Source organism: Ascaphus truei, unplaced genomic scaffold, assembly GCF_040206685.1.
Source record: "Ascaphus truei isolate aAscTru1 unplaced genomic scaffold, aAscTru1.hap1 HAP1_SCAFFOLD_1547, whole genome shotgun sequence".
Taxonomy (NCBI): Eukaryota; Metazoa; Chordata; class Amphibia; order Anura; family Ascaphidae; genus Ascaphus; species Ascaphus truei.
In genome coordinates this window covers 1-71,302 of record NW_027454436.1, presented here as the reverse complement: position 1 = coordinate 71,302, position 71,302 = coordinate 1, and the positions used below count along the sequence as shown (strand labels likewise).

The following is a 71,302-nucleotide window of genomic DNA, read 5'->3' as shown; positions in this document are numbered from 1 at the left end:
GCTTCGGGGGATACATCTGATCATCATGGGGCGCAAGACAACCAGACACTGCGCACAGACACTGCGCAGACACATACTGAAGGGCTGGAGAATGTGGACACACCGCAGGAGAGAAAGAGCATCATTAGAGTGCACACTCGGGTGGGGGGGTGGGGGGGAAGCAAGCGCGTGTCACATTCGGGGGGGGGGGGCGGGGGAGTCAGAGAGCCAGCGAATGCATCACACTCGGGGGGGGGGGGGGGGAGGGGGGCTTGGTTGCCGGCGACCGCGTCACACTTGGGGGGAGGCACAGCACACACACGTGTTGGAAAGCTCACCAGAGATGGGGTTATAACATTTAAGCATGTTCCGCATGATGTCACGTGAGTGGACAGGGCTCAGAACAGACATGTTCCATACTACAATGCACAGAGCGAGCGTGTGATGTGGATGGGAGGAGGAGCTCGGCACAGCCTGATACACACACTCCGTATGTGTGTGTCCTGTGACATGGAAGTGGGGATTACACACACACATCACACGGGAGCGGGTTTCAGGGAAGGCTGGCCTCTTACTTTGCTTTAGGTTGGGGAAGACCCCCACGTTGGGATTCTTGGGAATTTGGCGAGAAAGAGGCTCCAAGTGAAGAGTGTTCTCCATCCCCAGGGGGAGCGCAGAATCCTTCTTAGCAGCAGGCAGGACTTTCTTATCTGGGGCAGGAGAGACAAGTTACTGCTCTGCACACGGGGGAGCAAAGGGGTGGGGCAAGGGGGGCAAATCCTACACAGTACAATCACATCCAATAGCAGAACAGGCTGCCAACCACATGGCGCCCCCTCATGCAAGAAACAGAAATACTGATGCGGGATCTCAGGAGAGCAGGGAGGGAGGTTCCTCCCCCCGCTTTGTCTGATAATACCCTTTATAAAATCCAGTGGCGTCTCTTTACGAGAGGTCTGCTCGCTTCTCAAAACCATATAGATGCCTCGTACCTTGGGCCTCCATGGTGGAGTCGGGACGCACGGAGGGGCGTCTCTCGGACATCTGCACTTCGCCCTCATCTGTGTCTGGTTTCTTCACAGCTGAATAGAGGTCAGAGTTAGAATGGGAGACACAGTCCCTAACCCACGGACATGTTACAGGAGAGGCTCTTACATGTCCCTTCTCCTGCTCAGACTCACCTGTGGGGGAGGAGTCCTCCTTGGCTGGATCACTGTCTTCTATCTCTGGCATTCCTCCATCGCCCCCGACAGGGTCTGAGGAGGAAGAACGTCTTATTCCCAAAAAGGTAACAAAAAGGGAAGTTATTGCCACTGATCTCACGGTGATCTAACAACGAAACAGTCCGTGGCAGCCCAGTTACCAAAGCAGGCACTGAGCATATGGGCAGCGCCTAAAAATACAAGCACCCACTGGGTGTAACAGGTAGAAGGGGCACCTGTAATCCCAAGGAGGATGGGACGGCTCGCTGATGAATGGCGGTGTGCACGGTCATTACCTTTCCCATAAGGCAGGAGGTTACGGGGCGGTTCTTCCTTGTCCTCTCTCTGCTCAGTGGCTGCAGCGTGTAGCTTTGTTTCAGTGTCACTTTCCCTGGCTGCTTCTTTACTGGACGGCGTCTTCTCTGCCACCTCCTCCTGCACAGCACAATACACAGGTTTATCTGCCTGGTGGCGAGGTGTTCTTACTAATGCAAATCACCACGTCACAGCCCCAGCACCCAGGGGGTCGCACACCCATCACCCCGCGCTTTTAATATTAGACAGAAAATGCACAGGAAAAAGTGCACACCCCTTAGTGCATTACCATAACAAAATAGGACCATTTATTCAAAAGGAGGAGACACAGGCCCACTTACAAGAAGAACTATAGAAACAAGCATAGAAATAGACCCCCGGTTACCGGCTGGAGGTGGCTCTCTCCTCGATCACGGCACTTTGTTCCAGTTTGGTATAAGCTTAGCTTGCTTATCACCTGGCACTTTGCATCTGGACACTTTGTTAATTCACTTTCTAAATTGTTCACGTATATCTGCATGCACTTTAATGCACATGTTGGTTATATGTATATTTATATTGATGATCACAGATTTACACACTATTTGTAGTATTGATTTAGAGCGCTGCTTTTCCTTTTCACATACATGTGTGTGTGTGTACACACACACGCGCACGCGCACACGCACACACTTGTCCGTGTTTTTTGGGGGGGGGGGGGCTTTGTTTCCTAACAGAACATCTGTATACGTTTCTGTTTATTAATAAGCAGACACTGGTTTTGTGTGACTTTGTAGGCCTGTGTCCCCCTTATCTCCCATGATATGTCCCTCCGCTCCAGCCTCAGGATCCCAGTGTGTGAGACACTACTATATGACATGAGAAAGGAGACCAGACGGGTTTGGTTTCTTTTTAACCTGCGGACACGACCCCCCCGTGCAGCTGTTGAGCATGTTCAGGGGTCACTCACCTCCTCTCCGTGTGGGAGCCCAGCCCCCGGCACAGATAACTTCCGCAGACTCTCTTCGTACTCTTGCTTCTGATCGGCCACTTGCTTTCTGCACTGCTGACTGACAGGAACATCACCGTATTAGAGAAAGCACTCACCCACACACCACCTCTCATGCAATCCCTCACACTCCGTGCCAGCTCATGCCTCTACCTCTCGTCCTGTAGCATCTTCTGGAGTAGAGTATTGTTACTCTTATACTTGTGCAACTGGTCTTCTTGTCGTAGAAACTCGTGCCGTAGCTCGGCGAGCTGTCCTGTAAAGACAGGAACAGGGGTGAGTGGGAGAGGGGTAAGAAACTCCAACACAGGGGTGTGGTGCGAGGGGGTGCGTATAAAGTGGGGAACGGCAGATAGACCTGCGCGTGTGTCCCCCCACTGCCGCTCTGCTACATACATGTGGCATCCCTGCAGGACATGCAGACTTTTATTTGGCAAACATGAAAGTTTCAGTATGTTCTCACTGATCCCTGGGCCTGACCAGCTCTCAAAGGAACTGGACAGGTCACATATCAGCTTACAATAATGATGGGGTTTGTCCGTAGGAATAAAAAAGAATCATGACATGGATCACATGATAAGCGGCAGAGGGACACAAGGCAGCTGCTGCGAGGGTGAACCCTTCCATGTGCATCTGCTCGGCTTACCTTTCAGGCGACTGATATCGGCCATCTGATGGGACACGTTGTTCTGCAGCTTGGCCTGGAAACAAGTAAAGCGATTAGTGTGTGAGGCACAAAGCTGCACAAATGAGGCCAATGCTGCCAGAATTTCCCAACCTCCTGCCCCCTAACACATACACTGGGAAGCACTTCCAGAAATCCCTGAAGCTCCCTGCCCTCGCAGGCATGCACCGGGAAGCACTTCCAGAAATCCCTGCCTTCGCAGGCATGCAACGGGAAGCACTTCCAGAAATCCCTGCCCTCGCAGGCATACACTGGGAAGTACTTCCAGAAATCCTGCCCTCACAGGCATACACTGGGAAGCACTTCCAGAAATCTTTGAAGCTCCCTGCCCTCGCAGGCATACACCGTGAAGCACTTCCAGAAATCCCTGCCCTCGCAGGCATACACCGGGAAGCACTTCCAGAAATCCATGCCCTCACAGGCATACACCGGGAAGCTCTTCCAGAAATCCCTGCCCTCGCAGGCATGCACAGGGAAGCACATCCAGAAATCCCTGCCCTCGCAGACATGCACCGGGAAGCACTTCTAGAAATCCCTGAAGCTCCCTGCCCTCGCATGCATGCAACAGGAAGCACTTCCTTAGACAAGCTCTCCATATTACAGTACATAACCACTGCCCAAACCCTACAAAAATAATGCAGAGGGGAAAAAGGAATAAAGTCACGTCATGAAAGGTCTTGTTGTAAGTCTATACCAACAACAAATGTGGGTCCATTCCTACCAGCGTCACTCATTCGAGGGGTGCTCAACTCAAGTCCTCAAGACCCCCCAACAGGTCAGGTTTTAAGGATATCCTTGCTTCAGTCTTCAACTGAGCCACTGATTGCTACACCTGTGCTGAAGCTGGGACATCCTAAAAACCTGACATGTTGGGAGGAGAGGGTGTCTTGAAGACTGGAGTTGAGCATGACGGATTCATACGACATCACACTCGAGGGCTCATTGATTGACATGTATTTGACCAAGATCTTTTCATTAACAAGTTACTTGACGCGATGGTGATCATTCGCACCGTGTCACACTCGTGCATACAGGGACACCACCAAGACCGGTGCAGGATTGCCATTTAAAGCCAGGCGGGTAATTGTACCAACCGTGACCATCCAGAAGGATTTGTTGTGTTTATGTTGAGGTCACTACTTAGTTAACCTTTGTGCCCTCTCAAACTTTCATGTGTGAGGGCTTTGGTCCAGGTTTATCTGCAAGAAACTAATTATTCTAGTTAAGAAGAAAAGGGCCCTGACAGAGTGCCCTAATAATACTAATAATTATAACGGGTGTGCAGAGTTATTGGGAGGGACAATGCTGCTCTCTATTAAATACTCATCTATGGAAGAGGCCTCCTCCTGTGAACAGCAGAGACAAAGACCCGCGGGAAATGTTTGCAGAGCAATAAGTGAAGTTGCAGCCTTCCATTTATAAAGACTGGGACAGGTCTGGGTCATGAAAATCCTCACAGGGCAAATGCAGCAATAACCCAGACAAGGCAAGTATGAGAGTACTTGATGCATGCTTCATGTATGCTCTGATGAGAAACCCAATGGGCACTTTGGACATTTGATCCGTGTGGAGTCAGGAACACACGGGGTGGAGAGTCCGCTGGAGCGGTGCTGCATCCCAGTCTCCTTCCACATGCTTGAAACCCACAGATGTGAAAGTGTTTTTAATACCTTGTTTTGACCAGGTAAATTACTGTACTATAATAGGCAAAGGATGGGTCGCTGTGTTGCTCCTTTCTTCCATGTAGTAACAAAGGGAGAGGGAGTAGGCAGGGGGTAGGATACCTTTTATTGGTACAAGTAGTTGATCTGTTACAAGCTTTTGAACCTCACAAGGTCCTTCATCAGGTATTAGGTTTGCCTCTGTGGATATCTGGGATCACTGGTTTTGAAGCATACATCAAGTATTTTCATACTTCCATTGCCCGAGTTGTTGCTGCATTTACCCTGGAAGGATTTTTGTGCTGCAGACCTGTTCCTGCGATCTTGCTAAAGACACCCGGGGAAGTCTAATTTGTGGAAGCTGCATTCCCTGTTGGGTTGTATCAGATCATGACTTACTTTTTGGATTCACTTATTCCCATGTGGAAGTCACTTGCACTGTATCTTTTTGTTTACTCAATTTAGAATATTAGGTGTGTACCCTGCCAGTCAATCTGAAACCGGACGTCAAAGGTGCTGGAAAAAGCAGGCAGACACACACACACAGGTGGCATAAGGCACAATGGCCCAGGGATAAATCAGCCTGTCCCTGCTTGTCACAGCACCCTCTCCCACTTGCCAAAGCACACAAGTAACCTAGCTGGTGTGGTGTGTGTTTGTTTTGTCCTCTGTCACTAAATCAAGGGTTCTCAAATCCAGCCCTTAAGACCCCCTCAACAGGTCAGGTTTTAAGGATAACCCAGCTTCAGCACAGGAGACTGAATAAGGGGCACAGTCAAAGACACTATCTGTTATTTATCTGTTATTTATTGGATTACCACATGTATTACTGCTGTGAAGCGCTATTTACATTAATGGCGCTATATAAATAAAGACATACAATACAATACAACTGTGCTGAAGCTGGGATAGCCTGAAAACTTAACCTGGGGGGGGGGGGGGGGGGTTCCTTGATGACTGGAGTTGAAAACCCCTGGTTTAGTGACATACAGGACAAAATACACACACACACACTAAACGATACCTACTTCAGCATAGTGAGGTCTCCTGACAAATCTACACCCGCATGACATAAGGAAAGGGCCAGACAGTGTCCACCACTGCCCGGAGAGGGACTGTGTACTGACGCAGTCGCTTCCCCTTCAAAATGATCGCGAGGCACCGTATAGTGTATACAATCCTGTGTACATCCCCAGACTGTAAGTATACAATCCTGTGTACATCCCCAGAGTGTACGTATACAATCCTGTGTACATCCCCAGAGTGTACGTATACAATCCTGTGTACATCCCCAGAGTGTACGTATACAATCCAGTGTACATCCCCAGAGTGTACGTATACAATCCTGTGTACATCCCCAGAGTGTACGTATACAATCCTGTGTACATCCCCACAGTGTACGTATACAATCCTGTGTACATCCCCAGAGTGTACGTATACAATCCTGTGTATAATGTGTATATCCTCAGAGTGTACATATACAATCCTGTGTATATCCCCAGAGTGTACATATACAATCCTGTGTATATCCTCAGAGTGTACATATACAATCCTGTGTTTATAAATACGGCATTTTCCCCTCTAATATGCATACACAGACACACCACATAGTAATACACAGACACATGCTATATAGTAATGCACAGATAGACACCCCCCACCCCCCTGCCAAGGCTTCCATAATATATCCGGCCTGTCACCCCAAGCCAACCCCGCAGCACAAGAAGGGACATTGGGAGGGGGGGAATCCGATAAGATCCGGGTACAGTGGAGGGGACCCGGGGAGTGTGTGAGTGGATCCGGCTCTCACCATGTCCTCCTCGCAGCGCTGAGCCTGCACATCCCGGGCCCGCAGCCGCTCCCCCAGGCTCCGGTACTCCCCCTGCCGCTGCTCCACCTGCCGCCGGTGACCCTCCGCCTGCGCCATGAGCTCGGAGTTGCGCTTCTCCGTGCGGCTGCGGGCCACCTCGCTGCGCTGCACCTGGCCCTGCAGCCCCAGCAGCTCGTCGCGCAGCGCGGCCTGGCGGGCGGACACGCTCCAGTAATTGAAGGCCAAGAGGCCGATCACCGCCAGCAGGACGACGAGCACGAAGGGCGGGAGGCGGCCGGGGCGCCGCGGGGCTCCGAAGCCCGCCATGTCCGGGTCAGGGGCCTCTCCCGCGGCCCGGGGAACCCCTTCGCTGCTTCACCTCGGTGCGGGCGTCACCTAACCCGCTGGCAAGTCTCCCGAGGACGCGAGTCGAAGCGGCCCAATGGGAAGACGGGATTCCCTCCCCTCCAAGGCGGTGATTGGTCAGCACGGTGGTGCTAGCCACGCCTCAAGGGAGGGTTCCTATAACCAGGGTTGGCTGCAAAGTAGCGAGGGGGGCGGCGGTGGCGGAAGGCGCATGCGCAATAAAGTTCCGCATTCGTTGTCATGGCCGCGTTGCCAGTCTCCCGGGGGGCGTGGTCCGCCGGTTACCATGGGAACATTTCTGTGTTGGGCGGTTTGTAGGGGGACCCCTGGAGCTGGTGTGTGGTCAGCTGACCCAGGGGGACCCCAGAGCTGCTGTGTGGTCAGCTGACCCAGGGGGACCCCAGAGCTGCTGTGTGGTCAGCTGACCTAGGGGGATCCCTGGAGCTGGTGTGTGGTCAGCTGACCCAGGGGGACCCCAGAGCTGCTGTGTGGTCAGCTCACCCAGGGGGACCCCAGAGCTGCTGTGTGGTTAGATGACCCAGGGGGACCCCAGAGCTGCTGTGTGGGCAGCTCACCAAGGGGAACCCCCAGATTTCCCATTAGGCCCGGGCCTAGGGCGGCAAAAATGTCCAACCACCATATGCAGATGCCGGCGCTATCAGGCCTGATTGGAACGCACTTGCATGTGGTGGACCGCCCTCCGAATCGCAGCATCAAATGACGCCGCGCGGACGTCACCAACGTGACGTTGCGTGGTGTCTCATTGCCATGGCAAAGTCATGTCGCGCCGTCAAATTACGTCATGACGGCGCAACGTCACATTGGTGACGAGAGGACGCTGTGATTCGGAAGGAGTAGGAGGGCGGGAGCAACAAGGCGGCCCCCGCTGACAAGTGCCATGGGGCGGCGGATCTTAACAGAATCGATAGTATCTTTATACGTGCAATATATTTCCCACATTTCTGCTAAAGGATTTCAAAACGATAGGATCTTTACCGACTAGTACTGATTCATGTAAAAAGTAATTATTATCTCTCATCAATGAGGATTCATTGTATCCAACATAAATATTCACTATGCTTCTCTTTGAAGCATCTTTCTTTGTACATTCCCTCCTCTCATCTGTGCAAACACCTCACAAAGACCATGCACTGCATCTTTTTTTAGTTCTAGGATTGAAGCAGGGGGTCTCCGGAGCTGAACTGCGTTAATTTCAGTGCCTGGGACCCCCTGCTTTTAGAGTTACAGTATTTACTTCCGTAGGGGGTGCTGATATCTCTGTGGAATTTAAATGTCCAGGTCACGCGGGACAATAGATCGCCGCCATTTCGTTAGGTACACAAGTTCCCTGGCTGCAGAGATACCGGCACCGCTACGGATGTACGTATCTCTGGAAGCAGGGGGTCCCTGGACCTGAAATTAACACGGTTCTGCTCCAGAGACCCCCTTCTTCAATCCTAGAACTAAAAAGGTACTCTAGGTACTCAATGAATAGCTTGGTGTGTGAGGGTGCTATATTAATACCCATGGCGGTACCTTTAATTTGGAAGTAATACTCTTTCTAACGTAAGACAGTTCTTATGGAATATAGTGTTAAGTAGTAATAATATATAGTCTATTGGCTGCTCACCATTTTCATATTTTGTAGAGATTATGACACAACAAATGCCTTCTTGATGCATAATATTAGTATACAGTAGGGCCCGCTTCTCGGTGATCCACCAATATGGCGGTACTGTTTCCTGACCGCAGTAATTTTTTTGGCGCATGCACAGAAGGGAAAGCCGAGTCCGCACATGTGCAGAAGGGACCGTCGAGTCTGCGCATGCGCAAAATGCTGAATTCTGGGATGGCGCAGGAGGAAGGAGAGACAGGAAATTGACGGTGGACATAGCATTTGTGCGCTCTGCGCAAAAAAAAGCTATGTTCCGCTTTTGGCCGATTTCCTCTTTTTGGCGGGAGCCTGGAACCGAACCCGCCGAATGAGTGGGGCCCGACTGTACAATGATGTTATATCAAAAGTAACCAAGAGAATATCGCATCCAGAGACCGATAGGTCTCCCACTTTATCCAAGAAGTGTTGCGAGTCCTTCAAATAAGTAGGCAATAAATTAACATGTGGTTGCAAATAATAATCTATAAATTGTGAAAATGGTTGTGTGACCGAATTGATAGCAGAAATAATAGGTTTATAGGGCGGTTTAGTGATGCTCTTATGCACTTTTGGTAAACCATATATAAACAATCTAATTGGATCCATCTATTATTTAAACCCAACTGTATCGCATTATCAATTTCCTTTTTATATTTAATTGTGAGAAAACATGGTAGGTTTTGATAACGGGTAACATCCCTAAGCATAGTTAATATCCCTTGCCCGTAGTTAGCATAGTTTAATAGTACAATGGGCTCTGCCTTTATCCACAGTGTTCACTAGAACACTCGGATATGTTCTTAGACGGCGTCCATAGAATGACAGTCAGCGCTGAGCCGTGCGGACGCTCCGCGATGAACCCCGTCCTCCTCAATGAGGATGTCTTGAGAGGGGGTTCCCGCGAGCGTCCGCAGGCGTGCTGAGACGCAGGGATTTTCAGCCGACAGCAGAACCTGTTTCTGAGCGCGCTGTCGGCTGAAAACCTCCAATCAAAGCGAAGCAGCGTCAACGTCACGGCGCTGTGACGTCGGCATCGTGACGTTGATGTCGGCGCTTCGCGGGCTATTGGCCCAGTGACGTCAGTGCCCGCCTCCCCCCGCCTCCCAATCGCGCACGCTGGCTCGTCTGCTAGTTCATGCAATCGCTCCTGATTGCACAGACGAGCCTCAGCGTCAGCACGGAGGAGCGCAGCTCCCCCCTCTATGGACGCAGCCTAAGGGTGTCAATTGCTACCAATTCGGTTTTTTGTTGTTGTCAAATTTGATCTATGTTTTGAATGGACCTATGTGTAGCTATATAATTAATATTGCTACCGACGCTCATAGTTCCGTGATCGTTAATAGTAGGAGGACGTTAGAGCCGGTTAAATAAAGTGAGGGTCGTATCTACTGAGTCGGAAGAAATGGTTAAGAAGTATCACTGCAATAATAACAGGTGATTGATTACATGCTGTATCATGTTGACGAGATACCGGTTTTACACAATTGGGACAGTGAAGATGCCCCTATCGTCTGTAATAATAGGTGGGAAACTAAACCAACTGAATCTAGATAGGTTGTCCAGTACAGTCAATTTTGTGTTTTAATAAAACAACACAATCATCCTAGCTATCTAGTGTTAATTCAGTATACATATGTTTATCGGTATATATTGGACCTGTGATTCTATGCCGTTTAGGCTGTGAATCGATATTGGGTTGGTTGATCATGGAGATAAGTGAATTAAAAATAATTAGGTCAATACACAGGTATGGTTTGTGAATATACTCAAGAGTCCCAAGCAGTGTTGTCCAGATGATGGTTTCGGAATCCGCTTTTGCTTGGGAACCGGCATTCACGTCCTTACCAGTGGTGGACGTTCCGAGCTTCTCTTATCGCCTCTTAGTGAGGTACTAGGCGTGCTGTGGTGCGGAGTCCCGGCCACGCCTAACCTCTTCAGCAGGAGATCTCCTCCTTCTTGTGGTGGAAAGGAAACCCTTCACCTGTATTTCACGCCGTGGGCTCTCATTGTAGCTGTGATGGGCCTCAATACCCTAGGCTTTGCCAACATAGTGACCGATAGATCAGGGAAAACCTGCAGCGTGGTCACTTCATGATCCAACGTCGGGAGAGACCTTGTAGCTTTCAAAAGGGCCTCCTTCATGCGATAATGTAATCTGATGAGGACATCGTGTGGGGGATCACTTTGCATAGGCTTTGCTCTAAGAGCACCGTGTGCCGTCTGTTTGGACGGAATCCGGCTTAGCATCTGGTATAAGCTGTATGAACTGGCGCAATAGATACGTTTTCCAGAGAATCTGCTGATCAGATTTGTAAGTTATTACGGTGGGACCTGGTGTCCTCTTTTTCTCTTAGGTCTGCTATCTGGCCATAGACCTCTTGTACATTATACGTTAGTATATTGTGCGACTCCACAAGGTCATCATATTTTGTTTCTAAAGAGGTCCTTTGTTTGCCCAGAGATGCCATCTTCAGGCTCACTTCTCTCATAGCGGTCTTTTATTTTTCTATTTTTTTCCCTTTTAATATGTACATCAATACAACCCACACAATGATAAGTAATTAGCTAAATTGCCGATCGATCCGTTCCCCTGTGATCGATCAGCGAAGATTCGGCTCAGGGGTTCACTAAATGGCTGTCCGTGCAGCAGAAGAGGACCACAGAGGCAAAGTTCAGTGGGGAAGATCATGTGACCAGGCAGTCACTAGATACAATTGGTTCACTGCTAGAGAGAGGGCAGGGCTCAAAAAGGAGTGTGCCAGAGCCTGTTTCAGAAAAGGAAGGGGATGTGACTTTGTAAATGGTTGTTATAAAAACAAAAAATGCTTGTTACATTATAATACATAAAAAAATGTAATTCGGAGTTGTTTAAAAATAAAAAATGCTAGAATTATTTTCTCATAGTACTGAACTGATTAATTAAAAAAAAAAAACACATGTAGGATATTTATTTATTTATAAAATGTTTTACCAGGAAGTAATACATTGAGAGTTACCTCTCGTTTTCAAGTACGTCCTGGGCACAGAGTTATAACAATACATGGTTACATTAAAAGAAAAGGGGTTATACAGGCAGTCCTCGTTTTACAACGCTTCGCTTTACAACGAATGGCTTATCCAACGCTATGCAATGCATACCTATATTCATTTTTACAATGCCAAAATGGCTTATCCAACGCTCTTACGACGCTTTGCAACGTTGTGTATGTGTGTATATATATACACATTCACATAAACAACGTTGCAAAACGTCGTAAGAGCGTATATATATAATATTATACTATATAATATTATATTATACTATATAATATATTATTTATTATGTTATATTATATATATAATACAGTATATACACTATATAATTTATGTGTGTGCTGCATATCTTATTGCCTGCGTAAAATATTTGGTGTATTTTAGCGTTAAAAATGCCTTCAGGAACGGAACCTTTCATTTAAACAGTGTTCCTATGGGAAAACGTGTTTCGCTTTACAACGTTTCGCTTTACAACGCCATTTTGAGTAACGCATTGCGTCGGATAATCGAGTACTGCCTGTACAGTCAATTCACAGGCATTTCATGGACAGATAGAGTTGGAAAATTGGGTGCAGGGGATAAAGGGCTGGTGAGTATTGCTTGGTCTGCAGCTTTAAGTTCTGCTTGGAATAATGTTTGAACCCTGGAGACCAATTGTGCTATTTGTGCAGATTGTAACAATGACGGAGTCGCAGGTATTTGGTCTGCATCTGCTTCAGACGCACATGGCTGGGCGCCATTTTTCTCTTCATCATGTGAGGTCTCCCTCCGATTGAAAAGGATCTGCTAGGGGCGGATTTGTTTTGGTTTAGGGGGCATTATTTTGTGGCCTAGTTGTCCTGCCAGTGATTCCTGTGTCGTTTGACCACCGAAGTTTCAATTATCAGCTTTAGATGTCTGGATCTGCCCCAGTCGCGAGCCGAGCAAATTTGCGCTCCTCCGCCGATCACGCCGCGCAGGCGTCCCACCCGTCTGCATTGGGAAGAAAGAGTTACACAAATAAAATAATATGTGGTTATGTGCCGTGTCACAGGAGCAGGGTCACAGGAGCAGTGTCACAGGAGCAGTGTCACAGGAGCAGTATGCAGTGTCACAGGAGCAGTGTGCAGTGTCACAGGAGCAGTGTCACAGGAGCAGTGTGCAGTGTCACAGGAGCAGTGTGCAGTGTCTCAGGAGCAGTGTGCAGTGTCACAGGAGCAGTGTCACAGGAGCAGTGTCACAGGAGCAGTATGCAGTGTCACAGGAGCAGTGTGCAGTGTCACAGGAGCAGTGTCACAGGAGCAGTGTCACAGGAGCAGTGTCACAGGAGCAGTATGCAGTGTCACAGGAGCAGTGTCACAGTAGCAGTGTCACATGAGCAGTGTCACAGGAGCAGTGTGCAGTGTCTCAGGAGCAGTGTCACAGGAGCAGTGTGCCGTGTCAAAGGAGCAGTGTCACAGGAGGAGTGTGCAGTGTCACAGGAGCAGTGTCACAGGAGCAGTGTGCCGTGTCAAAGGAGCAGTGTCACAGGAGGAGTGTGCCGTGTCAAAGGAGCAGTGTCACAGGAGGAGTGTGCAGTGTCACAGGAGCAATGTCACAGGACAGTGTGCAGTGTCACAGGAGCAGTGTCACAGGAGGAGTGTGCAGTGTCACAGGAGCCGTGTGCAGTGTCACAGGAGCCGTGTGCAGTGCACAGGAGCAGTGTGCAGTGTCACAGGAGCAGTGTCACAGTAAAGTATCACAGGAGCAATGTGCAGTGTCACAGGAGCAGTGTCACAGGAGCAGTGTGCAGTGTCACAGGAGCCGTGTGCAGTGTCACAGGAGCAGTGTGCAGTGTCTCAGGAGCATTGTGCAGTGTCACAGGAGCATTGTGCAGTGTCACAGGAGCAGTGTGCCGTGTCAAAGGAACAGTGTCACAGGAGGAGTGTGCAGTGTCACAGGAGCAGTGTCACAGGACAGTGTGCAGTGTCACATGAGCAGTGTGTAGTGTCACAGGAGCAGTGTCACAGGACAGTGTGCAGTGTCACATGAGCAGCGTGGAATGTCACAGGAGGAGTGTGCAGTGTCACAGGACAGTGTGCAGTGTCACATGAGCAGTGTGTAGTGTCACAGGAGGAGTGTGCAGTGTCACAGGAGCAGTGTCACAAGAGCAGTGTGCAGTGTCACAAGAGCAGTGTGCAGTGTCACAGGAGCAGTGTCACATGAGCAGTGTCACAGGAGCAGTGTCACAGGAGGAGTGTGCAGTGTCACAGGACAGTGAGCAGTGTCACATGAGCAGTGTGCAGTGTCACAGGAGTAGTGTGCAGTGTCACAGGAGCAGTGTGCAGTGTCACAGGAGCAGTGTGCAGTGTCACAGGAGCAGTGTGCAGTGTCACAGGAGCAGTGTGCAGTGTCACACGAGGAGTGTGCAGTGTCACCGGAGGAGTGTGCAGTGTCACATGAGGAGTGTGCAGTGTCACAGGAGCAGTGTGCAGTGTCACGGAGTGTGCAGTGTCACAGGACAGTGTGCAGTGTCACAGGAGCAGTGTGCAGTGTCACTGGAGGAGTGTGCAGTGTCACAGGAGCAGTGTACAGTGTCACTGGAGGAGTGTCACAGGAGCAGTGTGCAGTGTCACTGGAGGAGTGTCACAGGAGCAGTGTGTAGTGTCACTGGAGGAATGTGCAGTGTCACAGGAGTTGTGTGCAGTGTCACAGGAGCAGTGTGTAGTGTCACTGGAGGAGTGCGCAGTATCTGACAGGTATAGACAGAACATGACCCAATCAGAGTGTCACAGAGAGTCACCAAGGAGCGGAGAAGGGGGAGAGGGGGGAGGGTGCAGTCACGTAATAGGGGGGTCTGGTTATCTGCAAAGCATTGCTCCTGTGGTCTGGATTTCTGCAGAGCATTGCTCCCGTGGTCTGGCTTTCTGCAGGGCATTGATCCTGTGGTCTGGTTATTTGTAGAGTGTTGCTCCTGTGGTCTGTTTATCTGCAGAGCATTGCTCCTGTGGTCTGGCTTTCTGCAGAGCAGTGCTCCTGTGGTCTGGCTTTCTGTAGAGTGTTGCTCTTGTGGTCTGGCTTTCTGCAGAGCAGTGCTCCTGTGGTCTGCCTTTCTGCAGAGCAGTGCTCCTGTGGTCTGGCTTTCTGCAGAGCAGTGCTCCTGTGGTCTGGCTTTCTGCAGAGCAGTGCTCCTGTGGTCTGGCTTTCTGCAGAGCAGTGCTCCTGTGGTCTGGCTTTCTGCAGAGCAGTGCTCCTGTGGTCTGGCTTTCTGTACAGTGTTGCACCTACCTGTTCTGTCCCTTGCTGCTGATGCTCACAGTCCCTGATTTGACTGGTGGAGTCGCTGGTGTCACTGTGTCCTTGAAGGATTCAGCCCATGGAGCTGACGCAGCTGCATGATGACCCAGAGGAGGGTTTGTGCAGTGCTATAACAGGGGGTCTGTGCAGTGCTATAACACGGGGTCTGTGCTGTGCTATAACAGGGGGTCTGTGCAGTGCTATAACAGAGGGTCTGTGCAGTGCTATAACAAGGGGTCTGTGCAGTGCTATAACAGGGGGTCTGTGCAGTGCTATAACAGGGGGTCTGTGCAGTGCTATAACACGGGGTCTGTGCTGTGCTATAACAGGGGGTCTGTGCAGTGCTATAACAGAGGGTCTGTGCAGTGCTATAACAGGGGGTCTGTGCAGTGCTATAACAGGGGGTCTGTGCAGTGCTATAACACGGGGTCTGTGCTGTGCTATAACAGGGGGTCTGTGCTGTGCTATAACAGAGGGTCTGTGCAGTGCTATAACAAGGGGTCTGTGCAGTGCTATAACAGGGGGTCTGTGCAGTGATATAAAAGGGGGTCTGTCCAGTGATATAAAAGGGGTCTGTGCAGTGATATAACAGGGGATCTGTGCAGTGATATAAAAGAGCTCTGTGCAGTGATATAATAGGGGGTCTGTGCAGTGATATAACAGGGTCTGTGCAGTGATATAACAGGGGGTCTGTGCAGTGATATAACAGGGGGTCTGTGCAGTGATATAAAAGGGGGTCTGTGCAGTGATATAAAAGGGGTCTGTGCAGTGTTATAACAGGGGATATGTGCAGGGATATAACAGGGGGTCTGTGCAGTGATATAAAAGGGGGTCTGTGCAGTGATATAAAAGGGGTCTGTGCAGTGTTATAACAGGGGATATGTGCAGTGATATAACAGGGGGTCTGTGCAGTCATATAACGGGGTCTGTGCAGTGATATAACAGGGGGCATGTGCAGTGCTGTAACAGGGGGTCTGTGCAGTGATATAACAGGGGATATGTGCAGTGATATAACAGGGGGTCTGTGCAGTGATATAAAAGGGGTCTGTGCAGTGTTATAACAGGGGATATGTGCAGTGATATAACAGGGGGTCTGTGCAGTCATATAACGGGGTCTGTGCAGTGATATAACAGGGGGCATGTGCAGTGCTGTAACAGGGGGTCTGTGCAGTGATATAACAGGGGGTCTGTGCAGTGATATAACAGGGGATATGTGCAGTGATATAACAGGAGATATGTGCAGTGATATAACAGGGGGCCTGTGCAGTGATATAACATTGGGGTCTATGCAGTGATGTAATGGGGGTCTGTGCAGTGATATAAAGGTGGGGGCGGAGTCCCCATGCTTGTAGGTCCCACCTCCAATCCCTGCGACTTGTTGGCAGCAAGTGGGAAAGGGTTAATTGGGGGGCCTCATATTTATGAGGGCCCATCACATGCACGAAGAGAGACGCCTGCCGGTCGGTATGCATTGCTGGGTGGGTATGCATTGCTGGGTGGGTATGCATTGCTGGGTGGGTATGCATTGCTGTGTGGGTATGCATTGCTGTGTGGGTATGCATTGCTGGGTGGGTTGTATTGCCGGTCGGTATGCATTGCGGGGTGGGTATGCATTGCTGGGTGGGTATGCATTGCTGGGTGGGTTGTATTGCCAGTGGGTATGCATTGCGGGGTGGGTATGCATTGCTGGGTGGGTATGCATTGCTGGGTGGGTTGTATTGCCAGTGGGTATGCATTGCTGGGTGGGTATGCATTGCTGGGTGGGTTGTATTGCCAGTGGGTATGCATTGCTTGGTGGGTATGCATTGCTGGGTGGGTTGTATTGCCAGTGGGTATGCATTGCTGTGTGGGTATGCATTGCTGGGTGGGTATGCATTGCTGTGTGGGTATGCATTGCTGGGTGGGTATGCATTGCTGGGTGGGTATGCATTGCTAGGTAGGTATGCATTGCTGGGTGGGTATGCATTGCTGGGTGGGTTGTATTGCCAGTGGGTATGCATTGCTGGGTGGGTTGTATTGCCAGTGGGTATGCATTGCTGGGTGGGTATGCATTGCTGGGTGGGTTGTATTGCCAGTGGGTATGCATTGCTGGGTGGGTATGCATTGCTGGGTGGCTATGCATTGCTGGGTGGCTATGCATTGCTGGGTGGGTATGCATTGCTGGGTGGGTATGCATTGCTGGGTGGGTATGCATTGCTGGGTGGCTATGCATTGCTGGGTGGGTATGCATTGCTGGGTGGGTATGCATTGCTGGGTGGCTATGCATTGCTGGGTGGGTATGCATTGCTGGGTGGGTATGCATTGCTGGGTGGGTATGCATTGCTGGGTGGCTATGCATTGCTGGGTGGGTATGCATTGCTGGGTGGGTATGCATTGCTGGGTGGATATGCATTGCTGGGTGGGTATGCATTGCTGGGTGGGTTGTATTGCCAGTGGGTATGCATTTCTGGGTGGGTATGCATTGCTGTGTGGGTATGCATTGCTGGGTGGGTATGCATTGCTGGGTGGGTATGCATTGCTGGGTGGATATGCATTGCTGGGTGGGTATGCATTGCTGGGTGGGTTGTATTGCCAGTGGGTATGCATTGCTGGATGGGTATGCATTGCTGGGTGGGTATGCATTGCTGGGTGGGTATGCATTGCTGGGTGGGTTGTATTGCCAGTGGGTATGCATTGCTAGGTAGGTATGCATTGCTGGGTGGGTATGCATTGCTGGGTGGGTTGTATTGCCAGTGGGTATGCATTGCTGGGTGGGTATGCATTGCTGGGTGGGTTGTATTGCCAGTGGGTATGCATTGCTGGGTGGGTTGTATTGCCAGTGGGTATGCATTGCTGGGTGGGTATGCATTGCTGGGTGGGTTGTATTGCCAGTGGGTATGCATTGCTGGGTGGGTTGTATTGCCAGTGGGTATGCATTGCTGGGTGGGTATGCATTGCTGGGTGGGTTGTATTGCCAGTGGGTATGCATTGCTGGGTGGGTATGCATTGCTGGGTGGGTTGTATTGCCAGTGGGTATGCATTGCTGGATGGGTATGCATTGCTGGGTGGGTATGCATTGCTGGGTGGGTATGCATTGCTGGGTGGGTATGCATTGCTGGGTGGGTTGTATTGCCGGGTGGGTATGCATTGCTGGGTGGCTATGCATTGCTGGGTGGGTATGCATTGCTGGGTGGGTATGCATTGCTGGGTGGGTATGCATTGCTGGGTGGCTATGCATTGCTGGGTGGGTATGCATTGCTGGGTGGGTATGCATTGCTGGGTGGCTATGCATTGCTGGGTGGGTATGCATTGCTGGGTGGGTATGCATTGCTGGGTGGGTATGCATTGCTGGGTGGCTATGCATTGCTGGGTGGGTATGCATTGCTGGGTGGGTATGCATTGCTGGGTGGATATGCATTGCTGACTGGGTATGCATTGCTGGGTGGGTTGTATTGCCAGTGGGTATGCATTGCTGGGTGGGTATGCATTGCTGTGTGGGTATGCATTGCTGGGTGGGTATGCATTGCTGGGTGGGTATGCATTGCTGGGTGGATATGCATTGCTGGGTGGGTATGCATTGCTGGGTGGGTTGTATTGCCAGTGGGTATGCATTGCTGGATGGGTATGCATTGCTGGGTGGGTATGCATTGCTGGGTGGGTATGCATTGCTGGGTGGGTATGCATTGCTGGGTGGGTTGTATTGCCGGGTGGGTATGCATTGCTGTGTGGGTATGCATTGCTGTGTGGGTATGCATTGCTGGGTGGGTATGCATTGCTGGGTGGGTATGCATTGCTGGGTGGGTATGCATTGCTGGGTGGGTATGCATTGCTGGGTGGGTTGTATTGCCGGGTGGGTATGCATTGCTGGGTGGCTATGCATTGCTGGGTGGGTATGCATTGCTGGGTGGGTATGCATTGCTGGGTGGGTATGCATTGCTGGGTGGCTATGCATTGCTGGGTGGGTATGCATTGCTGGGTGGGTATGCATTGCTGGGTGGCTATGCATTGCTGGGTGGCTATGCATTGCTGGGTGGGTATGCATTGCTGGGTGGGTATGCATTGCTGGGTGGCTATGCATTGCTGGGTGGGTATGCATTGCTGGGTGGGTATGCATTGCTGGGTGGATATGCATTGCTGGGTGGATATGCATTGCTGGGTGGGTATGCATTGCTGGGTGGGTTGTATTGCCAGTGGGTATGCATTGCTGGGTGGGTATGCATTGCTGTGTGGGTATGCATTGCTGGGTGGGTATGCATTGCTGGGTGGGTATGCATTGCTGGGTGGATATGCATTGCTGGGTGGGTATGCATTGCTGGGTGGGTTGTATTGCCAGTGGGTATGCATTGCTGGATGGGTATGCATTGCTGGGTGGGTATGCATTGCTGGGTGGGTATGCATTGCTGGGTGGGTATGCATTGCTGGGTGGGTTGTATTGCCGGGTGGGTATGCATTGCTGTGTGGGTATGCATTGCTGTGTGGGTATGCATTGCTGGGTGGGTATGCATTGCTGGGTGGCTATGCATTGCTGGGTGGCTATGCATTGCTGGGTGGGTATGCATTGCTGGGTGGGTATGCATTGCTGGGTGGGTATGCATTGCTGGGTGGGTATGCATTGCTGGGTGGATATGCATTGCTGGGTGGGTATGCATTGCGGGTGGGTTGTATTGCCAGTGGGTATGCATTGCTGGGTGGGTATGCATTGCTGGGTGGGTATGCATTGCTGGGTGGGTATGCATTGCTGGGTGGATATGCATTGCTGGGTGGGTATGCATTGCTGGGTGGGTTGTATTGCCAGTGGGTATGCATTGCTGGATGGGTATGCATTGCTGGGTGGGTATGCATTGCTGGGTGGGTATGCATTGCTGGGTGGGTATGCATTGCTGGGTGGGTTGTATTGCCGGGTGGGTATGCATTGCTGTGTGGGTATGCATTGCTGTGTGGGTATGCATTGCTGGGTGGGTATGCATTGCTGGGTGGCTATGCATTGCTGGGTGGGTATGCATTGCTGGGTGGGTATGCATTGCTGGGTGGGTATGCATTGCTGGGTGGGTATGCATTGCTGGGTGGCTATGCATTGCCAGTAGGTATGCATTGCTGGGTGGGTATGCATTGCTGGGTGGGTTGTATTGCCAGTAGGTATGCATTGCTGGGTGGGTTGTATTGTTATGGTGATTGGGTTAGTCACAGCTTCGCGGGTTGGCCTTACTAGTACAGTGAGTTGGAACTATTAGTAAGGGAGAAAGTGGCGCGTGGATGCAGAGTTCACTGTCCTTACAGCCACAGGGCCTCTGTGCGTCTGCTCGGGAGGGTAGGAGAGGACTCTGGGGACCCTGCGGTGCTATTAGTTTGGTGGTGGAATTGCCGGGTTTTCCTGTTATTGTGTAAGGCTGAAATAAAAGCTTTGGCCTTTTTGTTCCACATCTGTGTCATTGATTTATTTGGTGGGTTAATGGTTGGATGTGGGGTGTTCCCGGATAGGGGGCTGGGCATTTATATAACAGGGGGTCTGTGCAATGATATACCAGGAGAGCAGCGGGTCTGTGTATATAGCCCTGTCTAGGTACATATATTTCCGTTTAGGTATATATAGTATATAGCCCTGTCTAGCTATATATTTTATTTATCCCTGTCTACATGCATATAGTATATAGCTCTGTCTGGGTGTATATCATATATAGCCATGTCTAGGTATAGAGCCAAGTGTATATAGTTTATAGCTGTATCTAGGTGTATACAGTATACAGTATATAGTCCTGTCTAGGTGTATACAATATATAGCTCTGTATAGGTGTACATAGTATATAGCCTGTCAAGGTGTGTATAGCCCTGTTTAGGCCTACATAGTATATAACCCTACTATGTAGGTGTATAGTCAAGTGTATATAGTATATAGCTGTGTGTAGGTGTATACAACATATAGCACTGTCTATGTGTATATAGTATATAGCCCAGTCTTCTAGGTTTATAGTGTATAGCACTGTCTAGGTGTATATAGTATATAGCCCTGTCTAGGTGTATATAGTGTATAGCCCCATCCAGGTGAATATAGTTTAAAGCCCCATCTACGGAAGGTGTATATGGCCCTGCCTAAGTGTATATAGTATATAGCCCCGCCAAGGTGTATATGGCCCTGTCTAGGTGTATATGCAGTATCCCTACTATGTAGTTCTGTCTAGGTGTATAGCCAAGTGTATACAATATATAGCCCTGTGTAGGTGTATATAGTGTATAGTCCCGTCTAGGTGTATATGGATACACATAGTGTATAGACTGGTCCATGTGTATGTAGTATACCATTGTATACAGTATACAGAGATGTGTAGATGTGTGTGTGTATAAACACACATATATGTAGTATATAGGTGTATATGTGTATAGGCACACATAGTATATAAGTGTATACAGTATATAGATGTGTATAGCATATATATATATATATATATATATATATATATATATATATATATATATATATATATATTAATATATATGTATATATAATACATAATACGGGTGTATATGGTGTATATAGTGTATGATATGGGTATATATAGGTGTATATAGTATACTATATAGGTGTATATAGTATATTATATAGGTGTATATGTCTATATAGTATATTATATGGGGTCGTAGGGTGTATAAAGTATATTATATGGGTGTATATAGGTGTATGGAGCTTATATAGTATATAGGTGTATATAGGGTGCATATAGTATATTATATTGGTGTATATAGGTCCATATAGTATATTATATGGGTGTATAGGGTGTATACAGTATATTATATAGGTGTATAGGGTGTATATAGTATATTATATTGGTGTATATAGGGTGTATATCGTATATTATATTGGCGTGTATATAGTATATTATATGGGTGTATATAGTATATGATATAGGTGTATAGGGTGAATATAGTATATTATATGGGTGCATGGGGTGTATATAGTATGTTATATGGGTGTATATACAGTAGGTGTATAAGGTGTATATAGGATATTATATGGGTGTATGTAGGTGTATGGGGTTTATATAGTATATTATATGGGTGTATGTATGTGTATATAGTATATTATATGGGTGTATGTAGGTGTATATATATAGCTGGTGTATACTACTCGCTGACAAATGTCTTCGGGTACCAATAATAATTGTAGTGAGGATGCCGGAGCCCCGCCCCTCCTTCCTATTGGCGGATATCAGTTATCTCTGTCCAGTCTCCGAGCTCCTATTGGTTCGGAAGGTGTCTTTCTCCTGTCCGGGTGCTCTGATTGGCGGGTCCCGGGTGTGGGGGGCGGAGCATGCAGCGCAGCCCGTCGGGCGCACGGTGACCCGGAGCGGGTGTGAGCCGGTGTCGGGAGGATGCTGAGCCGCCTAATGAGCGGGAGCAGCCGCAGCCTGGAGCCGCACTGCGTGTGCACCGTCAGGCTGCTGGACGACTCGGAGTATACGTGCAACGTGCAGGTGACGGGAGCACCGGGGAAAGGGGGACAGGGGGGCACCGACACCCGGGGGGGCAGTGGGGGGTGGGGGGTAATACTCGGGGGGCAGGGGGGGGTGATACCCGGGGGGGGGGGCAGGTGGGGGTGATACCCGGGGCAGGGGGTCCTAGCTGGAGACAGGGACACAGCAAATATGGGGGGAGAGGAACACAGAGGTGGCACAAAGGACAAAGGGGGGGGGGGGGGGGTGAGTCACATAGACTGTGACTATGAGGGACACAGGGGGGGGGAGTCACATAGACTGTGACTATGAGGGACACGGGGGGGGGGAGTCACATAGACTGTGACTATGAGGGACACAGGGGGGGGGGGAGTCACATAGACTGTGACTATGAGGGACACAGGGGGGGGGAGTCACATAGACTGTGACTATGAGGGACACAGGGGGGGGGAGTCACATAGACTGTGACTATGAGGGACACGGGGGGGGAGTCACATAGACTGTGACTATGAGGGACACAGGGGGGGGGGGAGTCACATAGACTGTGACTATGAGGGACACAGGGGGGTGTTACACAGTGAGAGGCAGTGACCCTGGTATTCTATATACATGCACCTAATACACTTACTGCTGTCACTTTGTGTGTTACACTAATACACATACTGCTGTCACTGTGTGTGCTACATTAATACACTTACTGCTGTCACTGTGTTACACTAATACACCTACTGCTATCACTGTGTGTGTTACACTAATACACTTACTGCTGTCACTGTGTTACACTAATACACCTACTGCTATCACTGTGTGTGTTACACTAATACACATACTGCTGTCACTGTGTGTGTTGCACTAATACACTTACTGCTATCACTGTGTGTGTTACACTAATACACATACTGCTGTCACTGTGTGTGTTACACTAATACACATACTGCTGTCACTGTGTGTGTTACACTAATACACATACTGCTGTCACTGTGTGTGTTACACTAATACACATACTGCTGTCACTGTGTGTGTTACACTAATACACATACGGCTGTCACTGTGTGTGCTACACTAATACACTTACTGCTGTCACTGTGTTACACTAATACACCTACTGCTATCACTGTGTGTGTTACACTAATACACTTACTGCTGTCACTGTGTTACACTAATACACATACTGCTGTCACTGTGTGTGTGCTACACTAATACACATACTGCTGTCACTGTGTGTGTTACACTAATACACTTACTGCTGTCACTGTGTGTGTGCTACACTAATACACATACTGCTGTCACTGTGTGTGCTACACTAATACACTTACTGCTGTCACTGGGTTACACTAATACACCTACTGCTATCACTGTGTGTGTTACACTAATACACATACTGCTGTCACTGTGTGTGTTACACTAATACACTTACGGCTGTCACTGTGTTACACTAATACACCTACTGCTATCACTGTGTGTGTTACACTAATACACTTACTGCTGTCCCTGTGTTACACTAATACACCTACTGCTATCACTGTGTGTGTTACACTAATACACATACTGCTGTCACTGTGTGTGTTACACTAATACACTTACTGCTGTCACTGTGTGTGTGCTACACTAATACACATACTGCTGTCACTGTGTGTGCTACACTAATACACTTACTGCTGTCACTGTGTTACACTAATACACCTACTGCTATCACTGTGTGTGTTACACTAATACACATACTGCTGTCACTGTGTGTGTTACACTAATACACTTACTGCTGTCACTGTGTGTGCTACACTAATACACTTACTGCTGTCACTGTGTTACACTAATACACTTACTGCTATCACTGTGTATGTTACACTAATACACTTACTGCTGTCACTGTCTGTGTTACACTAATACACCTACTGCGGTCACTGTGTGTGTTACACTAATACACATACTGCTATCACCGTGTGTGTTACACTAATACACATACTGCTATCACTGTGTGTGTTACACTAATACACCTACTGCGGTCACTGTGTGTGTTACACTAATACACCTACTGCGGTCACTGTGTGTGTTACACTAATACACCTACTGCTATCACTGTGTGTGTTACACTAATACACTTACTGCTGTCACTGTGTGTGTTACACTAATACACCTATTGCTGTCACTGTGTGTGTTACACTAATACACTTACTGCTATCACTGTGTGTGTTACACGAATACACCTACTGCGGTCACTGTGTGTTGCACTAATACACTTACTGCTATCACTGTGTTACACTAATACACTTACTGCTATCACCGTGTGTGTTACACTAATACACATACTGCTATCACTGTGTGTGTTACACTAATACACCTACTGCGGTCACTGTGTGTGTTACACTAATACACCTACTGCTATCACTGTGTGTGTTACACTAATACACTTACTGCTGTCACTGTATGTTACACTAATACACTTACTGCTGTCACTGTGTGTTACACTAATACACTTACTGCTGTCACTGTGTGTTACACTAATACACTTACTGCTGTCACTGTCTGTGTTACACTAATACACTTACTGCTATCACTGTGTGTGTTACACTAATAGACCTACTGCGGTCACTGTGTGTGTTACACTAATACACCTACTGCTATCACTGTGTGTGTTACACTAATACACTTACTGCTATCACTGTGTTACACTAATACACTTACTGCGGTCACTGTGTGTGTTACACTAATACACCTACTGCTATCACTGTGTATGTTACACTAATACACTTACTGCTGTCACTGTCTGTGTTACACTAATACACCTACTGCGGTCACTGTGTTTGTTACACTAATACACATACTGCTATCACTGTGTGTGTTACACTAATACACCTACTGCGGTCACTGTGTGTGTTACACTAATACACCTACTGCTATCACTGTGTGTGTTACACTAATTCACTTACTGCTGTCACTGTGTGTGTTACACTAATACACTTACTGCTGTCACTGTGTGTGTTACACTAATACACTTACTGCTGTCACTGTGTGTTACACTAATACACTTACTGCTGTCACTGTCTGTGTTACACTAATACACTTACTGCTGTCACTGTCTGTGTTACACTAATACACTTACTGCTATCACTGTGTGTGTTACACTAATACACTTACTGCTATCACTGTGTATGTTACACTAATACACTTACTGCTATCACTGTGTTACGCTAATACACTTACTGCTGTCACTGTGTGTGTTACACTAATACACTTACTGCTATCACTGTGTTACGCTAATACACTTACTGCTGTCACTGTGTGTGTTACACTAATACACTTACTGCTGTCACTGTGTGTTGCACTAATACACTTACTGCTATCACTGTGTGTGTTACACTAATACACTTGCTGCGGTCACTGTTTGTGTTACACTAATACACTTACTGCTGTCACTGTGTGTGTTACACTAATACACCTACTGCTATCACTGTGTGTTACGCGAAAACACTTAATGCTGTCAATGTGTGTGTTATACTAATACACTTACTGCTATCACTGTGTGTTACACTAATACACTTACTGCGGCCACTGTGTGTGTTACACTAATACACATACTGCTATCACTGTGTGTGTTACACTAATACACCTATTGCGGTCACTGTGTGTGTTACACTAATACACCTACTGCGGTCACTGTGTGTGTTACACTAATACACCTACTGCTGTCACTGTCTGTGTTACACTAATACACTTACTGCTATCACTGTGTGTGTTACACTAATACACCTACTGCTGTCACTGTGTGTGTTACACTAATACACCTACTGCGGTCACTGTGTGTGTTACACTAATACACCTACTGCTATCACTGTGTGTGTTACACTAATACACTTACTGCGGCCACTGTGTGTGTTACACTAATACACATACTGCTATCACTGTGTGTGTTACACTAATACACCTATTGCGGTCACTGTGTGTGTTACACTAATACACCTACTGCGGTCACTGTGTGTGTTACACTAATACACCTACTGCTGTCACTGTCTGTGTTACACTAATACACTTACTGCTATCACTGTGTGTGTTACACTAATACACCTACTGCTGTCACTGTGTGTGTTACACTAATACACCTACTGCGGTCACTGTGTGTGTTACACTAATACACCTACTGCTATCACTGTGTGTGTTACACTAATACACCTACTGCTATCACTTTGTGTGTTACACTAATACACTTACTGCTGTCACTGTGTGTTACACTAATACACTTACTGCTGTCACTGTGTGTTACACTAATACACTTACTGCTGTCACTGTGTGTTACACTAATACACCTACTGCTATCACTGTGTGTGTTACATTAATACACCTACTGCTATCAGTCACTGTGTGTGTTAAGCTTACACACATACTGCTATACACTAATACACCTACTGCTATCACTGTGTGTTACACTAATACACTTACTGCGGTCACTGTGTGTGTTACACTAATACACTTACTGCTGTCACTGTGTGTTACACTAATACACTTACTGCTGTCACTGTGTGTGTTACACTAATACACCTACTGCTATCACGGTGTGTGTTACATTAATACACCTACTGCTATCAGTCACTGTGTGTGTTACACTAATACACCTACTGCTATACACTAATACACCTACTGCTATCACTGTGTGTGTTACGCGAATACACTTACTGCTGTCAATGTGTGTGTTATACTAATACACTTACTGCTGTCACTGTGTGTTACATGAATGCACTTACTGCTATAACTGTGTGTGTTACACTAATGCACTTACTGCTATAACTGTGTGTGTTATACCTAATGCACGTACACTTACTATTATCACTGAGTGTTACTCCTAATACACGTACACTTACTGCTATCTGTGTGTGTTACACGAAAGCACTTACACTTACTGCTGTCACTGTGTGTGTTACACGAATGCACTTACACTTACTGCTATCACTGTGTGTGTTACACTAATGCACTTTCACTTACTGCTATCACTGTGTGTTATACTAATGCACTTTCACTTACTGCTATCACTGTGTGTTACACGAAAGCACTTACTGCTGTCACTGTGTGTGTTACACGAATGCACTTACACTTACTGCTATCACTGTGTGTGTTACACTAATGCACTTTCACTTACGGCTATCACTGTGTGTTATACTAATGCACTTTCACTTACTGCTATTACTGTGTGTTACACTAATGCACTTACACTTACTGCTATCACTGTGTGTTACACTAATGCACTTTCACTTACTGCTATCACTGTGTGTTACACTAATGCACTTTCACTTACTGCGATCACTGTGTGTGTTACACTAATGCACTTTCACTTACTGCTATCACTGTGTGTTACACTAATGCACTTTCACTTACTGCTATCACTGTGTGTGTTACACTAATGCACTTTCACTTACTGCTATCACTGTGTGTGTTACACTAATGCACTTTCACTTACTGCTATCACTGTGTGTGTTACACTAATGCACTTTCACTTACTGCACTGTCGGGGGGATATTCTGTCTGAGTTTTAATCATTACATGCTGCTGCGTCTGTGTAAATTAGATAGTGAGTTCTGGGGTCGGAAGCTGCTCGTATCCTCGCGGGAGGGACACATAATGAGAATTCTTGGAAGTACACATGGTGATAGAAACTTTTAGAGGAGGGACACAATGACAGAGCATTTTCAAAAACTAGACATTTTAGTGACTCATGTCACTTTTCTACTCGTCTTAAACCTTAAGGAGGTCACAGTATGTGACAGACGTCAGGACAGCACACAGGGAGTCTGGTGACAGCTTCTGACAGCTTCGTTCTGTCATCAGGGGCCAGGAACGCAGCAACGTAACCCTTTCCCTGCCAGGCGCACACTCAGAGCTCACACACACAGCGCTGGGGAGGAGAGATGAGTGAGGTATGGGAGGGAGAGATGAGTGAGGTATGGGGGGGGTAGAGAGATGAGTGAGGGTATGGGAGAGAGAGATGAGTGAGGGTATGGGAGGGAGAGATGAGTGAGGGTATGGGGGAGAGATGAGTGAGTTATGGGGGAGAGATGAGTGAGGTATGGGGGGGAGAGAGATGATTGAGGTATGGGGGAGAGATGAGTGAGGTATGGGGGGAGAGATGAGTGAGGTATGGGGGAGAGAGATGAGGGAGGTATGGGGGAGAGAGATGAGTGAGGTATGGGGGAGAGAGATGAGTGAGGTATGGGGGAGAGAGATGAGTGAGGTATGGGGGGGGGAGATGAGTGAGGTATGGGGGAGAGAGATGAGTGAGGTATGGGGGAGAGAGATGAGTGAGGTATGGAGGAGAGAGATGAGTGAGGTATGGGGGGGGGGGATGAGTGAGGTATGGGGGGAGAGAGATGAGTGAGGTATGGGGGAGAGAGATGAGTGAGGTATAGGAGAGGACACAGACAGAGAGCGTTGGGGAGATAACAGCTTCTATATCCTGGCTCTAAATTCTTTATTTTTGTCTCCCTCTCCAATCCCCCTGATTCCACCCCTCTCTCTGTTTCCCCTTTCACTTTGCCCCCCCCTCTCTCTCTCTGTTTCCCCTCTCACTTTGCCCCCCATCTCTCTCTGTTTCCCCTCTCACTTTGCCCCCTCTCTCTCCGTCTCCCCTCTCACTTTGCCCCTCTCTCTCTATTTCCCCCTCACTTTCCCCCCTCTCTCTTTGTCTCCCTCTTTTCACTGTCCCATCCCTCTCTATTTGTCTCTACCCCTCTACTCTTTCTGTCTCTTCTCTCCCTTTCTCAGGCTCCCAGTCTCTCCTTGTCTCCCCCTTTTCTGTTAATTCACTCCCCTCTCTCTTTCTCTCCCTTCTCTGGCTTTGCCGACCCCCCCCCCCTACCCTGGAATTGGGGACGTGTGGTGGATTTCTGGGAGGGGAGGGGGGTGTTAATTAGAAGTGAAGTTGAGCTCTGTTTGTTCGTCATCACAAGAATTAATCAGGATAAAATTAGAATTCTATTAAGAGCCATCATGAGGGAAGGAGGGGCTGCTATTCATGGAGATTATCCTTGTGAGAAGGGGTTAAGTTTAGTTTTGCAGGGCTCTAGCAAGGAACGGGTTAAGTGACATTCAGTCCTCTCTCTGTCCTCTTTTGTGCAAACTTCCACCTTCTCTCCCTCGCTCTCCCTCCTTCCCTCTCCCTCCCTCTCCCTCTCTCTCCCTCTCTCCCTCCTTTTTCTGTCTCTTTCTTTCTCCCTTCTTTTCTGTTTCCTTCTCTCTCTGTCCTCTTTTTGCTGTCCCTCCTATCTTCTCTCTATCTTCCTCCCCTTTTCTGCTTCCTGTCTGGGTTCTCTCTGTCCTCCATTTCTCTATCCCTTCCTCTCTTATCTCTTGCCATTTCTTTCCCTCTCTCTCGCTCCCTTTCTATCTCTCTCTCTCTTCCTCCCCCTCTCTCTCTTCCAGTCGGGGCGGTGTGTCATTTATCATGCTCTGTGTTGCAGAGAGATGCTAAGGGTCAGTACCTGTTTGACCTTCTGTGTCACCACCTGAACCTGCTGGAGAAAGATTACTTTGGAATCCGCTATGTGGATCCCGAAAAACAGAGAGTGAGTGTGACAGTGTACCGTATATAGGACAGCGTGTATGTAACAGTGAATGTGACAGTGAGTGTAACATTGTCCATGGGAGAGTTGTATAGTTGCTGAGGTTGAAAAAAGACATACAGCATGTCCATTGGGTTCAACCTATGCTACATTTAGAGGACAGATACATATCCTCTATTTGTATTTACAGTATATGGATCCAGGAGGCAGACAAAAACACCCGGTGAAACATCATCCAATGATGTCTCATAAGGGGAAAAATAAATTCCTTCCTGACTCTAGTAATGCAATCAGATTTCTCCCTGGATCAACATCCTTCCCATGTTTACTTATTTGGTATATCCCTGTATACCTTTCCTTTAGAAAACTGTCTAACCTTTTCTTAAAAATATCTATTGTATCTGCCATCACAGCCTAATATATTCACACTCTTTGCAGCTACTGCCTGACATTGAGCACTGTTCTAAGCCTGCTGTCTACAGGCACTCCTAAACCCTTCGCCATCAAGGATTGACCTAATGTTGTCCCATTTAATTTGTAATTAGCCTGTTTATTCCCAAATGCATAACCATGCATGTATCTGTATTAAAGCTGCAGTTAAGTCTTTTTTTTTTTTTAATTAATTTTTTTACTTCAATAGTTTTATGTGGGCAATCTCTACTTACCTATAGAACTGTATAGCTGCCGGTCAATTTCGTTCTCCATATATTGATCGACGAAATTTGGTGACATCATTAGTGAAGGGATATGTTTTTCTTCTGCTTCTGTCACTCAGTGGAAGCTCATGAATATTCATGAGCACTCCTGCACTGACATGTGCTAGAGGGAGGGCAGGGCTGACAAAGGGATGTGCCAGGGCTTGTGACAGGACATGAAGGGGCAGTGCCTTAGCAAATGGCTGTTAAAATAGAATACAAGAAAATTGGTCTTTCAAAGTTGTTTTTTTAAAAACAGAAAATGCTAAAAGTATTTTTTCTTACTACAGAACTGATTTATTAAAAAAAACACATGCAGGATATTGACTGAACTGCAGCTTTAAACATCATCTGCCATTTACCTGCCCATGTTCCCAGTTTATCCAAGTCCTTCTGGAGAGAAATGACACCCTGCTCTGATTCTACTACCTTCCAGAATTTAATGTCATCAAAGATGGAGACTTTGCTCTCTATGCCCACCTCAAGGTCATTAATAAACAAACTAAAAAGCAGTAGCCCCAGTGCCAAACATTGAGGTACTCCACTCACAATTTTAGCCTGAAAAGGTTCGATTTATGATAACTCTCTGTTGTTTATGCTTCAGACAGTTTTCAATCCAGGTAGAAGTTTTTTTTTACCCAGACCAATTTCCTTTATTTTGTACACTAACCTCTTGGGTGGCACTGTATCAAAAGCCTTTGCAAAATCATAGTAGACCACATCAACTACATTGCCCTGGTCTAAATTCCTACTTACCTCCTGAACTATTAAGGTTAGTTTGGCACAACCTATCCTTAAAAAAATCCATGCTGACTATTACTAATGTTGTTATCCATTAGGAATATTATCCCATACTAAACCTTCAAGTAGCTTCCCCACTATTGAAGTCAGGCTTACAGGGCTGTAATTCCCCAGTTGTGATCTAGCTCCCTTTTTAAATATAGGCGCAACTTCTGCTTTACGCCAATCTTGTGGTACTGAGCCTGTGGAAATGGAGTCCTTAAAATATTGAATATAATGGTTTGGCTATTACTCAATTTAGCTCCGTAAGAGCCCTTGGGTGCATGCTATCGTGGCTCGGCGCTTTATTTAACTTCATTTTATGAAACCACCTATGCACTTCGTCCTCAGTTAACACATGTTAGTTAATATTGAGGTTGTGGCTACCTCCTGTTGCAACATTTTTGCAATTGACTCCTCCCTGGTAAATACAGATGAAAACAAATGTATTTAATATATCCACCTTCTCCACTAATCTGCCTGCCCATCTCACACTGAAAGCGTTTTATATTCCCTGTTCTAATCTTTTTGTTATTAAGGAACTTGAATCATTTTTTTGTGTTGATCTTACTTTCCATCTTGGTTTCGTGTTGAATTTTTGCTCATTTGATTTGCCCTTTTGCAACTTTTGTTACATTCCTTATAATTCTGATACGCTGTCTCCGTCCCTTCTGACTTTAAGACTGTAAACGCCTTCCTCTTCCCTTCCATTTCCTCCCCTACCTGTTTATTTAGCCGCACTGGGTTTCACTTCTTTTATATACATTACCCGAGGGCATACACTGATAAGTGTGCTTATCTAGAGCGCTGCTTGAAAGACTGCCCATTCTGTATTTTTTTCCTGCAAGAACTTCATCCCAATTTATTCCTTGTAGGCTCTTCCTTTAGTTTAGTATAATCTGCCTTTCTAAAAATGAAGAGACATTGTTGATCCTATATAATCTGTTTTGTGATTTATTTCAAAGGAGACCATGTTATGATCACTGTTTGCCAAATGATCCCTGACTAGAAAATGTGTTATAACTCCTCTATTGTTTCATATGACTAAAATCCAGAAATGTCCAGATAATCAAAATCATCCCATATTAAAACATGACCCAGTTTTGCTGGCTTCTCCATTTTCAAAAGTAATTTGGCGTCCTCAATCTCACAGATATTTGGTGGTTTATAGCATATCCCTACAAACATTTTCTTTGTACTTTAACCTCCACAAAGTCTCTACATTTTCATCAGTCCCTTAATAAACATTTTCCCTTATAATAAGTTTTAAACATATAAACATACCCCACCACCTCTTCTATTTGCTTGATCCCTCCAATAAAGGGAATAACCCTCTAAATGAACTGCCCGGTCCTGAGTTTCACCCCACCTTGTCTCAGTAATGCCCTCTGCTATCATGCTGGGATCCTTTCTCCCCCATTGTATCTGCCAGGCTTCTTGCATTAGCAAGCATGCATTTAAGGGTGTTACCGCTCTGTGCTATTGTTAGCTTATCTTCTCCTACCTTTCTGAACCTCATTGAATGTAGTCTTTAGGAGTTTACTAGTATTATTTGTATTTAATGTGTGTCACCCTCCCGCTTGCCCGTCTCCCACTTCCTCCCACTCTACCTCCATAAGGCTAAGGCCCCGCTCCCTCAGTCAGCGCGCCCGCACTGCAGACAGGCGGGGCGCTGACAGACACAGATCGCGATACGCGGTCTGTAGGGAGCTGGGAGCCGGAGCGGGAGGGGGGCGGGAGTGGGAGGGAGGGGGGCGGGCTCTGATCGTGGTGCCATCCACCCCCCCACACACATACATATACACATACACACACACACACATACATATACACACACACACTTTAATAACACGCAGCTCCATCCCTGCTCCCCGCCCAAGGTGCCCCCCACCTAGCTCCTTCCCCCCCTCCTCCCCATTGGCTGACTCACGTACCACGTGACGCGCCAACGCCGAAATTCACAAGATTCTTGCAGCATCGGCTGGCTGACGCGTCACAGTACGTAGTCAGCCCTGTCGGAAGGAGGCAGCGGGGGCAGGGACCACTCGGGCAAGGGTCTGGTGGTTCGCGGCCGCGCGCCCCGCCGGCCGCAGCGGGTTCGCAGCCTAACCCCTAGCTATTTCCCCATTCCTATGTTTTCCATCTAGTCCATTACCTTTTGCTTGTGCCTCCCCCCCCTCTCCCATCTAGTTTAAAATCTCCAACATTTTTAACATCCTCCCCCTAGCCCAGCAGATGCCTCTTCCTTGAGGTGCAATCCATCCCTACTATAAAGATAGCACATATGTGAGGACTCCCACTGCTCCAGAAGCCCAAACGCCTCCTACCTACCCCACTTTCCTAGCCATGCATTAACCTCCCTAATCTCCTCCTGCCTCCCCGGGGTAGCGCATGGCACTAGTAGTATTTCCGAAAATACTACCTTGGAGGTCCTTGCCGTAAGCTGGTGGCCTAGATCCCTGAAATGTTTTTAGGACCCTCCATCTTCTTGTAACTTTGTCATGGTGCCAATGTGTACCAAGACCGCCGGGTAATTCCCTGCCCCTCCCAACAAGTTGTGTACCCAACCCGCAATGTGCCGAACCCGAGCAACAAACTGTTTGGTTCATGCAGTCACTCAGCGTATGAATGAAAGTGAGTGCAGTGCTTATATGCGACAGTGTATATGTTACATAATGAGCCAGTGTACATGACAACGTGTGACGGTGTACATGTGACAATGTGTTACGGTGTATGTGACAGCATGTTACAATATATATGTAACAACGTGAGACAATGTGGACATGACAGCATAAGGCTGCGCTTATACAGACTGATGACGTCACCCATCGCCGTCGCCATTGCGAAAGTTGTAATTTACATTTTAGAGTCGTCGCTGGCTACAAGGCCAGTGACATCAGCAAGGGGGAAGGCGGAGGGACGGAGAAGCTCTCTGATTGGCTTATAGCCAGTCACATGTGGAGACCGTCTCTCCAAAATTCAAATTCTACTGACTACCAGATTTTTGGTAGCGCCGTCGCGCCGTTGCGTCCACCATAAGCGCCGACGATGGCGACAATGCATTTATTTTGACGCGATGTCGCTGTTGCCGTCACCAGCAATATAAGCGCAGCCTAAGTCAGTGTATATGTGACAATATGTGGGTCAGAGTTCAGAGGTCAAAGTACAGAGTTGTCTGTTTAACTGTCCCTCTTTTTTGCAGCACTGGTTGGAATTTTCAAAGGGCATCGTCAAACAAACAAGAGGTATGTGTGAGTGTGTGTGGGTGTGTGTATTGTGTGTTAGTATCTGTGTGTTCATGCTTGTGAGTGTATCTGTATATAGGGTTTCCAGGTGTCCAGTATTGAACCGGACTGGCCTGTATTTGGGCACTCTGTCCAGTAAAACATTCAAGAGAATACTGGACATGTATGTGTCCGGTATTACGTCTCTGGACATGTATGTGTCCGGTATTACGTCTCTGGACATGTATGTGTCCGGTATTACCTCTCTGGACATGTATGTGTCCGGTATTACGTCTCTGGACATAGTGACCTGACCGGTTTGGGGGGCCGCGGGATTTCCCCGAGCAGGGAGGGAGCAGGGCTGCTGCTAGGAGGCAGGGCAGTTTTCTTCATCCTGATTGGCTGCATTACCCAGCAGCAACCAATCAGGACGAGGTGTGAGGAGCCTGCGGGTGGGGCCAAGGAGAGGAGGAAACAGCATGGAGCGGATGGAGGTGTGCGTGTGTCGAGTTTGTGTGTTGAGTGCATCGCACCTTTCACCATTGTTTTGGAGAAGCTGTCTGGCAACCTTATGTGTATAGGTTGTTGCATATGTGTCTAAAGTCCCTGTGAATCAGTGCTGTGTGTATGTATGTATGTAAAACAAACAATAAAAGTAGCGCATGGAGGGACACTATTAGTAACAATAATGTGATACTTTATATAAAAAATACACTTCACAACACTTACATAAAAATGTATGTTCCAAACGTCCTAACAGGACTCAGTTGTTCCACTGGACCTCGGTTCTATCCGATCTTTATCAGCACTCTCAACCGCTCAGGGGGCAGAGCACAAGGAGGGGGACACAGTGTGCTGTGTATATATGTGTGCTGTGTGTATGTGTATACAGTGTGCTGTGTGTATGTGTATACAGTGTGCTGTGTGTATGTGTATACAGTGTGCTGTGTGTATGTGTATACAGTGTGCTGTGTGTATGTGTATACAGTGTGCTGTGTGTATGTGTATACAGTGTGCTGTGTATATGTATACATTGTGCTGTGTATATATGTATACAGTGTGCTGTGTGTATGTGTATACAGTGTGCTGTGTGTGTGTGTGTATACAGTGTGCTGTGTATATATGTATACAGTGTGCTGTGTATATGTGTATACAGTGTGCTGTGTGTATATGCATACAGTGTGCATTGTGTATATGTATACATTGTGTTGTGTATATGTATACAGTGTGCTGTGTGTATGTGTATACAGTGTGCTGTGTATATGTGTATACAGTGTGCTGTGTATATATGTATACAGTGTGCTGTGTGTATGTGTATACAGTGTGCTGTGTATATATGCATACAGTGTGCTGTGTATATATGTATACAGTGTGCTGTGTGTATGTGTATACAGTGTGCTGTGTATATATGTATACAGTGTGCTGTGTGTATGTGTATACAGTGTGCTGTGTGTATGTGTATAGTGTGCTGTGTGTATATGCATACAGTGTGCATTGTGTATATGTATACATTGTGCTGTGTATATATGTATACAGTGTGCTGTGTGTATGTGTATACAGTGTGCTGTGTGTATATGCATACAGTGTGCATTGTGTATATGTATACATTGTGTTGTGTATATATGTATACAGTGTGCTGTGTGTATGTGTATACAGTGTGCTGTGTGTATGTGTATACAGTGTGCTGTGTATATATGTATACAGTGTGCTGTGTGTATGTGTATACAGTGTGCTGTGTGTATGTGTATACAGTGTGCTGTGTATATATGCATACAGTGTGCTGTGTATATATGTATACAGTGTGCTGTGTGTATGTGTATACAGTGTGCTGTGTGTATGTGTATACAGTGTGCTGTGTATATATGCATACAGTGTGCATTGTGTATATGTATACATTGTGCTGTGTATATATGTATACAGTGTGCTGTGTGTATGTGTATACAGTGTGCTGTGTGTATGTGTATACATTGTGCTGTGTATATATGTATACAGTGTGCTGTGTATATATGTATACAGTGTGCTGTGTGTATGTGTATACAGTGTGCTGTGTGTATGTGTATACAGTGTGCTGTGTATATATGTATACAGTGTGCTGTGTGTATGTGTATACAGTGTGCTGTGTATATATGTATACAGTATGCTGTGTGTATGTGTATACAGTGTGCTGTGTATATATGTACACTGTGTTGTGAATATATGTGTATACAGTATGTTGTGTGTGTATATGTATACTGTGCTGTGTATATATGTGTATACAGTGTGCTGTGTGTATATGTATACTGTGCTGTGTGTATATATGTGTATACAGTGTGCTGTGTGTATATGTATACTGTGCTGTGTATATATGTGTATACAGTGTGCTGTGTGTATATGTATACTGTGCTGTGTATATGTGTGTATACAGTGTGCTGTGTGTATATGTATACTGTGCTGTGTATACAGTGTGCTGTGTGTATATGTATACAGTGTGCTGTGTGTATATGTATACTGTGCTGTGTATATGTGTGTATACAGTGTGCTGTGTGTATATGTATACTGTGCTGTGTATACAGTGTGCTGTGTGTATATGTATACAGTGTGCTGTGTGTATATGTATACTGTGCTGTGTATATGTGTGTATACAGTGTGCTGTGTGTATATGTATACTGTGCTGTGTATACAGTGTGCTGTGTGTATATGTATACAGTGTGCTGTGTGTATATGTATACTGTGCTGTGTATATTTGTGTATACAGTGTGCTGTGTGTATATGTATACTGTGCTGTGAGTGTCCCCATGATTCCGTGCTGTCCGCCCCCAGCTCGCCCCCCGTTGATCCTCTGCTTCCGAGTGAAGTTTTATCCCCCCGATCCTGCAGCTCTGAAGGAGGAAATCACAAGGTGAGTCACAGGGAGTCACAGCGAAAACAGGGGGTCACAGCGCACACAGGGAGTCACAGCGCACACAGGGAGTCACAGGGAGTTACAGCGAAAACAGGGGGTCACAGCGCACACAGGGAGTCACAGGGAGTCACAGCGATCACAGGGGGTCACAGCGCACATAGGGGGTCACAGGGAGTCACAGCGCACACAGGGAGTCACAGGGGGTCACAGCGCACACAGGGAGTCACAGCACACACAGGGAGTCACAGCGAACACAGGGGGTCACAGCGCACACAGGGAGTCACAGGGAGTCACAGCGAACACAGGGGGTCACAGCGCACACAGGGAGTCACAGCGAACACAGGGGGTCACAGCACACACAGGGAGTCACAGGGAGTCACAGCGAACACAGGGGGTCACAGCGCACACAGGGGGTCACAGCGCACAGAGGGAGTCACAGGGAGTCACAGCGAACACAGGGGGTCACAGCGCACACAGGGGGTCACAGCGAACACAGGGAGTCACAGCGAAAACAGGGGGTCACAGCACACACAGGGAGTCAGAGGGAGTCACAGCGAACACAGGGGGTCACAGTGCACACAGGGAGTCACAGCGAACACAGGGGGTCACAGCACACACAGGGAGTCACAGGGAGTCACAGCGAACACAGGGGGTCACAGCGCACACAGGGAGTCACAGGGGGTCACAGCGCACACAGGGAGTCACAGCACACACAGGGAGTCACAGCACACACAGGGAGTCACAGCGCACACAGGGAGTCACAGGGAGTCACAGCGAACACAGGGGGTCACAGCGCACACAGGGAGTCACAGCAAACACAGGGGGTCACAGCACACACAGGGAGTCACAGCGAACACAGGGGGTCACAGCGCACACAGGGAGTCACAGGGAGTCACAGCGAACACATTGGGTCACAGCGCACACAGGGAGTCACAGCACACACAGGGAGTCACAGGGAGTCACAGCGAACACATTGGGTCACAGCGCACACAGGGAGTCACAGCACACACAGGGAGTCACAGCGAACACGGGGTCACAGCGCACACAGGGAGTCACAGCACACACAGGGAGTCACAGGGAGTCACAGCGAACACAGGGTGTCACAGCGCACACAGGGAGTCACAGGGAGTCACAGCGAACACAGGGGGTCACAGCGCACACAGGGAGTCACAGCGAACACAGGGGGTCACAGCACACACAGGGAGTCACAGGGAGTCACAGCGAACACAGGGGGTCACGGCGCACACAGGGAGTCACAGGGGGTCACAGCGAACACAGGGGGTCACAGCGCACACAGGGGGTCACAGCGAACACAGGGAGTCACAGCGAAAACAGGGGGTCACAGCGCACACAGGGAGTCACAGGGAGTCACAGCGAACACAGGGGGTCACGGCGCACACAGGGAGTCACAGGGAGTCACAGCGAACACAGGGGGTCACGGCGCACACAGGGAGTCACAGGGAGTCACAGCGAACACAGGGGGTCACAGCGCACACAGGGGGTCACAGCGAACACAGGGAGTCACAGCGAAAACAGGGGGTCACAGCGCACACAGGGAGTCACAGGGAGTCACAGCGAACACAGGGAGTCACAGGGAGTCACAGCGAACACAGGGGGTCATGGCGCACACAGGGAGTCACAGGGAGTCACAGCGAACACAGGGGGTCACAGCGCACACAGGGGGTCACAGCGAACACAGGGAGTCACAGCGAAAACAGGGGGTCACAGCGCACACAGGGAGTCACAGGGAGTCACAGCGAACACAGGGAGTCACAGCGAACACGGGGTCACAGCACACACAGGGGGTCACAGCGCACACAGGGGGTCACAGGGAGTCACAGCGAACACAGGGAGTCACAGCGAACACAGGGGGTCACAGCACACACAGGGAGTCACAGCGCACACAGGGTGTCACTGGGAGTCACAGGGAGTCACAGCGCACACAGGGAGTCACAGCGCACACAGGGAGTCACAGCGCACACAGGAAGTCACAGCGCACACAAGGAGTCACAGGGAGTCACAGCGCACACAGGGGGTCACAGGGAGTCACAGCACACACAGGGAGTCACGGAGTCGCAGCGAATACAGGGGGTCACAGCGCACACAGGGGGTCACAGCGCACATGGAGTCACAGGGAGTCACAGCGCACACAGAGAGTCACAGCGCACACATGGAGTCACAGGGAGTCACAGCGCACACAGGGGGTCACAGGGAGTCACAGCACACACAGGGAGTCACAGGGAGTCACAGCGAACACAGGGGGTCACAGCACACATAGGGGGTCACAGCGCACACAGGGAGTCACAGGGAGTCACAGCGCACACAGGGAGTCACAGCGCACACAGGGAGTCACAGCGCACACAGGGGGTCACTGGGAGTCACAGCGCACACAGGGAGTCACAGCGCACACAGGGAGTCACAGCGCACACAGGGAGTCACAGCGCACACAGGGAGTCACAGCGCACACAGGGAGTCACAGCGCACACAGGGAGTCACAGCGCACACAGGGGGTCACTGGGAGTCACAGCGCACACAGGGGGTCACAGGGAGTCACAGGGAGTCACAGCGCACACAGGGAGTCACAGCGCACACAGGGAGTCACAGCGCACACAGGGAGTCACAGCGCACACAGGGAGTCACAGCGCACACAGGGGGTCACAGCGCACACAGGGGGTCACTGGGAGTCACAGCGCACACAGGGGGTCACAGGGAGTCACAGGGGGTCACAGCGCACACAGTGAGTCACAGCGCACACAGTGAGTCACAGCGCACACAGGGAGTCACAGCCCACACAGGGAGTCACTGGGAGTCACAGCGCACACAGGGGGTCACAGGGAGTCACAGGGAGTCACAGCGCACACAGGGAGTCACAGCGCACACAGGGAGTCACAGCGCACACAGGGAGTCACAGCGCACACAGGGAGTCACAGCGCACACAGGGAGTCACAGCGCACACAGGGGGTCACAGCGCACACAGGGGGTCACTGGGAGTCACAGCGCACACAGGGGGTCACTGGGAGTCACAGCGCACACAGGGGGTCACTGGGAGTCACAGCGCACACAGGGGGTCACCGGGAGTCACAGGGAGTCACAGCGCACACAGGGAGTCACAGCACACACAGGGGGTCACTGGGAGTCACAGGGAGTCACAGCGCACACAGGGAGTCACAGCACACACAGGGGGTCACTGGGAGTGACAACTCACACACGGAGTCACAGCGCACACAGGGAGTCACAACTCACACGGGTCCCTGGGCACATGGAGAGTCCCAGGGCAGAGGGGGAGTCCCAGGGCAGACGGGGAGTCCCAGGGCAGAGGGGGAGTCCCAGGGCAGAGGGGGAGTCCCAGGGCAGAGGGGGAGTCCCAGGGCAGAGGGGGAGTCCCAGGGCAGAGGGGGAGTCCCAGGGCAGAGGGGGAGTCCCAGGGCAGAGGGGGAGCCCCAGGCCAGGGCAGAGGGGGAGCCCCAGGGCAGAGGGGGAGTCCCAGGGCACACAGGGAGTCCCAGGGAACACGGGGAGTCCCAGGGCAGAGGGGGAGTCCCAGGGCAGAGGGGGAGTCCCAGGGCAGAGGGGGAGTCCCAGGGCAGAGGGGGAGTCCCAGGGCAGAGGGGGAGTCCCAGGGCAGAGGGGGAGACCCAGGGCAGAGGGGGAGTCCCAGGGCAGAGGGGGAGTCCCAGGGCACACGGAGAGTCCCAGGGCACAGGGGGAGTCCCAGGGCAGAGGGGGAGTCCCAGGGCAGAGGGGGAGTCCCAGGGCAGAGGGGGAGTCCCAGGGCAGAGGGGGAGTCCCAGGGCAGACGGGGAGTCCCAGGGCAGACGGAGAGTCCCAGGGCAGACGGGAAGTCCCAGGGCACACGGAGAGTCCCAGGGCACACGGAGAGTCCCAGGGCACACGGGCGGTCACGGCACCAACGGAGCTCAGTGCCAGGACGTGATCGTGACGTGTCTTCCTGCAGGTATCTGGTTTTCCTGCAGGTGAAGAGGGATCTGTACCATGGCCGGCTGCTCTGTAAGACCTCTGATGCCGCCCTGCTGGCAGCTTATATACTGCAGGGTATGTACTCCATACTACCCTCACTCCTACATCTGTTCTTCTCTCCATCCACCTATTGCCCCCCCATACTGCTTCACATACTGCTCCCACCTCAACAATGTGGCCCACTTTCTGCCCCTCACGTCCATCTCCTGCCCCCCCGGCTCCCTATCCTGCTCTCCTGGTTACTTCCCTCGCCCCTCTTGGTAAATCTCCTGCCCCATACGATTCATCTCTCTTACAGCTGAGATTGGTGACTATGACCCAGGAAAGCACCCTGAGGGTTATAGCTCCAAGTTCCAATTCCTCCCAAAACACTCGGAGAAGCTAGAGCGCCGGATCGCCGAGATTCACCGGAACGAGCTCAGGTAGGGAGGGAGGGGGAGGGGGGGGGGGGAAGAGAGAATGGGAGGGGGGGGAAGAGAGGGAGAGGGGGAAGGAAGAGGGGGAGAGGGAGAGGGGGGAAATGGGACAGGAAGAGGGGGGAAGGAAGAGAGTGAGGGAGGGAGGGAGGGAGGGAGGGGGGAAGGAAGAGAGTGAGGGGAGGGAGGGAGGGAGGGGGGAAGGAAGAGAGGGATGGGGGAAGGAAGAGAGGGATGGGGGAAGGAAGAGAGGGATAGGGGAAGGAAGAGAGGGATGGGGGAAGGAAGAGAGGGATAGGGGGAAGGAGGAGAGGGATAGGGGGAAGGAAGAGAGGGATGGGGAAGGAAGAGAGGGATAGGGGGAAGGAAGAGAGGATGGGGGAAGGAAGAGAGGATGGGGGAAGGAACAGAAGGATGGGGAAGGAAGAGAAGGAGGGGGAAGGAAGAGGAGGAGGGGGGGAGGAAGAGAGGGATATGGGGAAGGAAGAGAAGGAGAGGGAAGGAAGAGAAGGAGGGGGAAGGAAGAGAGGGATAGGGGAAGGAAACAGGGATGGGGGGAAAGGAAGAGAGGGGTGGGGGGAAATGAAGAGATTGAGGGGGGAGGAAGAGAGGGAGAGGAGCTACTAGAATAGGTCTCTGTATCTCTCTCTCTGTATCTCTCTCTCTGTATCTCTCTCTCTCTGTATCTCTGAATCTCTCTGTGTATCTCTCTCTGTATCTCTCTCTCTGTATCTCTCTCTTCTCTGTATCTCTCTCTCTGTATCTCTGTATCTCTCTCTGTATCTCTCTCTCTGTATCTCTCTGATCTCTGTATCTCTGTATCTCTCTCTCTCTGTATCTCTCTCTCTGTATCTCTGTCTCTCTGTATCTCTCTCTGTATCTCTGTCTCTCTCTCTCTGTATCTCTCTCTCTCTCTCTGTATCTCTGTATCTCTCTCTCTGTATCTCTGTATCTCTCTCTCTGTATCTCTCTCTCTGTATCTCTCTCTGTATCTCTCTCTCTGTATCTCTGTATCTCTCTCTCTGTATCTCTGTACCTCTCTCTCTGTATCTCTATCTCTGTATTTCTCTCTGTATCTTGCTCTCTGTATCTCTCTCTCTCTCTGTATCTCTCTCTCTGTATCTCTCTCTCTGTATCTCTCTCGCTGTATCTCTCTCGCTGTATCTCTCTCGCTGTATCTCTCTCTCTCTGTATCTCTCTCTCTCTGTATCTCTCTCTCTGTATCTCTCTCTGTATCTCTCTCTCTGTATCTCTGTATCTCTCTCTCTGTATCTCTATACCTCTCTCTCTGTATCTCTCTCTCTCTCTGTCTCTCTCTCTGTATCTCTCTCTCTCTGTCTCTCTCTCTGTATCTCTCTCTCTCTGTATCTCTCTCTGTATCTCTCTCTCTGTATCTCTCTCTCTGTATCTCTCTCTGTATCTCTCTCTCTGTATCTCTGTATCTCTCTCTCTGTATCTCTGTACCTCTCTCTCTGTATCTCTATCTCTGTATTTCTCTCTGTATCTTGCTCTCTGTATCTCTCTCTCTCTCTGTATCTCTCTCTCTGTATCTCTCTCTGTATCTCTCTCGCTGTATCTCTCTCGCTGTATCTCTCTCGCTGTATCTCTCTCTCTCTGTATCTCTCTCTCTCTGTATCTCTCTCTCTGTATCTCTCTCTGTATCTCTCTCTCTGTATCTCTGTATCTCTCTCTCTGTATCTCTATACCTCTCTCTCTGTATCTCTCTCTCTCTCTGTCTCTCTCTCTGTATCTCTCTCTCTCTGTCTCTCTCTCTGTATCTCTCTCTCTCTGTATCTCTCTCTGTATCTCTCTCTCTGTATCTCTATCTCTGTATTTCTCTCTGTATCTTGCTCTCTGTATCTCTCTCTCTCTCTGTATCTCTCTCTCTGTATCTCTCTCTCTGTATCTCTCTCGCTGTATCTCTCTCTCTCTGTATCTCTCTCTCTCTGTATCTCTCTCTCTGTATCTCTCTCGCTGTATCTCTCTCTGTATCTCTCTCTCTCTGTATCTCTCTCTCTGTATCTCTCTCTCTGTATCTCTCTGTATTTCTCTCTGTATCTCTCTCACTGTATCTCGCTCTCTCTGGGGCCTATTCTATAAGGCTTCATTAAATAAATCTCCGGGCCATTCACCTGTTTGTTTGAGCGTTGCTATCATGGTATCAGAAAGCCTCAATTACCTGATAGCAAAATTCCCAAAACGGGCAAGTAGCCGGCGACGTGAAGATGGTGTGAGAGCGCTGCACACAGAGAGCGCTTCACACAGAGAGCACTGCACACAGATAGCGCTGCACACAGAGAGCGCCTCTCCCAGCGCATATCTCACCAGCGAACGCAAGATTTTAATATACATTTTAATACTAGTGTAGGTGAACAGGGGGTCTCATTCACACACTCTCTTTCTGTGCGTACTTGTCTCTCTCAGCGCCTCTCTCACACGCTCTCTTTCTTTGTGTAGCAGTCTCTCACACGCTCTCTTTCTGTGTGTAGCAGTCTCTCACACACTCTCTTTCTTTGTGTAGCAGTCTCTCTGTGTCTCTCTCTCACACGCTCTCTTTCTGTGTGTAGCGGTCTCTCTTACATGCTCTTTTTATGTGCGTAGCGGTCCCTCTCGCTCACACACTCTTTCTGTGTGTAGCTGTCTCTCTCAGCATCTCTCTCTCACGCTCTCTTTCTGTGTGTAGCAGTCTCTCACACACTCTCTTTCTTTGTGTAGCAGTCTCTCTGTGTCTCTCTCTCACACGCTCTCTTTCTGTGTGTAGCAGTCTCTCTCACATGCTCTTTCTGTGCTAGCGGTCTCTCTCTCGCACATGCTCTCTTTCTGTGTGTAGCAGTCCCTCTCTCACACGCTCTCTTTCTGTGCCTAGCGGTCTCTCTCAGCATCTCTCACACACTCTTTCTGTGTGTAGCGGTCTCTCTCTCACGCTCTTTCTGTGCATAGCAGTCTCACTCAGCATCTTTCTCTTTCTGTGCATTGCGGTCTCTCTCAGCGTCTCTTTCTGTGTGTAGCAGTGTCTCTCTTCTGTGCGTAGCGGTCTCTCTCTCAGCGTCTCTCTCTTTCTGTGCATAGCGGTCTCTCAGCGTCTCTTTCTGTGCGTAGCAGTCTCTCTCTCTGTGCGTAGCAGTCTCTCAGCGTCTCTCTTTCTGTGCGTAGCGGTCTCTCTCTTTCTGTGCGTAGCGGTCTCTCAGCGTCTCTCTCTTTCTGTGCGTAGCGGTCTCTCAGCATCTCTCTCTTTCTGTGCGTAGCGGTCTCTCAGCGTCTCTCTCTTTCTGTGCGTAGCGGTCTCTCAGCGTCTCTCTCTTTCTGTGCGTAGCGGTCTCTCAGCGTCTCTCTCTTTCTGTGCGTAGCGGTCTCTCAGCGTCTCTCTCTTTCTGTGTGTAGCGATCTCTCAGTGTCTCTCTGTGCGTAGCGGTCTCTCAGCGTCTCTCTCTTTCTGTGCGTAGCGGTCTCTCTCTCTGTGCGTAGCGGTCTCTCAGCGTCCCTCTCTTTCTGTGCGTAGCGGTCTCTCAGCGTCCCTCTCTTTCTGTGCGCAGCGGTCTCTCTCTTTCTGTGTGTAGCGGTCTCTCAGCGTCCCTCTCTTTCTGTGCGCAGCGGTCTCTCAGCGTCCCTCTCTTTCTGTGCGTAGCGGTCTCTCAGCGTCCCTCTCTTTCTGTGCGTAGCGGTCTCTCAGCGTCCCTCTCTTCTGTGCGTAGCGGTCTCTCAGCGTCCCTCTCTTTCTGTGTGTAGCGGTCTCTCAGCGTCTCTCTCTTTCTGTGCGCAGCGGTCTCTCAGCGTCCCTCTCTTTCTGTGCGCAGCGGTCTCTCAGCGTCTCTCTCTGTGTGTAGCGGTCTCTCAGCGTCTCTCTTCTGTGCGCAGCGGTCTCTCAGCGTCTCTCTCTTTCTGTGCGCAGCGGTCTCTCAGCGTCCCTCTCTTTCTGTGCGCAGCGGTCTCTCCCCAGCGGCCTCAGAGATGTGTTTCCTGCGGAAGGCTCAGACTCTGGAGACGTACGGAGTGGACCCGCATCCGTGTAAGGTATCTCACGCCTCAAAATGTGCAGAAAGCCGTCACAAATAGACACCGTTCAGCCCCAAGTGTGGGGTCCGAACACACGCAACAATCAGACATACAACATATACAGCAACAACACACGTACTGCCCTATATATAACACCTATATACTGCGTGTTACATTATCTCAAGTCTCACTCCATGCTGTCTCACTCAGTGCTGTCTCTTCTTTAGCCCTGTGCCTCTCTTTCTTGGCTCTTTTTTCTTTTTCCACCCCCCTCCCCTCTCTCTTTCACCCTCCCCTCTCTCTTCTCTTCACCCTCCCCTCTCTTTCACCCCCTCCCCTCTCTCTTTCACCCTCCCCTCTCTTTCACCCTCCCCTCTCTTTCACCCTCCTTTCTCTTTCACCCTCCCCTCTGTCTTTCACCCTCCCCTCTCTTTCACCCTCCCCTCTCTTTCACCCTCCCCTCTCTTTCACCCTCCCCTCTCTTTCACCCTCCCCTCTCTTTCACCCTCCCCTCTCTTTCACCCTCCCCTCTCTTTCACCCCCTCCCCTCTCTCTTTCACCCTCCCCTCTCTTTCACCCTCCCCTCTCTTTCACCCTCCCCTCTCTTTCACCCTCCCCTCTCTTTCACCCTCCCCTCTCTTTCACCCTCCCCTCTCTTTCACCCTCCCCTCTCTTTCACCCTCCCCTCTGTCTTTCACCCTCCCCTCTGTCTTTCACCCTCCCCTCTCTTTCACCCTCCCTCTCTTTCACCCTCCCCTCTATCTTTCACCCCCCCACTCCCGTCTGTCTATTTCTCTCTCGCCCCTTTCTCTCTCGCCCCTCTCTCTCATGCAGGGGTGTAGCTGTAGCCCGGGCACAGCTCTGGGGCCCGTGCTCTTGGGGACCTGCTTTCTAGGGTGACCATACCAAATTTGTCCCTCGCCGACTGCGCATGAGCGATCAGCACTTGAGAACCGCGGCCGTGCGATCGGAGCTTGCCATTCGCTGAGGCGCACGAGCTGGAAGTGCCGATCGTGCATGTGCTGCCAAAGCAAAAGGAAATGTTTGCCCTGCGGCCCGCACAGGCCGAGCTAAGCCCCTGCTCTCTCACCCCCCTCTCTCAAACATGCTCTCCCCCCTTTCTCTCTCCCTCTCTTCTCTCCCTCCTCACTCCCTCATGCTTTCTCACTCCCTTTCTCTCTAAAATGCTCTCTCCCCCCTATCTCTCTCCCTCTCTCTGTCTCTCATGCTTTCTCTCCCCTTTTTCTCTCACTATTCCCCCTTTCTTTCTCTCTCTCTCTCTCTCTCTCTCTCTCTCTCTCTCTCTCTCTCTCTCTCTCTCTCTCTCTCTCTCTCTCTCTCTCTCTCTCTCTCTCTCTCTCTCATTTCTCTCTCTCTCTCATGCTTCTCACCCTCTTTTTCTCTATCTCCCTCTCGCATGCTTTCTCTCCCCCCTTTCTCTCTCTCCCCCCTTTCTCTCTCTCTCGCATGCTTTCTCCCCCTCTCTCGCTTTCTATCCCCCCTTTCTCTCTATCTATTTCTCTCTCTCTCTATCTATTTCTCTCGCATGCTTTCTCTCTCTCTTCTCTCCCCCCCCCCTCTCTCTCTTTCTCACCCCCCTCTCTCTCTCCCCCTTTCTCTCTCTCTCTTGATCTCTCTCTCGCTTTCTTACAGGATGTCTCCGGAAATTCTGCATTTTTGGCCTTCACCCCGTTCGGTTTCATCGTGTTGCAGGGAAATAAGAGAGTTCATTTTATAAAATGGTGAGTGTGACAGACTGTAAGTGCCACACAACATGGTCCCCGCACTGTCACCTCTCTGTGTGCCTGATCCCCACACTGTCCCCCCCTCTGTGTGCCTGATCCCCACACTGCCCCCCCCCACTGTGCCTGATCCCCACACTGTCCCCCCCCTCTGTGTGCCTGATCCCCACATTGCCCCCCCCCGTGTCTGATCCCCACACTGCCCCCCCCCTCCCTGTGTCTGATCCCCACACTGCCCCCCCCCCCCCTCCCTGTGTCTGATCCCCACACTGCCCCCCCCCCCCTCCCTGTGTCTGATCCCCACTGTGTATTTATTTTATTTATAAAATGTTTTACCAGGCAGTAATAGAATGAGGGGATGCTGCACACCTCACAGAATATTAATGAAACACGGGGGGGATACAACCATCGGAAAGACCCATGCAATAATCCCAGTCAATATGGCGGAAGCGAAGGAGGAGCAGGGCACTTCGGATTTGCATAAAGTATATTTATTGAGCCAGTAGGCCGACGTTTCAGCCTCAGTCGGCCTTTCTCAAGAGTAAATGGCTTAGTAAGTATAAGCAAAAAAAAAGTCCCAGTTAAATAGTCCCAAGAGCAGGTGTCCCTCGTTGATACGCCCCAGTGTTGGTGTTATCATCACCCAGCGCCGCCCGTCTGTCCAGGGCAGTCGCGTCCTCCTGGTCAAGCGCTGGCGTAATCCAGGGCTCTCTCTCAGGGCTTCCTTCCCCCATCTGATTGGTCCTGGATAGAATCAGCATACTCCTGCGTTGCCTTTGGTGGCGCGTGACGTCAAGCCGTATCGGCGTAGGCGCTGGGCGCGCAGCGTCATCCGGATCCTCCGCTGTTGATATTTATGATTGTCGCTAGGCAACCCGATATGTATGCTCAGAATGAGAGCTACTAATGATATTTCTTGGTTTGAGCAGCAGAGGCAGCACTAAGGCACCACCCTGTGTCTGATCCCCACTGTGTCCCCCCCCTGTGTCTGATCCCCACTGTGTCCCCCCCCTGTGTCTGATCCCCACTGTGTCCCCCCCCTGTGTCTGATCCCCACTGTGCCCCCTGTGTCTGATCCCCACTGTGTCCCCCCCCCTGTGTCTGATCCCCACTGTGTCCCCCCCCCCTGTGTCTGATCCCCACTGTGTCTCCCAGCCTGTGTCTGATCCCCACTGTGTCTCCCCCCCCTGTGTCTGATCCCCACCGTGTCCCCCCCTGTGTCTGATCCCCACTGTGTGTCCCCCCCCCGTGTCTGATCCCCACTGTGTGTCCCCCCCTGTGTCTGATCCCCACTGTGTCCCCCCCCGTGTCTGATCCCCACTGTGTGTCCCCCCTGTGTCTGATCCCCACTGTGCCCCCCCCCTGTGTCTGATCCCCACTGTCCCCCCCTGTGTCTGATCCCCACTGTGTCCCCCCCCTGTGTCTGATCCCCACTGTCCCCCCGTGTCTGATCCCCACTGTGTCCCCCCCCTGTGTCTGATCCCCACTGTGCCCCCCCCCCCTGTGTCTGATCCCCACTGTCCACCCTGTGTCTGATCCCCACTGTGTCCCCCCCTCATGTGTCTGATCCCCACTGTGTCCCCCCCTGTGTCTGATCCCCACTGTCCCCCTGTGTCTGATCCCCACTGTCCCCCTGTATCTGATCCCCACTGTCCCCCCGTGTCTGATCCCCACTGTCCCCCCCCCCTGTGTCTGATCCCCACTGTCCCCCTGTGTCTGTCCCCCCCTGTGTCTGATCCCCACTGTCCCCCCTGTGTCTGATCCCCACTGTCCCCCCGTGTCGGACCCCACTGTCCCCCCCTGTGTCTGATCCCCACTGTCTTCCCCTCTGTGTGCCTGATCCCCACACTGCCCCCCCCCCCCCTCTGTGTGCCTGATTCCCACTGCCCCCCCCTCTGTGTGTCTGATCCCCACACAGTCAAGTCCCTGCCCTCCCCCCCCACCCCCCCCCCCCCCTGTCTGATCATCCCCAGTCCCCTCTGGAGGTTACTGTGATTTTCTTATTTCAGGACCGATGCCACGAAAATGAAATTTGAAGGGAAAACTTTTCATTTATATGTGAGAGAGCAAGAGGTGAGATATATAAATATACACACACAGTGACAGACTGATAAATATATATATATATATATAATCATTTATATGTGAGAGAGCAAGAGGTGAGATATATAAATTTACACACACAGTGACAGAGAGAGCAAGAGGTGAGTGTGACGGGAGCTTTGCGACAGGCTATTAATAATACACAAAAAATATATATATATAACTGGGTTGAACTGGTACGAGACTTAGATATGATAAAAATATAATTTATTCCTTGATAAAGGTGAACACACAAAATATACAAATAACAGGCAAAATATGGACACTTACTTAAAGATGGAAATGATGAAACAGTCACATCTGGACTGGCAGTTCATACAACACTCTTCATCGTCCCAAAAGCCACGAAAAGACCTTGCATGCAGACATTGCATAGCATTTCTCTCAGCAATCAAGATGGTATAGAAGAACACCGGATAAAGGGTGACAACCATTTATAAACCTTTTGTAACCCTATCCTTAACATTAAGTACAGGTGATTGGTTTTCAATTACCTGTAGCCACTCACTAACATGGGAACACATTTTGATATATGCCCCCCAGCTAGTTGGCACATGCTCAGTTGGACTCTGGGGTCTCATTTCTGCAGCCCCACATTTGCATCAGGAATGCCAGCCAGTCTACTAAACGGAATTTCTGGCAGGATACCCTTTGTTGTAAGGTGTGAAATGGGACACTTATAGCCTGCTCTGGTTTGAGTCATCTCCGCCCTCCTGTAAACAGTGTAGGTGATAAACTCCTTTGAACAGCACTTAAATTCTAGACATTGGGACGCTTTCCCTGACCATCTGCTGCCTTATGGCCAAGGGAATTTCCTCTGGTTCTTGTCCATACCTTGGGACACAGTATTAAAGATAAAACACAAACATTTTAAAATATCCGGTTCCGTTGGGTCCAGCGGGTCCAAACTTTCCAGTTCTCAATGCCGGAACTGGGACACCCTGTGGTCCAATTTGCGAAGTGCTACGACCTTCGGAACCGGAGTTACACAAATACACCTTGAACCGTTTCCTATTTTTTTTTTTTTCAACCAAAAAAGAACCGTTTCCTATTTTAATACAATAAACTCCGCTGTAAATTAAATCACGGTTTTTCACTAAATCCCCATTGAAAACAACGGGCTTCGCCGCCGTAGACTTTCAATGGCAAACCGCCGCCGTTGGCGGCTATGGGAATCCGCCGCCATAGACTTTCAACGAGGCAACGCCGCCGTTGAAGTCAATGGGGGTTTTCCGCCACAGCCGGTCAACAGAGATTGGCCGCCATTGGAGTCTATGGGAAAAGTCCTGAACTTTCAAGGGGGTCCATACTCCGTCGGGTTGGTCCAAGAGGGTCAAGGATGGTTCTGCAGCAATGCCGGAGCAGTGACTACAGGTACTCCAAACCCTGGCCCTCTGGACCCTCCAGAACCGGAGCTATGGATTCCTAAATTTCAGCTTTTACACTTAGCCGTTTTCTTGAGCTGTTTCTGCTGCCGCCATTGGAACTTATGGCGCGACCCGCTCTTCTCGGTTCGACCCTTATCGGGGGTCCAGGATTCGGGGACCCGGTTGTGGTCGAGTGGGGGGAGGCCTAGGAACTAGGGGCAAAAAGAATTTTATTTCTATGTGCTCTAGAACTGTTTATTCCCACGCCACTTGTCGTTGAACTTGACTGCTAAGTGATCAAAGCTCTCTTATTGAAAAAGTATCCGCTGTGCGGTTTTGAGGTTTGGACGGCAGCCAACTCGTTCCTGGAAAGGGCCGTCGAGGAACCTCCATTGAAGTCAATGGGCCCATTGACTTACAATGGGAAACCGCCGCTCCTCCTCTCGGACGCCACCTGCTGGTCTTCCCAGGAAACAGGACCAAAACAGCAAGATTCACTATTAGAATGCATTGAGCCCTAATGGCGGCCTATGGGACCCTGCAAAATGGTGCCTGAAAAGGCGGGAAATTACACAAAGGGCTATAATCATTAGAGAACTATTAACCCTTGTACTCCCGGATGGATCCTAGTGTGTGTGTGATGCAGACACTGGCCCAGAAACAATACATTTTTTTACAGGGGAATAAGCATTTGGATATTGAAGCAAGCTAAAAACACATTACTGGACCTCAGTCCAGTTAACCCCTTGCTTCCCAGGTGAGGGTAGAGGGTGGCCAATTGGGGTGTAACCCCTTTAATCCCGGGCCAAATCCTCTCGATCGTCACACCTCCCCTGCTCAAGGGGTGCCTGGTGCCCCAGCTGCCTCCCCCTGGCACTGGGATACCACTGGCACCCTTGAAGCACTCAATAAGTCCTGAGGGGTTGGCCTTGCAAAATTGTCCTCCGGCATTGTCCAGTACATTGTCCTGGCCACAGTGGATAGTGAAATCTAGATCCTGCGGAGCAGGGCTCCACCGTGGCCGCCGGGCATTCTCCTTTGCCTCCCTCTGCCCCCCACCCAGTGTCTGGTGAACCCAGTACATGGTGAAGGGGCCCCTTTGCAGACAAGGCTGCACACTGCCCAGAGATTGGCATGTTTCTGCACCTGCCAGAGACCAGCTATCAAGCACAGACCGTCGCTTTACTGTCAACCAAGTCTGGGAAAGAGCTATGTCACTATCCTGTAGGGACCCTACCTGCCCTGGCTCTGTGCCCACCTGCAGCTGCTCTGCTATACTCCTGACTCTCCTCCCTGGCTGCCTATCTACCCACAGCCCCTCCTTTGGGAACCCTGGGGAATCTGTCAGGGAGGTCACTCCTGGCCCTTCAGAACAAGGGACCTTCTGCCTACCTAGCCCATCCCTAGCTTCTGCAAGCTGCCTAACACCCCACTGACCTCCTATCTCCCCTGCTCCACTGTGTCTCCCTGCCTAGCCTCCCCTAGGCCCAGCACCTCAGCCCCTGCTGATGACTCCTGCTGCTTACCTTCCTGCAGCCCACCTGCACTCCTCTCCCCCCTGGGCAATCCTACCCCAGACCCTGGAACTACCTGAGTGCACCTACCTCCCTGACCTTGTCTCCCCCTTACCAGGGATGAGCTCAGGGGCATCTCTCCAGATGCAACCGCCTTAGCTCTTGGCTGGCAGGTATCCCTGGGGTGGCACAAGCCTGCCACTGCCCCGGATACCCCCAGCCCATAGCCAGGCTGCAACAGGGGGTTGCTGATCTGAGACACCCCCTGAGGCTCTGCCAGGGTAATGGGAAATTCTAGCTGCAATACCTGCTGCTGTACCTCCCCGGCTACCACTAGCCCTTCTCCCACTGAGATCTGATGCTGGCTACCTACCGGCAGCCCCCCTCACTCCACTTCTCTCTAGCTAATCCTAGCTTGGATCCTAGGGACACCTGAGTGAGGCCATCTCCCTGACACTGTCTCTCCATTACCGGGGATGAGCTCAGGGTTGCTGGTGCAGATGCACCCACCTTAGCTCCTGGCCGGCATGTAATCTGGGGGTGGTCTAACTTTGCCACAACCCCTGATACCTCCAGCCCGTAGCAAGGCTGCAACAGTGGGGCTCTTAACCGAGAGTCCCCTTGCTGCTCCGCCAGGGTAATGGGGAAGTCTAGCTGCCCTACAAGCTGCCCTTCCTTCACCTCCCTGGGTACCCCTATCTCCTGCCACCCCCTGTCACCCGTATAGTGAAACAACAGGGTACAGTCATAGGGAAAAATAAGTCAGGGTCAGTCTGCGACTTGGTCTGGCTTACCTCGCTGGTCCCCGCAGAGACCGCCGCTTTCGTTGGTCCCGATTGCAGGGGGACTGGAGTGGCCGCCGCCGGCATCATCTGGGCCGGGAAGCAACGGGTCACCGCCGCAGCAGCGCCCGGGGTTGGCACAGGGGAAACGATGCAGGACCGGGGTCCCAGGTCTTTGTGGAGAAACACAGCTCCATGCAAACTTGGTAACATAACCCCCTCCCGCAATCCCTGTCCCTCCCCCCACTCAGAAAGAGCTCCGGCACTTTGCCGGAATCGCGGCTCTTCTGCCGCCGCCGCCATGGGCGAGCCACGGGTTGCTGCCGCAGCAGTACCCGGCTTTGATGCAGGGTCGCCGGTGTGGATTGGGGGGCTCTGGTCATCGCTGGGAATCGCCGACTCCGCCAATGTGAAACACCCACCTCCTGCACACCCCAACCCTCCCCCCAACTAAAATTGCCGCCGGCAGGATGCTGGAGTGGCGGCTTCTTCTCCGCCACCGCCGGTTCTCTGCCGGGATCAGGTGGATGGCCGCCGCTATTGCTGATGCAGCCCGTCCAGGTTCTCCAGGAGACGTTCCGAGGAGGGTTGTCGCCCCGGCTGGGCGGGAGCCATCAGAGGATGCCACTAACTTGGTCATCTTTTCCGCAGCTCGTGAGCGCTGGCCCTGAGGGGCTTCTTCTCCCGACCGCGCACAGTCAGGGCACCGGGCATTATTGTGGCCCGTTTGGTGGCAGTGCCGCAGAGCCTGCCGGAGCTTCTCCGCCACCGGTGGACTAACCCCAGCAAGGGGCAACAGAGTCCAGAGCGGAGTTGCTCGAGCTCCGGGCTCATTCCAGAGCTTCTCCGCCACCGGTGGACTAACCCCAGCAAGGGGCAACGGAGTCCAGAGCGGAGTTGCTTGAGCGCCGGGCTCTGGGAGGGGATAAGCGGGTCGGTGTGGTACCGACGCCAGGAACTGGGTCCACTTCGCCGGGAACCACGTCTTGCCCAACGCACACACCAGTGCTAGCTCTTTCAGGGAAAATGGACGGGCCGCCGCAACGGCCGTTACCTCTCCTGGTGCAAGACTTCTGTGGTCTCCGAGACCACCCGCTCCCTCCACAAGTCTCTGCCGTCCCGAGCTGGGTCCATTCCCTGCTCTCCGGGCGGTTTGATGGTTACAGCAGCTGCAGCTGTGGATCTTTGCTCAGCCTGCCGGGTTTCATGCTCACCGATTGCTGTCTCTCTCTCAGCCTTGCTGGCTGCTGGTCCCCGCGCCGACTTGATGCACTCCTCCGGTCTCGGTGGCCCGCTCCAGTCAGACGGATGGCCGGCACTTTGGTTCTGGAGGCAATGCTTCTCACAAGTAGGGGAACAGTGAGGAGGTGCCATATCTTGTGTTATATGTTGTACACTGTGTGTTCAATATCTTTAGTCCCAGGAACTTGCAATTACCATCAAGTTCCCACTATATTACAGTATCCCGCAGAACACTAGCAATACAGGTCCAGTTCAATCCCGCCGCTGCCACCAGTTTTATTAATAAGCCTGTGACGGGAGCTTTGCGACAGGCTATTAATAATACACAAAATATATATATATATAACTGGGTTGAACTGGTACTAGACTTAGATATGATAAAATATAATTTATTCCTTGATAAAGGTGAACACACAAAATATACAAATAACAGGCAAAATATGGACACTTACTTAAAGATGGAAATGATGAAACAGTCAGATCTGGACTGGCAGTTCATACAACAATCTTCATCATCCCAAGACACGAAAAGCCATGAAAAGACCTTGCATTCAGACATTGCATAGCATTTCTCTCAGCAATCAAGATGGTATAGAAGAACACCGGATAAAGGGTGACAACCATTTATAAACCTTTTGTAACCCTATCCTTAACATTAAGTACAGGTGATTGGTTTTCAATTACCTGTAGCCACTCACTAACATGGGAACACATTTTGATATTTGCCCCCCAGCTAGTTGGCACATGCTCAGTTGGACTCTGGGGTCTCATTTCTGCAGCCCCACATTTGCATCAGGAATGCCAGCCAGTCTACTAAACGGAATTTCTGGCAGGATACCCTTTGTTGTAAGGTGTGAAATGGGACACTTATAGCCTGCTCTGGTTTGAGTCATCTCTGCCCTCCTGTAAATAGTGTAGGTGATAAACTCCTTTGAACAGCACTTAAATTCTAGACATTGGGACGCTTTCCCTGACCATCTGCTGCCTTATGGCCAAGGGAATTTCCTCTGGTTCTTGTCCATACCTTGGGACACAGTATTAAAGATAAAACACAAACATTTTAAAATATCCGGTTCCGTTGGGTCCAGCGGGTCCAAACTTCCCAGTTCTCAATGCCGGAACTGGGACACCCTATGGTCCAATTTGCGACTTGCTACAACATTCGGAACCGGAGTTACACAAATACACCTTAAACCGTTTCCTATTTTAATACAATAAACTCAGCTGTAAATGAAATCACGGTTTTTCACTAAATCCCCACTGAAAACAATGGGCTTCGCCACCGTAGACTTTCAATGGCAAACCGCCGCCGTTGGCGGCTATGGGAATCCGCCGCCACAGACATTCAACGAGGCAACGCCGCCGTTGAAGTCAATGGGGGTTTTCCGCCATAGCCGGTCAACGGAGATTGGCCGCCATTGGAGTCTAAACTTTCAAGGGTGTCCATACTCCATCGGGTTGGTCCAAGAGGGTCAAGGATGGTTCTGCAGCGATGCCGGAGCAGTGACTACAGGTACCCCAAACCCTGGCCCTCTGGACCCTCCGGAACCGGAGATATGGATTCCTAAATTTCAGCTTTTTACACTTAGCCGTTTTCTTGAGCTGTTTCTGCCGCCGCCATTGGAACCTATGGCGCGACCCGCTCTTCTCGGTTCGACCCTTATCAGGGGTCCAGGATTCGGGGACCCGGTTGTGGTCGAGTGGGGGGAGGCCTAGGAACTAGGGGCAATTTTTTTTTATTTCTAGGTGCTCTAGAACTGTTTATTCACACGCCACTTGTCGTTGAACTTGACTGCTAAGTGATCAAAGCTCTCTTATTGAAAAAGTATCCGCTGTGCGGTTTTGCGGTTTGGACGGCAGCCAACTCGTTCCTGGAAAGGGCCGTCGAGGAACCTCCATTGAAGTCAATGGGCCCATTGACTTACAATGGGAAACCGCCGCTCCTCCTCTCGGACGCCACCTGCTGGTCTTCCCAGGAAACAGGACCAAAACAGCAAGATTCGCTATTAGAATGCATTGAGCCCTAATGGCGGCCTATGGGACCCTGCAAAATGGTGCCTGAAAAGGCGGGAAATTACACAAAGGGCTATAATCATTAGAGAACTATTAACCCTTGTACTCCCGGATGGATCCTAGTGTGTGTGTGATGCAGACACTGGCCCAGAAACAATACATTTTTTTACAGGGGAATAAGCATTTGGATACTGAAGCGAGGTAAAAACACATTACTGGACCTCAGTCCAGTTAACCCCTTGCTTCCCAGGTGAGGGTAGAGGGTGGCCAATTGGGGTGTAACCCCTTTAATCCCGGGCCAAATCCTCTCGATCGTCACAGTGAGATATATAAATATACACACACAGTGACAGACACACACATATATATATATATATATATATATATATATATATATAATCATTTATATGTGAGAGAGCAAGAGGTGAGATATATAAATATACACACAGTGACAGACTGATAAATATATATATACACCATACACATTATTCGTTATGTCTGTCGCCCGGTCTGTGCGTCTGTCACTTCGTCTCTTTGTTGCACGGTCTCTGAGTGTGCCGCGCGGTCTCTGAGTGTGCCGCGCGGTCTCTGAGTGTGCCGCGCGTTCTCTGAGTGTGTCGCGCGTTCTCTGAGTGTGTCGCGCGTTCTCTGAGTGTGTTGCGCGGTCTCTGCAGGAGAAGCGCTTGGTCCTGACGTTCCTGGCTCCAACTCCCGAGGCCTGTAAACATCTGTGGAAATGTGGGGTGGAGAATCAGTCTTTCTTCAAGTCAGTGCCCCCCAATGACCCCCACCCTCCCCTACACACACCCCACACCCTCCCTTACACATACCTCCCACCCTCCCCTACACACACCCCACCCTCCCCTACACACACCCCCCACCTCCCCTACACACACCCCACCCTCCCCTACACACACCATACACACACACCCCACCCTCCCCACAACACATAACCCCCCACCCTCCCCTACCCACACCCCACCCTCCCCTACACCCCCCCCCACCTCCCCTACACACACCCCACCCTCCCCTACACACACCATACACACACCCCACCCTCCCCTACCCACAACACATAACCCCCCACCCTCCCCTACCCACACCCCCCTCCCTCCCCTACCCACACCCCCCACCCTCCCCTACCCACACCCCCCACCATCCCCTACACACACACCCCCCACCCTCCCCTACACACACCCCCCACCCTCCCCTACACACACACTCCCACCCACCCCTACACACACACACACCCCTACACACACACACCCACCCTCCCCTACACACACACACACAACTTCCCCTACACATACACCCACACCCTCCCCTACACACACACCCCACTCTCCCTTCCACATACCCCCCAACCTCCCCTACACACCCCCCCCACTCTCCCTTCCACATACCTCCCACTCTCCCTTCCACATACCTCCCACCCTGCCCTACACACACACCCCACCCTCCCCTACACCCCCCTCCCCTACACCCACCCACCCATATCCCCCACCATCCCCTAACAACAACCCCACCCTCCCCTACTCTCTCTCTTTGTCTCTCTCTCTTACGGTCTCTTTGTCTCTCTCACTGTCTCGTCTCTCATGGTGCCTTTGTCTCTCTCTCTCTCACGGTCTCTTTGTCTTTCTCATGGTCTCTTTGTCTCGTCTCTTTGTCTCTCTCACTGTCTCGTCTCTCACGGTCTCTTTGTCTCGTCTCTCACAGTCTCTTTGTCTCTCTCTCACGGTCTTTTTGTCTCTCTCTCACTGTCTCTGTCTTTCTCTCTCTTTGTCTCTCTCTCACGGACTCTTTGTCTCTCTCTCACGGTCTCTTTGTCTCTCTCACTGTCTCTTTGTCTCAGGTTGGAGAACTCTAAGCAGGTCCGCACAGTCTCCAGCAGTAACTTGTTCTTTAAGGGCAGTCGGTTCAGATACAGGTAAATACTGAGAGCAGAATGTCTCTCTGGAGCCCGCCCCTTGCTGTCTCGTCTCCCTCGGTCCATCTCTCGCGGGTCAGTCTATATTCATGTCTCTCTCCAGTGGTCGAGTTGCTAAGGAAGTAATGGAATCAAGCGCCAAGATCAAGAGAGAGCCCCCCGAAATCCACAGGTACTCCCCAATCCACAGGTACTCCCCAATCCACATTTACCCCCCCTCCCCCCAATCCACAGGTACTCCCCAATTCACATATACCCCACCAATCCACAGGTACTCCCCCCCCAATCCACATATACCCCACCAATCCACAGGTACTCCCCAATTCACATATACCCCACCAATCCACAGGTACTCCCCCCCCCCAATCCACATGTACTCCCCAATTCACATATACCCCACCAATTCACAGGTACTCCCCAATTCACATATACCCCACCAATCCACAGGTACTCCACAATTCACATATACCCCACCAATCCACAGGTACTCCCCAATCCACAGGTACTCCCCAATCCACAGGTACTCCCCAATCCACAGGTACTCCCCAAATTTCCCAATCCACAGGTACTCACCAATCCACAGATACTCCCCATTTCACATATATACCCTCCCCAATCCACAGGTACTCACCAATCCACATATACCCCCAAAATCCATAGGTTCTCGACAATCCACATGTACCCCCTCAATCAACATGTCCTCCCTATTCACAGTTACAGCCCCAATCCACAGACACTCCCGTGATTCACAAGTACCCCCCCCCGTATTACAGCATATAACCGCTCCATATAACTCATCCTATTACCCCATATAACCCCTCCTTATAACTCCATATAACTGGTGCCTATAACGCCTCCTATTACCCCCCTATACCCCCTCCCTTTAACTCCTCCTATTCCCCATATAACCGCTCACTATAACTAAACCTATTACCCCATATAACCTCTCCCTATATCTCATCCTATTACCCCATGTAACCCCTCCCTGTAACGCCTATTGCCCCATATAACCGCTCCCTATAAATCTTCCTATTGCCCCATATAACCACTCTCTATAACTCCTATTGCCCCTTATAACCTCCCATTACCCCATATACCCGCTTCCCTATAACTCGGGGTGCTGTTTGGCTGTGTTTGGTGGGGGGGGGGGGTGCATATTTTGGTCACATGACATTGCCTGGAGATCACATGACCTGTTTGCGGCACAGGGCGGGGCTGGTCCCGAGTCGCAGTTGTCCCTCGATCAGTCACGGGCTGCGGTTGAGCAGTGTCCCTCGGACACGCAGGAGGGCTGTGCACATCTCAATCATGGAAGGTGCGGTGCGAGGGGGGGAGGGGGAAGCGCAGAGGCCAGGCGGGGAAGGGGGGGGCTGTGCGTGTGTGTTTGGTGGAGGATAGCTCTATGGGGGGGATTTTGTTTGTTTAGTGGGTGGGATGTTAGTCTGTGGGGGTGGGGGTTGGGGGGGGGTGTCTCAGGGAGGGTTTGGGGTATCTATGTGTGGTGGATTAATTTATGGGGGGATGGAAGTCTGTGGGGGAGGTGCCTTGGAGGGTTGGGGGGTGTCTGTGTGGGAGGGCGGGGGGTAGAGCAGCTCCTGTAACAGTCTGAGGTCAGCAGTAAATATATTCATTCCCAAAATAGCCTGGTAAGAGTCCGAGGCTTTACCTTGTATGTCAGAGACAGAGGGGCTGGGCGAGAGGTCCCACGGCACAGAGAGGGGGGAAGAACTGGAGAGAGACAGAGCGAAGAGAGACAGACAGGAGGAGAGAGTGACATAGATACAGAAATAAGACAGAGACATTTAACTAGTGGGAAATTAAGACTGACAAGAGTGTGAGACAGACAGACGCCTAGAGAATGTCCCAGCGCAGGGGGCTGTGAGAGTGCAGGGGGCTGTGAGAGTGCAGGGGGCTGTGAGAGCGCAGGGGGCTGTGAGAGCGCAGGGGGCTGTGAGAGCGCAGGGGGCTGTGAGAGCGCTCTCTCTCCCCTCGTCATGGTGAAGTGTCTGATCCGCATCAGGACAACGGTGAATGTTCACCTGCGGATGATCAATCACTGTTACCGCGATGTGAAGGTCCGAGTGCTGAGTCTAGGTCCCCGGCTCCTGGCCCGGGCGCTGGGGGCCCTTCCCCTCTTCCCAGCTCTAACTGGGGGGGGAGCAGCCTCAGCAGGGAGCAGCCGGGAGACCGGAATAACAGGTGAATAACTGAGAGTCTGCGTCGTTACCGTATACATTACCTGCTGGGTGTATATATGAGCCGATGCATGTAGAGTATACATACAGACATATATATACATATATATATATATATATATCGTCCGTCTATCCTGTACGGAAGAAATAAACACCTAATATTTGTATTCACATAACTGCTGCTATTATGAACACTTTGATGATCACATATAACCTATGATTAGCTTGTACCGAGCACGGCAGCGCCTTCTAAGGCGCTAACATATGGAATGCATCCATTTTTTCTGTGTGTGTATATATATATACGTGTGTGTGTGTGTATATGTGTATGTATATAGTGGCTGGTGGGTGTGTATATATTATATATGTGCTACCTCTCTGTCTGCTTCTCTTCTCTTAACTCCCGCTGCTTCCCCTGTCTCTTTTTTTTTTTTTTTTTTTTTTTTAAAGTCTTTCTGCACTCCTCCCTTTTTCTCTGTTCCCCCTCTTTCCCCAGTCCTCTCTGTCTCTTTTCCCATTCCTCTCAGCTCCTTATCTTCCTTTGCCCCCTTTCCCTCACCTCATTCTCTCTCTCTCTCTCTCTCTCTCTCTCTCTCTCTCTCTCTCTCTCCTCAATCTCTCTCTCTCTCCTCAATCTCTCTCTCTCTCTCCTCAATCTCTCTCTCTCCTCAATCTCTCTCTCCTCAATCTCTCTCTCTCTCTCTCTCTCTCTCTCTCCTTCCTCAATCTCTCTCTCTCTCTCCTTCCTTAATCTCTCTCTCTCCTCAATCTCTCTCTCTCCTCTCTCTCCTCAATCTCTCTCTCTCCTCTCTCTCTCCTCAATCTCTCTCTCTCCTTCCTCAATCTCTCTCTCTCCTCAATCTCTCTCTCTCCTCAATCTCTCTCTCCTCAATCTCTCTCTCTCTCCTCAATTTCTCTCTCCTCAATCTCTCTCTCTCCTCAATCTCTCTCTCTCCTCAATTTCTCTCTCCTCAATCTCTCTCTCTCCTCAATCTCTCTCTCTCCTCAACCTCTCTCTCTCCTCAATCTCTCTCTCTCCTCAATCTCTCTCTCTCCTTCCTCAATCCCTCTCTATTTCTCTCTCTCTCTCCTCAATCTCTCTCTCTCTCTCCTTCCTCAATCTCTCTCTCTCTCCTCAATCTCTCTCCTCAATCTCCCTCTCCTCAATCTCTCTCTCTCTCTCCTCAATCTCTCTCTCACCTCAATCTCTCTCTCTCCTTCCTCAATCTCTCTCTCTCTCTCTCTCTCTCCTCAATCTCTCTCTCTCCTCAATCTCTCTCTCTCTCAATTTCTCTCTCCTCAATCTCTCTCTCTCCTCAATCTCTCTCTCTCCTCAATTTCTCTCTCCTCAATCTCTCTCTCTCCTCAATCTCTCTCTCTCCTCAACCTCTCTCTCTCCTCAATCTCTCTCTCTCCTCAATCTCTCTCTCTCCTCAATCTCTCTCTCTCCTTCCTCAATCTCTCTCTATCTCTCTCTCTCTCTCTCTCTCTCTCTCCTTCCCCAATCTCTCTCTCTCTCCTCAATCTCTCTCTCTCTCCTTCCTCAATCTCTCTCTCTCCTCAATCTCTCTCTCCTCAATCTCCCTCTCCTCAATCTCTCTCTCTCTCCTCAATCTCTCTCTCCTCAATCTCTCTCTCCTCAATCTCTCTATCTCTCTCTCCTCAATCTCTCTCTCTCTCCTCAATCTCTCTCCTCAATCTCTCTCTCTCCTCAATCTCTCTCCTCAATCTCTCTCTCCTCAATCTCTCTCTCCTCTCAATCTCTCTCTCCTCTCAATCTCTCTCTCCTCTCAATCTCTCTCTCTCTCCGACCCTTCTCAATCTCTCTTCTGTCTCTCTCTCTCCGACCCTTCTCAATCTCTCTCTCTCTCTACTCTCAATCTCTCTCTCCTCTCAATCTCTTTCTTCTCTCAATCTCTCTCTCCTCTCAATCTCTCTCTCCTCAATCTCTCTCTCTCTCCTCAATCTCTCTCTCTCTCTCCTCAATCTCTCTCTCTCCTCAATCTCTCTCTCCTCAATCTATCTCTCTCTCTCTCCTCAATCTATCTCTCTCTCTCCTCAATCTATCTCTCTCTCTCCTCAATCTATCTCTCTCTCTCCGACCCTTCTCAATCTCTCTTCTGTCTCCCCCTCTCTCCTCAATCTCTCTCTCTCTCTGACCCTTCTCAATCTCTCTTCTGTCTCCCTCTCTCCGACACTTCCCAATCTCTCTTCTGTCTCTCTCTCTCTGACCCATCTCAATCTCTCTTCTGTCTCCCTCTCTCTCCTCAATCTCTCTCTCTCTCTCCGACCCTTCTCAATCTCTCTTCTGTCTCCCTCTCTCCGACACTTCCCAATCTCTCTTCTGTCTCTCTCTCTCCGACCCTTCTCAATCTCTCTCTCCTCTCAATCTCTCTCTCCTCAATCTATCTCTCTCTCCTCAATCTATCTCTCTCTCTCTCCTCAATCTCTCTCTCTCCTCAATCTATCTCTCTATCTCTCTCCTCAATCTCTCTCTCTCTCCTCAATCTCTCTCTCTCTCTCCTCAATATCTCTCTCTCTCTCTGTCTCTCTCCGGCCCTTCTCAATCTCTCTCCTCAATCTCTCTCTCCGACCCTTCTCAATCTCTCTCTTCTCAATCTCTCTCTCTCTCTCCTCAATCTCTCTCTCTCTCTCCTCAATCTCTCTCTCTCCTCAATCTCTCTCCTCAATCTATCTCTCTCCTCAATCTATCTCTCTCTCCTCTCAATCTCTCTCTCCTCAATCTCTCTCTCTCTCTCCTCAATCTCTCTCTCTCTCCTCAATCTCTCTCTCTCCTCAATCTATCTCTCTCTCTCCTCAATCTATCTCTCTCTCTCCTCAATCTATCTCTCTCTCTCCTCAATCTATCTCTCTCTCTCTCTCCGACCCTTCTCAATCTCTCTTCTGTCTCCCTCTCTCTCCTCAATCTCTCTCTCTCTCCGACCCTTCTCAATCTCTCTTCTGTCTCCCTCTCTCCGACACTTCCCAATCTCTCTTCTGTCTCTCTCTCCGACCCATCTCAATCTCTCTTCTGTCTCCCTCTCTCTCCTCAATCTCTCTCTCTCTCCGACCCTTCTCAATCTCTCTTCTGTCTCCCTCTCTCCGACACTTCCCAATCTCTCTTCTGTCTCTCTCTCTCCGACCCTTCTCAATCTCTCTCTCCTCTCAATCTCTCTCTCCTCAATCTATCTCTCTCTCTCCTCAATCTCTCTCTCTCTCCTCAATCTATCTCTCTATCTCTCTCCTCAATCTCTCTCTCTCTCCTCAATCTCTCTCTCTCTCTCCTCAATCTCTCTCTCTCTCTCCTCAATCTCTCTCTCTCTCTCCTCAATCTCTCTCTCTCTCTCTCCTCAATCTCTCTCTCTCTCTCCTCAATATCTCTCTCTCTCTCTCTCTCCGACCCTTCTCAATCTCTCTCCTCAATCTCTCTCTCCGACCCTTCTAAATCTCTCTCTTCTGTCTCCGTCTCTCTGACTCTTCTCAATCTCTCTTCTGTCTCCTTCACTCTGCAGGCCTGGAGTCCCTGCGGGACAGTGCTCACTCCACGCCTGTTCGCTCCTCTCTCTATGGTGACGCTTTGTCTCTCCGATCCTCCCGGGAGATGATAATCAGTGATGAGGATTACACCCCGTGCTGCAGCGCCCTTCCGACCCCTGTGTGTGAGCCCAGCATGGAGCCGTCATTGGGGCAGCAGGCGAACGGGACCCCCTGCAGCTCCCCAGATGAGGAGACCGATACAGCTCCACCCAGCATCACTGACACAGAGATCCCGCCCCCAGCGCTACCCGGGACAGAGGAAACGAGCCGGGGTGCAGCAGAGCCGGAGCAGGCGAATACGTTTGTGCAGAGCGTCCTGCGGCTGCTGGCGGTTACATTCTGCCTCCTCCTGGCGCTGCTGTTGCTGCTGGTCGTTCTGGCCGAGTCTGAGCTGGAGTTGGCGTTTCTGAGGGACATCCGGCTCACTCCCGAGTTCCAGCAGTTCCACTATCAGTACTTCTGCCCCCTGCGGAGATGGATGTCCTGCAAACTGCACCCCTTGCTCAGCCTCATCGACTCCTGAGCCGCCATGTTTGACCTTGACGAACGACATCAGGCGGGGCGAGGAGGACACAAGACGCGCAGTGTATGCTCTTCAAGTGTCCTCCCCGTCTCACCATAAACCGCACACTCGCCCGCCCCTGGCTCACACACCTCCCCCGACCTGTCCGCGAGAGGAGCGATGCTCTGCGGGAGGCTTCTCCCGGCACCTGGCAGCTGATGGGGAGTTGAAGCCAGGGTGAGAGGGGCATGAGTTTAGGGAACGGTACCCTTATTACATCAGCTGCATGGGGTGTTAGACATGCTTTGAGGTCAATGCAAGCTGTCATTTCACACGCGCACCTCTTCTCCGTGTGGGCCTGCGCCCCCTGCGCTTGTTCAGCCGCAGGTATAATGTGGCAGAACGGGCTGGCCTCTTCCATCCATCCTGACACCAGAAGCAGAGCTCAGATCTGCAAGACTTTTTAAGAAGCTGAAACTGCACTCGCTGCAAACGTACCATCTGTGCTGATATTTCCCTACCTATGAATCTGTAATGCAGGGGCGGCCAACTCCAGTCTTCAAGGGCCTCAGGTTTTCAGGATATCCCTGCTTCAGCACAGGTGACTGTGTTCGACTGCTGAAGCTGGGACTGAATGAGCCACCTATCCTGCACACCTGGCCTGTTGGATGGCCCTTGAGGACTGGACTTGGCCGCTCCGCCCAAACGTTTTCATTTAAATACCTCAATTTTATCATGTTATGTTTGGGGCTTTTTTGATGGCTCCCTTAGTCATGGTTTTGCTAATTGTTCTTCCTCCCGTGCATCGTTATTTGTTGTCACATTCACTGCAGCATACCAAGGGGGGGGGGGGGGAGGGGGGGATTTTGGGGGGCGGATGGGGGGGTCCAAAAAATAAACCATCACGGAGGGAGCCATCTTGAATTTGACCTGCAAAGAATACTTGTTTCTGTAGTTGACTTAATTTAAAGCAGCTTGCTTAATGCATTTGAAAGCTTTTGTTTACAAATAACAGTGAATGCAGATTGTTTCAGAAAGCTAAAACAGTGCAGGTTACCACATGGCATAGAGCAGGGGTGGGGGGGAAGCGACAACGGGAGAATATTCAGGCCTCACCGTGATCCAAAGACATACATGTCCAAGTGAAAAGAATATCAACATATGAGAGACGTGTTCCTGATGTCTGTGTATTAGGGTGGGGGGTGAGAGATATGTGTCCCTGATGTCTGTATTAGGGGCGGAGCGGTGGGTGAGAGGTACGTCTCCCTGATGTTTTTGTATTAGGAGGGGGTGAGATACGTGTCTCTGATTGATTACTCTGTATTAGGAGTGGGTGAGAGGTATGTGTCCCTGATGCCTGTGTATTTGGAGGTTGTGAGAGGTACGTGTTCTTGATATCTATGTATTAGGAGGGGGTGAGCAGTACGTATCCCTGATGCCTGTGCATTAGGAGGGGGTGAGAGCTACGTGTCCTTGATGCCATGTATTAGGAGGGGTGATAGGTGTGACTCTGTATAGGTGCATGTCAGAGTTTGCACATGGATGTTAGCTTCTTTATATTGCCTGGGAGTTATCAGCAGCGGCTCTCTGGCGGTTGTTTTGTGCTGCGGAGATCGCAGCCTCTTACATTTACAAAGGACCTTTTCGCCCATTTAATTTGGGAAAATATTTTGCCTCCAAACATATTACCTTACTTTTGTATCGAAGAGACTGTTTCAAGGTTATATTTTAAGAGAATAGTATTATTTTATTATTGCCAAGACATTTTGTTTTTTTTTAAATTGCTTTTTAGAGTTTGTTTCATGTAAATAAATTAACAAAAAGATCATTTCACAATATAGTGCAGGGGTAGCCAACTCGTCCTCAAGGGCCACTAACAGGCCAGGTTTTCAGGATATCCCTGCTTTAGCATAGGTGGCTCAGCCACTGATTGAGCCTCCTGTGCTGAAGCAGGGATATCCTGAAAACCTGGCCTGTTAGTGGCCCTTGAGGACTGGAGTTGCCCACCCCGTATATAGTGGGTTATAAAATTTTTTAAAAAAAGACAGCAGCGTCGTGTGCCACAGCGCCAAAAAATGCCCACAACTACGAAACCCAGAATGCACCAGGGCAGGGAGACTGCACATCTGGGAGGGGCGATACTTAGCGCAGTAAGAACTCTGCGCTCCCTGCATGCTCTGCGACCCCCGCATTCCGGGAGGGGGAACTAAATGAGGATCCCGTTAATGACTCATTCAGAAGTGCAATGAAAGTATGTATAGCAATGTCGTTAAGTATCAAATCAGCCGGTGCCAGGAGTGGGGCAATCACCTAGTGAAGCAGCTGACATTATGCAGCAGACAAGGATGTGTATGAGGAAAGACCTGCTGGAGTGTTACAGACACAACTGCTTGCACAAAGCTCTTGACCACTGTCCTCTTGACCACAATATTAGACCTAGTATGGCCCTTGACATTAGAGCTGTGAACAGCCTCCCCCTCTTGTGGCTGTTGCCTGCAAGTGCTCAACTTACATGCTGCATTGTGTGATGAGTGATGATGTGGGAACTGCTGGCTCAGAGCCGTGTGCTGGAGGATTTGTATCACTCGATTTATTTCCGCAGGGAGTGTTACCAATTAAACCACCAGCCAGTTCTTCATTCTGACATCTCTGATTCTGCATTAACCTTTCGGACTTGATCAGACGCTGGTTACAGGAGGATCCCCGATTGCCACGCGCAAGGGTCAGACTATGCAACGCACGCACCGTAATCACAGCCAGGGAGAGGAGGCCGACGCTGCGCTGTCGCGTTCATTTCAGAGGAGAGATTCTGTGGACTCCTTTGCATATGACTTCGTGCAACATCATACAGACAATATCTGGCACATGCAGCGCGAGTGTAAAATCTCGTTAGGGAAATGACAGCTCGTGTCTGTAACCCGCATTCATGGGCAGTAAATCATATTTTGCTCCCAACTGGGAAACAATAGTGTAACTAAAAAGACCCTTTTGTCTACAATTCTAGAAAATATGAACGTTTTCTGCTGCCTGGACACAGCGTATGAAATGTGTTTTGCTGCTGTGCTAACAACCAGCCTTTATTTCTAGAAATTGTTAAGAGGCCTTTTAAATGACTAGGAATTAAAGCCACGCAGATGTAAGGAGCCATTTTATCCCCCCCTGCATTGCAACCGGTCACTATTAGTGCATGTTGTCACTTGACCGCCTCACTGCTAATTATAAATGCATTGCTATACTTTGCTGACAGTGAATGCCGTGCTGTATATGGAATGATATAGGCACAATGCCGCCTCCTAGAGATTACAATCGAATGTCCGTGCAGTTAGGAGGATTTGGTAGGTGTGTTAGGCTTGCACCATAAGCACACACTGCTAGGCCCAGCCTCTTTACATCAGAGGGGGCCTGCCATTGACTGCTTTGTGTGTAATACAGCTGTACTGCACCCTTCTTCGGGAGTGAGGTTGAAATCGGCTTTCTTGCACCTTGGTGCTCTAGCACACGACTATTTGGAGAGCTGCTCCTGTGATATGGGGGGGGGGGGGGGGAGTGGCAAGAGAGACATGCTTTGGGGGTTCCTACCTTTGATGTTATCATGGCAATAAACCCTGACCCCCGCTATAGACAGCAATGCAGACAGGTAGTTGGGTTATCTTGATGAGCAGGGGTGTATTTATTGATATGTATCCTGTGTATAAATCATTCTATGCAGTTTTCTTTCTAGAACTTGAATTAGAAACATTGGGACTGATTTCAGGTGCAGCTCTGAGTTGCCTTGTGACAGTGTCAAACAGAATAACAGCGGCCTTACGATTGGGAGCATCCTACGTCTGTTTTGCCATAGAAAAAGTAGTGTTTCTCCCCGGAAATGCCCGTTTCCTGTTCTGTGCACACACGCCGCGGTCACGCATGAACCAGTAGACCGCATGCTGTATCTGCTGAGGGAACTTACTGCAAATGTGAATCGCGTCGGGTCTACAATTTTTTTTTTTTAAAAACCCTGCGAGAAATGACATGTCCTTGTGCCAAATCCTCGTCACATTTTCCACGGTATCTGTCACGGAGTGTGGAACAATGACAGACATAATAGGTGACCAGTTGACAATATTTTTAAAGAATAAAGACATCATGAGACCTTGTGGGCTCTGTGTGGCTTCTTTCCTCATCACTATCCACTCAGGACAGTCCAGGTGTGTGGGACAGGCCCGAGTTCTGCAGAGGGGACCAGAACATACAATGTAGCCGCTCCAGACGTCTCCAGTTTCCTAAGCAGGTCAATTACATCTTCATCTATAATCAATATTTAGCAGAGAATAGAGCACGGACATGCAGCCAGCGGGGGAGTAACTCCAGAGCAGGTTTTTTTTTTAATGGGTTCCCTGCAATTTTCAGGTCATTTGAAAATTGTACAAAATACTGAAGAATTTACATTGCATCTGATCTCAGGCACGCTATTAGAGAGGGTTGGGGTTCCTTACAATGCATCTGATCTCAGACACGCTGTTAGAGAGGGTTGGGGTTCCTTACAATGCATCTGATCTCAGGCACGCTATTAGAGAGTGTTGGGGTTCCTTACAATGCATCTGATCTCAGACGCGCTATTAGAGAGGGTTGGGGTTCCTTACAATGCATCTGATCTCAGACGCGCTATTAGAGAGTGTTGGGGTTCCACAGAATTTCACAATATAATTATAGGGTTCCTTAACCAAAAAAAAGTTTAGTAAATAAACTTCTAGTACGAGAAGGACAGTGTTTTTTTTTTTTTTAAAGTCTTCTGGCTGCAAAACCATTGATTTATTAACAGGAAAACTCAATATTTGGGATTTCTTTTCTATGATAAATATGCTTTTCTTGCACACAATTGTATTTGAGGTGCTACATGTCTGCAGAGCTTGTACACATCTCTGCCCTTCAGAGAAAATGTGACATTTATGGCACCAACGGGTCAGCAGAAATGTCAGATATAGGGCAGGGGGTGCACAACCTTTGACCCCCCTCCCCCCCTTTTCTCCGGCGTTTTCGGTTGTCACAACGTCATCTGACCCCATGGTGTCATTTGACGTCGCCAGAATTCGTCGGAGACAAGGTAAGGGACTTGGAGTCCTCGCGCGCTGTATTGGGGGGAAGCGCAGGGCCTCTGTAAGCACAATGCCAGCCGCCCCTGTCCCTGGCAGGGCAGACAGGGTGTGTACACGTTCTGGATTCCTGTGCATCGCTGTGTGCAAGGTGGGAAGTCAGAACAAAAAAAAAAAAAAAGACGGTCCATCCATGAACAATTTCAGTTTATTTAATGGGGGAGAAAAGGCTAAAGATTGCTGTGATCCAGGAATAGGGAACATAAAAGTCTTCTGTAAGAAGGTAATAATGAGTCTGATGCTAAAAGGCAGAACAGAGATATGTTCCATTTGCGCGCAGTTTGACAGAGGCAGGAACGCAGCGCAGAAATAAAGTCACATGGTGTACAAGCTGATTGATGAGTGAGCAGGCCCAATGCTGCCAATATCGCCAACGTGGCAGCAGCACGACCCCTGCCCTCCCCCCCCCCCCCCCACAGTCTAATGCTGCATAGAGCTGGTAAGTCCAGGGGCTCAGAAAACTCACCCCACTCACTCCCGGAACACGTACATCCTCCCACCGGCGTTGCCTCCCACCAGTATATTCCTAGTGGGGTGCAGGGCATTGATGGAGCACACGGAGCCCAGGTATTCAGAGCGAAAGCAGTGCAGCCTCTGGCCAGTCTCACGGAAAACCTCGATCTGCCGGGGCTGCGCCATGCTGCCTACCACGAAACAGTTCTCCTGCTTGGGGTCCCACAGAGCCTGGAAACGCGACAGCCAACGACCGGTAAAATTGTTGTGCCTGCAGGGGAAAGACGGGCTCAGCAACTGGCGCGGCTACTCACCGGCATCTGCCCACCCCATATGCCCATCTGTAATCCTATGGTGTGGTCTGCCTGTATCTGCCCTCTCAAATCGTAAGCTCTGCCGGCCACGGACTCCGTGCAGATTATTGATGTGGAGCACAGGCCTCTGTACGGATGCCACACGCTCCTTTATTACTCTGTGCTTCACATCATTCCTGCCGGACCTTAGGAGCAGCGAGGATCTGCTCCTTGCTACGAACACACCTTACCAGAAAGTGGTGATGCAGGGAGCCTCGGAGCCCAGGCTGCTGCTGTCATACACTCTGAAAAGACAACACAAGGCATACACGTCAGAGGCCGGCCCCCCAATGCCCTGACTGACCTTGCGGACACACTGCACCAGGGGTGGGCAACACCTGCTGGTCACTCTTGATGACTGGTCAGGTTTTCAGGATATCCCTGCTTCAGCACAGGTGGCTTAGTCAACGACTGAGCCACCTGTGCTGAAGCAGGGAAATCTTGAAAACCTGACCTGTTAGTGGCCCTGAGGACTGGAGTTGCCCCATCCCTGGACTACACAGTCAGGAGATACTCCAACAATCGTACACAAAGTTGAGTTCAATTAGTTTAGTGCA

General features: G+C 49.9%; 2 protein-coding genes and 1 long non-coding RNA gene across 8 annotated transcripts in view; 1 reads left to right on the top strand and 2 right to left on the bottom strand.

Annotated features, from left to right (window-relative positions):
* GOLM2 (golgi membrane protein 2) overlaps positions 1 to 7,084 on the bottom strand; it is an 11,973-nt gene extending 4,889 nt beyond the window's left edge. For 2 of the 3 annotated variants that reach the window (XM_075581739.1, XM_075581740.1), the window contains exons 1-8: positions 6,641 to 7,084; positions 3,131 to 3,185; positions 2,638 to 2,740; positions 2,446 to 2,545; positions 1,478 to 1,616; positions 1,161 to 1,235; positions 972 to 1,061; positions 555 to 689 (exon numbers count right to left, since the gene is read on the bottom strand). In XM_075581739.1, coding sequence (XP_075437854.1) covers positions 555 to 689; positions 972 to 1,061; positions 1,161 to 1,235; positions 1,478 to 1,616; positions 2,446 to 2,545; positions 2,638 to 2,740; positions 3,131 to 3,185; positions 6,641 to 6,967 — 1,024 coding nt within the window. In that variant the 5' untranslated portion in view covers positions 6,968 to 7,084. The remainder of the gene's footprint in view (positions 1 to 554; positions 690 to 971; positions 1,062 to 1,160; positions 1,236 to 1,477; positions 1,617 to 2,445; positions 2,546 to 2,637; positions 2,741 to 3,130; positions 3,186 to 6,640) is intronic. The other variant, XM_075581738.1, reaches the window with a different exon arrangement.
* A 15,132-nt stretch (positions 7,085 to 22,216) lies between these two features.
* On the top strand, positions 22,217 to 65,646 carry FRMD5 (FERM domain containing 5). 3 transcript variants are annotated; one of them, XM_075581736.1, is made up of 14 exons: positions 22,217 to 22,393; positions 29,815 to 29,919; positions 34,594 to 34,636; positions 37,415 to 37,493; positions 41,452 to 41,549; positions 41,773 to 41,896; positions 45,814 to 45,901; positions 47,537 to 47,625; positions 49,635 to 49,698; positions 57,321 to 57,412; positions 58,499 to 58,573; positions 58,677 to 58,745; positions 59,782 to 59,888; positions 64,281 to 65,646. In XM_075581736.1, the coding sequence occupies exons 1-14, from the start codon at positions 22,292 to 22,294 to the stop codon at positions 64,826 to 64,828; spliced, it is 1,683 nt and encodes a 560-aa protein (XP_075437851.1). In that variant the 5' UTR covers positions 22,217 to 22,291; the 3' UTR covers positions 64,829 to 65,646. The 3 variants fall into 3 exon arrangements, with proteins under 3 accessions (XP_075437851.1, XP_075437850.1, XP_075437852.1); XM_075581735.1 differs by having other exon boundaries at positions 58,677 to 58,763; XM_075581737.1 differs by lacking the exon at positions 22,217 to 22,393 and adding an exon at positions 28,092 to 28,275 and having other exon boundaries at positions 58,677 to 58,763.
* A 3,249-nt stretch (positions 65,647 to 68,895) lies between these two features.
* LOC142476290 (uncharacterized) lies at positions 68,896 to 71,100 on the bottom strand. Of its 2 annotated transcripts, XR_012791512.1 has the most exons (3): positions 70,937 to 71,091; positions 70,406 to 70,663; positions 68,896 to 69,016 (listed from the first exon to the last, which is right to left on the bottom strand). It is a non-coding gene; the product is annotated as an uncharacterized LOC142476290 (long non-coding RNA). The 2 variants fall into 2 exon arrangements; XR_012791511.1 differs by lacking the exon at positions 68,896 to 69,016 and having other exon boundaries at positions 70,070 to 70,663; positions 70,937 to 71,100.
* Between the last annotated feature and the right edge of the window lie 202 nt (positions 71,101 to 71,302).

Coding starts and splice junctions, on each gene's coding strand:
- FRMD5 (XM_075581735.1), top strand. CDS start 22,292: ATGCTGAGCCGCCTAATGAGCGGGAGCAGCCGCAGCCTGGAGCCGCAC. Junction 47,626..49,634: donor AGAGTTCATTTTATAAAATG/GTGAGTGTGACA, acceptor TTCTTATTTCAG/GACCGATGCCACGAAAATGA. Junction 49,699..57,320: donor TATATGTGAGAGAGCAAGAG/GTGAGATATATA, acceptor CGGTCTCTGCAG/GAGAAGCGCTTGGTCCTGAC.